The 72,089-nt window shown below is 34.4% G+C and overlaps 5 protein-coding genes across 5 annotated transcripts in view; 3 read left to right on the top strand and 2 right to left on the bottom strand.

Moving 5' to 3' along the window:
• LOC123258989 overlaps positions 1–3,012 on the bottom strand; it is a 13,034-nt gene extending 10,022 nt beyond the window's left edge. Inside the window, exons 1-3 of the mRNA XM_044719246.1 lie at positions 2,836–3,012; positions 1,088–1,371; positions 1–118 (exon numbers count right to left, since the gene is read on the bottom strand). The exon at positions 1–118 is cut by the window's left edge and continues 392 nt beyond it. Of these exons, the coding sequence (XP_044575181.1) occupies positions 1–118; positions 1,088–1,371; positions 2,836–2,866 (433 nt within the window). The 5' untranslated portion in view covers positions 2,867–3,012. The remainder of the gene's footprint in view (positions 119–1,087; positions 1,372–2,835) is intronic.
• A 17,899-nt stretch (positions 3,013–20,911) lies between these two features.
• On the top strand, positions 20,912–22,327 carry LOC123258988. The gene has a single exon (XM_044719245.1). It carries the CDS (start codon positions 20,912–20,914, stop codon positions 22,325–22,327), a length of 1,416 nt encoding a protein of 471 aa, XP_044575180.1.
• Positions 22,328–41,107: 18,780 nt separating this feature from the next.
• LOC123258987 lies at positions 41,108–42,827 on the top strand. Its single transcript, XM_044719244.1, has 2 exons — positions 41,108–42,392; positions 42,451–42,827. Exons 1-2 carry the CDS (start codon positions 41,108–41,110, stop codon positions 42,825–42,827), a joined length of 1,662 nt encoding a protein of 553 aa, XP_044575179.1.
• Positions 42,828–50,495: 7,668 nt separating this feature from the next.
• LOC123258877 lies at positions 50,496–53,049 on the top strand. Its single transcript, XM_044719141.1, has 4 exons — positions 50,496–50,801; positions 51,036–51,620; positions 51,818–52,101; positions 52,175–53,049. Exons 1-4 carry the CDS (start codon positions 50,774–50,776, stop codon positions 52,532–52,534), a joined length of 1,257 nt encoding a protein of 418 aa, XP_044575076.1. The 5' UTR covers positions 50,496–50,773; the 3' UTR covers positions 52,535–53,049.
• LOC123258986 lies at positions 52,600–55,053 on the bottom strand. Its single transcript, XM_044719242.1, has 3 exons — positions 54,590–55,053; positions 53,806–54,471; positions 52,600–52,654 (listed from the first exon to the last, which is right to left on the bottom strand). Exons 1-3 carry the CDS (start codon positions 55,051–55,053, stop codon positions 52,600–52,602), a joined length of 1,185 nt encoding a protein of 394 aa, XP_044575177.1.
• Between the last annotated feature and the right edge of the window lie 17,036 nt (positions 55,054–72,089).

Genomic DNA, 72,089 nt, shown 5'->3' with positions numbered 1-72,089 from the left:
ATCTTGCATGATGATTTGGTCCTAGAGCTCTAAGTTTGATCCCGTTTTTCGGAGTACCACCTAAGAATATTAACACTAATTCCAAAAGCTCTTTATAATCATCTCTGTCATGCTTTTTCTGGAATATAAAAATGTTCATTAAGTTTTAGAAAATTATTTCAAAAATTACGATCAAATTATACATTACAACGAATAGTCATTTGTTATCTGAAAAAACCACTATGATCTAGTATTAAATCTCATGCCAGTTTTCAGTATTAGTTAAATTCGACTACTAGTCAAAAGTCTAAAGGAGCAAATGAATTTTTTTAATTTTTTAGTGATATTTGAAAGGCGGTACTTTCATCAATAACTGCTTGAACGAGAGACAAAAAATAGTATTTTGAAATGTTGAGTTTTTAAACGGAGATTCTAAAATTTTTTAGGAGGAAAAACGATCGGGAAATTCATTAATAATGGTCTGAGCTGCATTCTGACCGAAAAAATATCATTTTTTTTTAGTTTTATTTCGATCCGCACGACGTTTGGTGGTCAAATCGTTGATAATTAAATTAAAATCAATACACTGATAAGAAAATTTACTTGAATCGAGAATAAAATCTTGAACTATTAAAACTATTTTGAAGAAAATGATTTTTTTTGATTCAAGAGAAAAAATTATTGACCAAAGAAAATTTCTTGGCTTAAGAATTTTTTCTCTAGACTCAAGAAAATCAGTTTTTTCAAAATAGTTTTCATGGTTCAAGATTTTTTCTATTGAGTCAAAAGTTCACTTTTTTATCAGTATAGTTTTGTATTCTATTACAAGTATCTTAACAATAAATTATTGAGAAAAAAAATTAAAAGTTAAAAATATCCGTATGAGGAACTGGAAACTTGAAAATACCTTATTGATTCTTATGGGTAAAACTATTTTTTATTTAAATATACTCGTTCAAATTCAATTGAAATATTCAAAAAATTCATATATTTCTTAAATTTTCTTATTTGTATAGTGCTCTCAAACTATGACTTAAGAGTATACTTTTTAAAGTGAATGTGCGAACATTAATTAATAGAAATGATCATTATAATTTAAATTAACTACCTGCAGTTCAGTTACGATGAAACTAATTATTTCGTCTTTTTTACCGTGAACTTCTTTATTTATAATGGAATCTTGAATACCAGTCTCATACTTTGTTTGGTCTATGTTCTTCCAAGAGTTTTGGAACCGTACAAAAATCGGTACATTAGGAGAATTTGATCCTGGCCAAACAACTTCAACAACGCTTCTCAAAATCAACTCATATATGTGATGTCGACATGCCAAATATAGTAATGGCTTTTTTAGCATTTGTTCTAAGCGACTGCATGTTCCTTTATCAGATCCTACAATAAAAATGATTAGAAAATTAAATAAAATTCGATACCAATTGATACTTTCGAGAATATCAAAAAAATTTAAGAATTTCGTACACTAAAGTATTGCAAATAAGTCATACACCGTGTACGTGAAAGACATGGACCGGAAAATTTTTTCTTAGTATAATAAATAGGGTGTGCCAAAATTCAATCCCCATGAGAAACCTTTTAAAATTGGAATTTTGAGTTCTGCTTTTAACAGGAGCTGTGTTTGGGCATTTCCTAAGATATTCTGGATTGAGACAATTTACATGATTTTCATAGAACTTTTAACAGGAGCTTTGTTTGCTCATTTCCGCTGAAATTTCCGCATTTGAGCCGGAAATGCCCAAACAAAGCTCCTATTAAGAATTCTATGAAATTCAAATAAATTGTCTCAACTCAAAATATCTCAGAAAATTCCCAAACTCAACTCCTGTTAAAAGCAGAACTCAAAATTCCAATTTTGAAAGGTTTCTCACAGAAATTGAACTTTGGCACACCCTAATAATAAAGTAATAAACTAATTAATTCAATTTCTAGTTTTAATCAAAGTGTATAGAGTAGAAAATCATCGAAAAAAAATTTTCCAAATATTTGCTGATCTTTGAGACAGTCTATAGACTTCAATCATTTTTTTTAAAACGTCATCATAAGACTCTTCTAGAGAATTTCTTTCTCGTCTTTTTGACTTTATTTCAAACTCTGTTCGATTATTTGGTGCTAAGTTATCGTCGGTGAGAGTAAAAAAGTCTTTTTTGAGTTTAACAATCGATTTCTCAGAAAATAATGATCTCCGTAAGAGTAAAAAGAGGGTCTTGAAAACTACAAAATATTCTGTACAAGCGGTCAACGGATGTTAATAAAAGAATTTTTTCGAAATCAAAATTTCGTCTAAAAAAAATTTGGATGCGTATGTATATTCAGATTACTTAGTATCAATTAAGATGTAATGAATAATTGGAGGATATTTTCTGTAGTTTTTGAATTTTAAAATGCCCTAAAAAAACTCTGAACGTTTTAAAGCGCTGGGATTTTTTCTCATAAGTACCCGTCAAAAATCAATTAGATCTTTTTAAATTATAAAGATATCTTTCTCAATTTGTATGCTCTTTTGAAGATTAAGTTATCCTTACGAAGCAACATTTTCTCTTTCAACAAATGTCAATTGTTGTAGAGAACACAAAAGGTACAAATTTTTCGAAAAAGAAAACTTGAGAAAAGAAATTTTCTTTAATTTTAACAGAATATGAGCAAATTCTTGGAAGTTTTTTTTGTCATTTTCTTATGATTTATATTACCTCAACACTGTTCACGCTCAAAAATTTTAAAGTTCAGATTTAAAAACAATACTGTATGATTATTTTCCTTCAAATTAGAGGCTTTTTAAAATCACCAAAAAATTTTAAATTTTTGTTTATTTACCTTAATTTTTGTAATAAGTATATTTACCTGTGTTTGTAGGACAAGTATCAAAACACATTGCTTTAATACGATCCAAGATGTTCCATTCATTTATAATTTCCTTGATAGCGATAGCTTGATTTAACCCAGTCCCACGATCAAGCTTAGGTACTCCTAATAATTGCTGAGTATTAACACCTGATAAGATTATTGGAAGTCTTTCAACTTTGTCTCGGCCAGTTATATCAGGCAGTAACTTCCCATCCCAATGGATAACAACACATTGAGCAATTCTCAAGTCAGTTTTTAAATCTTTGGCAATTTCCTTTCTTAATTCTATCCGATTTCGATGAACCGTACGGTGACTTATAGAGACATCATTTAAATTATGTCCCAAAGCCGATGCAATAGCGAAAATAAGATGTGTCGCTTGTCTACTGGTAACGTTAGCTCTATCCATTGCTGAAACAACTTCCGGTGTCATTAATTTGATTTTTTTTAGTTTTGGTTCTAGAGGTAGTTCATTAGAAAAGTCAGAAGTAGTAGAACTATTTGATTGAGTTGATGCAGTAGAAGCAGTAGAATGTTGTGAAAGAGGCAACATAGAGTCTATAAATGGAAATTTTTAAGAGTACAAATTAAGGAAAATTGAGAAAAGAGTTCAATTTCATCAGCTCATGAAAGAGATCACTAAGAAAAAAAAATTGATTTTGAAAGGAATAGGCATTGTTGTGACAAAAATAGACTTATTGAAAATTTTCATAACTTTATTTCTTAGCTGAAGAAATCCCAATTATTATCATAGCAACTTTCTCGTTGAAATTAATTTTATTTGATTCGGAAAAAAAAAACAATCTTAGAAAGACAACTTGCGAATTCACATCCAAAATTGTTTTTTCCCAAATCTAGAAAACTTTTTTGAACAAGAAAGTTACTGTTAATAAAATTTTAATTTCTTCAGCTAAGAAATGAAATTGATGAAAAGTTTTATCAAATTAACTTTTTATTGCAACATTGCTAATTAAAATAAATTTTTTCTCTCAGTGTAGATTATAAAAAATAGAACAAAAAAACACCTATCTAATATACCTGCTAGATCAATCTCGTTAATGTCTGAGTTTGTTTCTGTACTTTCCACTTGAACAACATTCAAGTTATTATCTAGGCAAATAGTTGCTGTACTTAGCACTTCTTGAACATCGGTAGCGTTTTTTAACAACTGGCTAGTTTTACAGATGTGCCGACTATCAATCAGAATTCTTTTTTGAGGAGAATTCAGAATCTGTAAAGCATTCTGCGGTGCAATATCAAATAACCGATCAAGAGAATCTCTGAAATTTTTTTCAACTAATAGTTGAGCTGGAGATCTTTTCGAGCTTTATTCACTTGAGTTATTTGCCAATCTTTGTACAATTTTTCAATTTTACGATTGTATTATGTGAGTTGTTTGCAGGCAATGAAAACTTATTCCACACCTTACTAACCTCAAAAGAACAAGTTTAGCACTTTCGCGGATAATTCGTTTTCTGTTCTATGTTTGTAGAAAAACAAACATAAAACGTCACGATTCATCGGTAATTTTAAATTATTTAAATTTTTCGATTCGAAGCCAACTAAGTTGATGTATTTTCTTTTGATTAGTTTTACTAGACATTGTTTTTTTCCAAAAAGTATAATTGTTGTTATTACATAAATAACTCTTAAAGAACCAACGTCAATTGAAGACTAATTAAAACGAAAGACAATAGAATTCACTAATTGGCGTTCTCCCGGGGAAAATTTATCAATTAAGCGGTAAAACAATAAATGCTTAGAGGGCGTTAAATGCGAATTCCTTAGGATAATTTGAATTTAAATTTGAATATTGGCAGCAATAACAACTTCATTTTTATAGAAAACACATAGTTCAATGCAAATATTAATATTTATAGAAACATAAACATAAAATATTGAGAATTTATTTTTGTGTAATAATTTTTCTGGGTTAAATTGCGATTAATTGATATTGAAAAGGAAACATATTTCTTTAGAGTCTAAATATATAATCAAAACTATAAAAAACTTTTTTTCTGTTTTATTTGCAAAGTAATTATAAATTTATTATCATCATTATTTAATCTAATCGTGTATATTTCATCATAAACCATAATTATAATAATCTAGTCATAGTAAACAACTTGAAGGAGGGTTCTATTTCACAAATTCTTATTGTAGTTCTTCTGATTCTTACTGGATTTTAGTAAACAATTTTTTGATCTAGGAACTGCAGACAGTATATAAAGTTTACCAAGCATAAATTTGTAAAAAATTGAATGTACTTTATATTTATTATTAATTTTTATATATATTATTGATATACTACATGATATAGATGAAAAATCATAAAAATAGAATTTGTTGAGCCTGTAACTTTTAACCATCAATAATACGAAAAATCTCACCTATACAATTTTGTTGCAGATTTGATATACTAAAAAATTTATACTAAATTTTTGTTCTATATCATCGATAGTTCAATTGAAAAGTGAAAAATAATAAAAACAAAACTTTGTAGGTCTGTAGCTTTTTGTTATTGATTACACAAAAATTGTTAAGAACTTTGTTATAGAGCATCAAACGAACTACAAAATTGCTATTTAATTTTTTTTCTATCTCCAATAGTTTGGCTGTTAAATGCAAAAACGTAAAATTTTCAAAAATTCAAATTTCAAAGATCCGTAAAAACTTAAATAATGACGATTGATTTATGACTCGATGAAATTTTTTCTCAGAAATTTAATGCTTAAAAAGGTCCAATCATTCATTTTATCAAAAAAAATTTTCTTCACAGCTTGCAGGGTAAAATACTGTTTAAAACCGTACTTTCCATGTTATTTATATGGGAAAACTTAAAGTTCGATGGAGGAGCTCTTAAAATTGAAATTAAGAGCTGGCCTTTTGACAGAATTTTTGTTTAGACATATCCTATCATATTTTGGGCTAAGAGTGAAAAAAATATCGTCTTTTTGGCACACCCTAATATATATATATATATATATATATATATATATATATATATATATATATATATATATATATATATATATATATATATATATATATATATATAGCATTTATTTTATATATATATATATTTGATATATATATATATTTTATAAGACGGTTGTTGATCAGTTCTGTAAGTAGTTTGCCCAGATGGTTGACAAGAACAATACGCCGATAGTTCTGATGATCTAGCTTGTCTCCTATCTTGTGAATTAATGTTAGTAGACTGGAATACCAGTCAGCGGGTGGGATCTCTTGCCCTAAGATTTTATTTAGCAGGCATAATGTAAACATCTTCCAATTGTACGGTAAATTTTTCAGGAACTCATTTTGTATTTTATCGGGTCCGGGTGTTTTATTATTCTTTGCGCGCGCAAAAACTTTATTTAACTCCTCCATCGTAAATTCTTGATCCATCATAGGATGTTCAACTCCAAAGAATACCGTATCGTCTGGGACATTCGGGGCGAGTTTTGAATTATAAAATTGCTCCCATGACTCCATGTTAATTTAGTTTTCTTATGCTTGCCAGGGCCTGGAGTCTCTTATTGCTTTCCAGAATTCCCTGGAGTCTTTGGTATTTGCTAGATTATCTAGCTTCTTTTTGTTTGCTTGACTTTACTTCGACTTCATTAGCTTTCTGAAATCTCTTTTAGCTTTTCTATATTCATCTAGCTCTATTATATTGAAGGCAGCTGATTTAGAGGCTTTAAAAAGCTGCTTGACCTTTTTGAGGTTTGTAAGAATTTCCTTCTTTTTGGTTTCTAGGACGTTGAGTGCGTTGAACAGTCATGTTCGCTATTTGCGCAGCATCCTCAATGGCTGACATCAATTTCTCACTGAGTTGTTCAGCGCTTTTTTCCTAAAATTTGTAGCTAATTTATCTGAAAATCTTAGCGCTTCTTTGTATTTTTTTTGTACTCAGATTTCCAGCGGTAGATGAGCTCGTGTGAGCATTTGACAGGCTATCCTTGGATGCTATCATAGGTGTGTCGTAGGCTGATGATTACAGGGAAATGGTCAGAGGGATTTTCTTCTTGTATGACGTTTAAGTCCGTTAAGTTTAATCACTTAAGATTATATGTCTCGGGAGGTGGGATCCGTGCCTATATGTAATCGTATGTCAGGGTTATACGAAGCTACTTACTGCGTAAATAATTGAAAATTTGGGTCATTACTTGAGTCAGGTCAGGCACGAACGAATAATAATTGACATTGTAACGGGGTGGTTAGCCCTGTCCAATTGGTCACCCCTTTCCTCTTTGAAAAGGGCGCCACTGGGATTTTATACTCGGTGTCCCAGAAACCGGGGAGCATGAGAAGGAAAGATCGGGTCGTGAGAAGTTGAGAAAGGCTGAAAAATTAATACTGAGAAACAATTATTAACAATTAACAATTAAATTATTTATTTAATATAAACAATTTAATTTTAATAAAATTCCTTAATAATATTACCCTTAAAATTAACTTATCATTTACTTAATTGTGAGGACCTCTCACCTACGCAGGCACTTGCCAAAACTTACAACTAAATATCCTTAAATTCTTTCAACTATAGATCATTACGCATCTAGATTCCTAAATTCTAAATTTAATCATAGACCATTACGCATCTAGATTCCTAATTTCTAAATTTAATCATAGACCATTACGCATCTAGATTCTTAATTTCTTAAACCCTCGTCCAACTGACGGAATAACAAACAACATATTTTACCCAATAAAAACTTCTTAATTATTCAATTATCTGAACTAATTTCACATAAACAACCTCGTCTACCTGACGGAATACCATATAATCTTACTAAATTCCATATAAAATCATCCACCGGCCGTTAACTTCATTTCTCAAATTTTCTTAAATAAAATTTTAACCAATTTTCCTTAAATAAATTTAATCTCCAGATTAACTAAATTTACCAAATTCACCAAATTTTCTTATCGAATTTATCTAATAAATTATCCTTAAATTCAATCAATTATTTAATAATTGATTTAGCACTTTTCTAACTTAAACAATTCAATTACATTTATCCACCGGCCTAAATTTAATTTTCCAAAACTTTACAATATTATCATAATCTACTAAATTTTACGCCAACACTTGTTCACTGCAAATAAATTTTACTACATTACATAATCACTAAATTTCTGTACTAGTTCACTTACTAAATTTTCTACTAATATTTTCAATTAATAAATTCTACTGAACTCATTACAGGATTTACTAATTTTAATCTTCCTAAACAAAATTCTAAACATCAACTATTCGAATCCTAAGCGTCTCAATACAACTCTTAACTACATACATTCTAGAATGACCTTCACTGACTTAATTACGCATTTTCATTTCTTATTCAAATTTACTTTTTTTTATATCTCGAAAATTCTTAACTAAAATTAATTTATCATAGCCAACAGGCCTATAATAAATTACTTATAAATTCTCTACAGTAAATTCACAAATAAACTATTAATCTCATTCTTTTAAAATAAATATCCAATAACAAAAACTAGCTAAATGACCTTGGCGCATGAATTTCTAAAGTACAAAACTTGCTAATATAAAAACGACCGCTCGAGAAATTAATTTTAATTATTTCAGTCTCTTAATTAAATTAATAATCAATTTTGGCCTAAAAAATCGAAAATACCTGGAGACTCAATTATTGTTTTATCCAACGACGACTGATACTCCGGTCCAACTTGGCTGGCTCCGCCGCTTGGCGTCTTGTCGTCTCAAACCACTATGTTAGCTTCCGGTCAGGGCTTGTCCAATTCCAAATACCGTAATAAACTCCTCAGTAGTTGCTTTCTATCGTCGGCGTTCAAAACTGCACTCTCTTGACTTATCTAATCTCAACAAGGTCACTGATTCACAAAAGGCAAAAGGCCACTGGCTTCCAGAAGGGAAAAAGCCTCGATGTTTTTCGTGCTCGCTCTTTTATAACCCTCAGCTCAGGCTCTCGAACTTTCCTATTGTTACGCCCCGCTTCATTTTCCGGGAACAGTAGTGGGGACTCTTGATTAGCACGCCCGGTGACAAGTCGAAACTACTTGTCAAAAATCGAAAGGTAAGGGAAAGCCCTGACCTACCGTGTGTTAATTAAGTGGTCGATAATGACCCCGGGAAGTTCGATTTTCCCTGTTACAACATCGTATGGATGATAACAAGAGATATGAAGAAGTATATCTGTCAATAATAGGCTATGATGTGAATGACAAATATCTCCGTACCTGAATAGATCTCCCTTGGTAGAATTGATCGTGATTATAAATATCTAATTAATGTATGGTAAACAAAGAATTAATTTATAGTTTTAAAATAAAAGAATTTTATCCACAATTAATTAAATCAACTTTATTGAATAAAATAGTTATACTTGGTTACACCGAATAATAATTGACTGGTTGATGGTCTGGTTGGTTAGAATATAATTTGGTTTAAAGAAAACTGTATTACATTGATAACGGAAATATAACTCATTGAACCCTTTTACTAAATGTAATAGTAAAATAATAAAAAAAATGAAGCTACTGAATGTACGAACGTTGAGGGATGCGATTGAACTAAAGCCGATTATTAGTCTTCCGAATTAATAATTTTTACTACGTTCTCGGATATTTGACCTTATTTCGAATAACCTTTCTGGATAATTAATATGCAATAATCGAATGAAGTTTCTGGATTTAAATAATCTTACCAAACAAATAAATGAAACCGCAATTTAAATATTTCTAATGTCTGAACAAGCGTAAATAATTTTATTGAGCAAAATAACTGAATAATAAAAACCTGAAATTTAAATATAACGTTTAGACAAATTGTATTGATATTAAAGTTTTTACTGATCTCCGAACAAGTCCTCCCGGATTAATAATTTTGACCGCGCCCCTGTCCAAGCTAGTCTTCCCGGATTTCTAATTTTTAGCATGGTATGGCCGAACGTACTCTCCCGGTGTACAAATTGTTACTGCTGCTCTTATTGTCCGAGATGGAGGTTTTATACACATCATCGGTCTCGATAACTAAATAGTATTTGCATAATTTAGTGTGTAAGTGTAATTCTCGAAATCCACGCATGTTTAATTTTTAGATCGACCGCTCGCATGCTTAATTTTTACATCGGACGCTCGCATGCTTAATTTTTACAGTCTCAATGTTATACGAATAGGTTTTGTGGTACGAGATGCTGAACGCTCGCATGCTTAGTTTTTACACTCTAAATGCTATACGAATTGGTTTTGTGGTACGAGATGCTGAACGCTCGCATGCTTAGTTTTTACACTCTCAATGCTATACGGATAGGTTTTGTGATACGAGATGCTGAATGCTCGCATGCTTAATTTTTACATTGGACGCTCGCATGCTTAGTTTTTACACTCTCAATGCTATACGAATAGGTTTTGTGCTACGAGATGCTTATCGGAATTCGCGCATGTTTAATTTTTACATCGAACGTTCGCATACTTAATTTTTGCAGACTCTTTCAACAGCTGGCTCGATGGGTGTATCAGATGGGAGGTGGTACATTATTTCAGTAGCTAGAGTGGGATCTTGCACGTGCAGCATCTTTACTAATACTAATGCTACCGATATCTCATGACTACTACTACTAATGATCTATATATTGAATAGTTGTTGATGTCTATACTGCTGGGGCTGGTTACTTTACCGGCGTATGATTAGTTATCGTAGAAAAATTATATCAAATTTATGTCAGATTGTTTTGAAAAAACACGACACAGCCTGAGGTACCGAGAGTAGGGATAAGCAAGTGTGAGAGTTGTATTGCTATAATTTCACAACACATCTCTTTTGTGAGGAAATAATAATAACAGGAAAAATCTACACGAGTTACACGAGGCCGTAACAACGTCCGATGTGTGTACTCGTATAATGAGCAGGCGAATCAATGGTTGTTCTTCCGTTTAATGAGACAAAATCGTTGTTATCCATGAAATCTACAGAGAAAGCCCAAGTACGATAACAAACCGCCAAAAATAATGATAGGAGACTCTAAAGTTAAATTCAAATCAAGCGTTAGATACTTAGGGGTACACTTCGACGAGGGCCTCAAAGTGAAAAATCATATTAAAACAAGGCGCGCGAAACTAAGTAGGGTATTTGGGTGCATGCGGCGTATTGCGCGGGTGGAATGGGGATTGCGATACCCAGCTATATCCACCATATACAAGGGTTTCTTTATGCCGATCGTCACATATACGGCGGCAGCTTGGAGTGACCGTTGCGATAGGGAGGACTAGAGACATCTTCGAGCACTACCGCGTCAGGCGCTAATAACAACAACTACTGCCTACAGGTCAGTTTCGCTTCACGGGATTTGCGTAGTCGCGGGTGCAGTGCCCATTCAGCTCATAATATACGAACGGTGCGTGCGATACAACCTCCGTATCGGAAAACAGGCTACCCTTGGAAACGTCACCGTGCAGCCAGATGCGGAGGATCACCTTGTAACCCTTAGAACTGAAACCATACGTCGGTGGCAAGAACAATGGGACACATCAGAGAACGACTGCGAAACTAAAGTCTTCTTCCCAGACTTAGCAGAGCGTCTAACAAACAAATGGAGCAGCCCTAACTTCTGGCTGACCCAAATCCTAACCAGCCACGGTTGCTTTAGAGAATATCAATTCAAGTACGAACATACGGATAGTAAATTCTGCGATGAGTGTAGGGAGAATGGGTTAGGAGAAAGGGTCGACAACGTGGAGCACTTAATGCTCGAATGCCATGAGTACGAGCCTCAACGCGAGGTGCTCAAGGGCATATGGGGTGGGAACGCGGAGTGGGCAAGCGTTGCGCGTGCGACTGCCACATCCCAAAGTAACTTCAAGCTTTTAAAAGGTTTCAGTAAAGTAGTAATGTGTTGTGAACTCCAAACCCAACTAGCTAACGAAAACGCGACTAGGGACGAGACTCAACAGACATCCACCTAGGTAGAGTCGGAGTGCCTAGGCACAAGCGATATGCTCCACACAATTGTGAGGACAGTATAGAGCTTTAGATGACTGCCGTAGAATAAGATAGGGGAAAATGACTACAAACTACACAAGTGCCCGCGCATCCCACACACGCAAACACTTACACGTAGAATCATATCTTACACACAACACATTACACAAACAACATGGTCTTCTATCGACTCCGCCTCTCCGTGGTCCCCGCTGGATACTGCTCATATTCTGTGGGTATATCTCAATGTGCCCACAAGGAATGAATTGCCAGAGGAGTCGATGAGAGTTGCACACACAATTATACGCAACTCTTGTAGCTGTTCAATGAATTTGTATAAACACAAGAGAGCAGCGGTTTTTCCTTGTCCGCGATCTTGGCTGTATTTTCGTTATGGTAAGGGCAGGACAAATATACGTGCGTGTATAGCTCTCTTGAGTTCAGGAAACGGCCTCTTCGGAGGTAGGCGAAAGCCTCGCCATATATTCTTCTATCCATGAAATCTGCCAGTGTACGACCCCTAGGAGTGATGAGCTCATCCAGTGTACTTCTATCATGAGATAACATACTAACATTGGTTATCTCTTCAGGAAGTGGATTAAGGGCGCCCAGTCTTGCATTAAAATCCCCTATCAGAAGAATAGGTAGGTGCCCAAGTTTCACATATGCATAAAATATCAGTTTCTGGTGACGTGATATGATTGAATAGATTACTGCTGCCGCTGGAGTTCCATACGAAGATAATTACTTTTTTGACGACTGAGCTGAGGAGGATTGAGAGTGGTTACTATTATTGGTTTTCTTGCGTATAGAACGCATTTGAGTTACGATGTTCGACTGAGTATCCTAAAGGAACCAGTCGTCATTGACTCTGAGCTTATTGCCCTTCAGAATTGTTTTCATTCCAAGCTTATTTTTTTCCTCGGCGAATTTTATCAGGTTGCTTCTCTGAATCAGTTCCCGGTTTGTATGATTATGCGTGATAGAGAGTTTACTGGTTTTCAGTGCCAAGGCCTTAGTGGACATAATCCTTTTTTTGGCTTCTAGAGATCCCAGCCTCGGATTACTTTGCCAAGTTTATCGACTGGGTTAATGTTCATTAATTCAGTCATCGTGTTGAATTTATCTTGTAGAAAGCTCTGAGCATCCTTCTTCAAGTTAGCCAGACTCCATGTGTGATTTTTGATAATTATGTTCAGGCGTTTGGCTTCTTTCTTTTGTGTGTCTATGAGTTGGTCAAGTTTTTTCATTTTCGTTTCCAAGAAAGTTATGTTAGGATTAACATCTTGAACCGAGTTCACTAGATCGCTCACTCTGTGTGTTTTTAGGACTTCCTTGCTATCTCAGGACTTGTTGCTATCTCAGCCTCAAGTACCAGTTGTTTGGATTGCAGCTCTTGCCGATTGCTATCCCAGGCTGTTTCAATATTTTCGAGTTCCTCTTTTAGTCCAGAGATTGCAGATAAATTACTCTCCTGAGCCGTTGCTATTCTTTTCTCCAATTTTATAGTATTATTTGCAGCCTCAGATCTTAGTAGTTTGATTTTCTTAGTGAGTGAAAGAAGGATCAAATTGACGTTCTCGTTTTGGTTCGGAGTCGCGTTGCCAAGTTTTTTCAGAGGCTGTACCACATTCTCGGAGTCTGATTCAGGAGAGTTGTAGTCCTTTTCCAAGTTTCTTTCCGTTTCAGTAGATCTCTTATGTCCCCGTCTGAACTTGCTCTTTCTTTGGTAAAAGTCAGAGGTTTTGACTTCCTCCCAGGTTAACCTTTTTCAGATTGTGTTTGAGTTTGAGGTTTTCCTGTCCCTTGCGAGTGCTCGTCTTTTGTGACAGTGATTCTAGGTGGATTGTCAGCGAGCAATTCCGTAATTTCAACATCAGCAAACATTCTAACCTCAAAAACTGTTAGCATCCCACTTAAGCACATATAAAAGTTGGTTACCACTTAAAGTTAGCAAATGTAAAAACACAGAATTGTTCAGATAAATCTTATTTATAGGCTTTGTAAGAAATAATTTTAATTAATTTTTAAATAAGTTTAATTTATATAATTAGTCAGTGTTAATAAGCACTTGTTTACAGATCGGCCATGTTTTTCTAACCCTCTCAAGATCACAATTAACATACTAATGAATATTCAAGCGTCTATTTTTAAGAACGCAAAATATTTATTGAATTTTACATTGGAATTATTTTTACGTTTGATAATTTTTATATTACCAAGTTCTTATTGCGAGTTTTATTATTGCTGCGACGCGCTCTGATTGAGTTAATCAATGAAGTTTTTGTGATAATTAATTTAAGTTGAGATATTTAGAATTTAATTCTTAAAATTATTTATTGAGATTGAATTAATTCGATGTAAATTAATTTAGAAAAATAGAACTTACGTTCATGAATTTATTAGTTAATTTATCTCGTATAATTATCAAGAATTTATTTATAATCAATTAATTATCGGAATCGAACATTAAATTCAGGATTTACATTTTTGGAATTGGTTTATTAGTTTGAAAATATTGTGTAATTAATTACTAGCTGATGACTGAATATTAAGTTGAAGTTTTGAAGTTAAATTAATTTGTTGAAGTAAATTGTTATAAAAATAAAAGTAAAATCAAGTAGTAGTGTCAGGGTTGTGTGTGTAAATTGGTACGGGTTATGCGTGTGTGCTTCAGGAGCATCTAGGTTATGTTTCGTTGCTGACTGTTGCTCCTGCTAGCAGTAGCACCGTAGCTGAACAAACGATCTCTGCATATGATAGTTTCTGTGCAGAGTAATTAGTACAGTTCTGGTCAGCCGTTAGTTAGGCTATTGTTCAGTGATTTGTTCTGGCCAGTAGCTAGTTAGGCTGTGGTTAATGATAGAAATCATTGTATAGACGCCCGGGAGGGGATGCAAAGGGATTAAGTTAGAAACCGTTGTATAGACGCCCGGAAGGGGGTACAACGGCAATAAGGCTGTTGTTAAGTTGTTTATAGTGTGAGTGTGTGAGTGATTTATTTTTTTATGATTAATAAATGCCGGTACATTGATTAATTAATTACTTACACTGAAAAAAAAAATTCTTGACTGAAGTGTAAATTTTCTTGACTCAAGGAAATATTAAGGAAGGTTGAAAATTTCCTGAATGAAGTCAAAGTTTCTCGAGCCAAGAAAATTTTTTCTTGCTCCAAAATAATTTTCGTTTTCCTTAAAATTTTCTTGGCGCAAGAAATTTGTTTTTTGTGTGTATTATTCAACATCACCTTCCTCCACTCTCTCTATCCGTAGAAGATAAACTCTCTGCTCTAATCTGGTTCCAGGAACCGTGAAAATAAACCTAGTGGTGCCCTAAATGAGTTTACTTAAGTAGTCAATCATAAAGTAAAAAATAAATTTTTATTTGATTTTTTTTATTTGTTAATTTATTTTAAAACAGTAACACCTTGGCAGATTTTGTGACCCCCAGACCAAAGTGTACTATTCGCGCCACAGATGGTCTGGACGCCACCAGGAGAATTTAATGATGTTGAATGTACTCGTCCTCCTGGAACCGAGTTTCTCGTTGCCAGCTCACACTCCCAGGGAGTGGGTAATCCAAAACTTAATCCGGTCACAAAATATTTCCAAACTAATTAATTAATACTAAGTTTGAGGAAAGAGGCTCGATTGTTAGAAATAATTGGCAAAATATAACAATAATCAATTTTATTATAAATAACTCGATGATTTACTGTTTAGATAATTTATGAATAGGAGGAGGCTCGTAAGGAACCCCTCGGATCAACTCCTCCTTGTAAACTACGGGACAAATTTATATTAATTAATAAGAATGATTTTATTACAATTTAACTAATTAATTTAACAACTATATCAAAACCCAATAAATGACTTAAACTATGATAAGACGGCTTACGTCGCGGTTCCGTGAAGTTACGCCTTCCTCGGTGGGTAGGCCTTCCATGAACAATCCCCAGAATAGAATTCGGACTGGTCTTCGCTAAAGCAGGTTTACACACAACTTTATATTCAAATTTCGCCCTGTTACAATTTATTAATTAATTTTGGGGCCAGTCATAAAAACTGTTACACTCTTACAAATGAATCAAAATCACATCTCTTATTGTAATAATTATAATTTTAGCTCCAGATGATTTAGTGATTTCAACTTACAATTGGGCGTTGCATCGACATTATGTTCGTCATCAATATCAAATTTCTGAAGCACTCATTCAAACAGAAATGATAAAATCGGATTTCAAAAATGAATATGCAAGTTACTTGAAGGTAAGAATATGTAAGAGTATTCATAGAGAGTAGGAAAATTAAAAATACCATGCCACTTGTACTCGTGTTATCACAAAAAATAAATAACACTGGCACACAAAAAAGAAGTGGTTTGTACATTTGACCATACCTACCTAGGATTGTTTATTTTTGAGCACTATGTCCAAAGTTTAAGTCAGTTTGGCCCGAAAACCAAAAATTTTTAAGTAAATTTGTTATTTCTATTGGTCATTTTTATTATTATTTAAGAAAATTTTCATTATTCTTTAAACATTATTTTAACTCAATAATTATTTAAGTAGATTTATGTCAATGTTATCTAACTATTTTATTACTAAAATTATTTATTATTGTTAATTCTTTAAATTAGTTATTTTATTTTTGAATTTTTAGGTTACTTATTTTCTTAAGTTTATTTTACTTGAAAATAATCCCAAAACTTACCAAAGTCTTTTCGGTGATGCTATTCAAACTGAGGACAATAAAACTCCTATTTACTTATGTATTCAGGATTTTAATCCCTTAAAGCATTCGGAGCCGGCTAATGACAAGAAAATTTTTAGAGAGATCGGACAAAACACTCAATGTGTTTTCTCATTAAGAATTCCTTTTATTTTATTATTTTCTTAAAAAAAATAAAATTCAAATGAAATAATAAAATTAATACATATTACAAACATTATTATAAGAACACGACATAACACGAATTGTAGCGAGTATGTTGAAACAGATTAATTGCTGCTCAATTGGCCCCTTAATTTAAATTAAATAAAGTAATAGAAATAACAAAATTGAACAAAAGTGAAAGCTAAATTAATGAACAAAAAGGGCACCACCAGGATTATTATCTCGGTTCCTGAAATCGGTTCCAGAGCCGAGAGCTTATCTTACAGGGAGAGAGAGTGAAGGAAGCTGCTGCGAAATAAAGAAATTCTTAATTAACAATATATGACCAAATTTGTTAACAACAAAATTATTTAACAAATTGCGCACACTCACACTAACACTATAACAACTTAAGACTACAGCCTCACTAACGACTGACCAAACTAAACTTAACTAAGTAGCCAGCGAAGCACCTCGCACAGAGACTATCGTATGCGAGGGGACGCTGTTAACACACTCACACACTCATACCCCTTAACTAAGTAGCCAGCGAAGCACCTCGCACCGAGATTGTCGTATGCGAGGGGACGCTGTGAACACACACACTCTAATAACCCACACGTCTACACAAACACACACACACTGAATTTACTTTACTTTATTTACATAAATTAATTATTATCAAATTTAATTCACGGAAAATTATTACTTTAAATTCAACTTAAGGATTCCAGTCATTAGCTAGCAATTAAATTATAAAACAATTTTTATCACTACTAATTTAATTCCCAAAAATCCGAACTACAATCCGACGCATAAATTTAATTTCAATCAATTCATAATTTTACACTGAAAAAAAAAATTTGCTATCGTAACAAAAGTCAGAATTACGCAGCTATTTGTTATGATAACAAAACTATCTTGGTTAACGTAACGAAGTAACATTTGTTGTGGTAAGTAACGTGAAGTTGCTGTTTTAACAAATAAGATGTGTTAAGGAAATTTTTTTGAATACGCATAGAATTTTTTCCATCCAATACATTACTAAGACTGATAGTCAATATTAATCATAGTTGTAAACTCGATAGCTAAATTTAGACAGACAGTTATTTTCCAGATAACAATTGTAGACAATTATATATACAATTTCGGGAACTTGGAAAATAATAAAAATAATTTAAAATGTGCCGTATGGCATATTTAAAAAAATTTATCATTTATCATTATTATTGTCCAAGTTCCCGAGATTGTTTATTTATTTACTTATTTATGAAACAGGGCTGAGAATCTACAGAGTAATGGTGAACAAAGTTTTCTAAGTTATTGTTTTATTAATTTACTAATTTTTGTATTACATAACATTTATTTTAAGTTCAATAATAATCTAATATATAAAATTCTCGTGTCACAGTTTTCGATGCCATACTCCTCCGAAACGGCTTGACCGATTTTGAAGAAATTTTTTGTGCTTATCCGGTATCTATAAGAATCGGCCAACATCTATTTTTCATCTCCCTAAATGTTAGGGGTAGTCCACCCCTAAATTTTTTTTTTTATTTTTTAGACAAAATTTTTAATTTCTATTTTTTTATGATACAACATACAAAAATACATACAATCCTTAATTTTCACCCTTCTACGATCAACCCTTATTTTTTAATAGCCATTTTAGTAATTTAATCATTTTTCCACTCCGGTCAAAAACTGATCAATCGTCATTTAATTAGTTATCCCCGCCAGATGTCTACAGGTATCACTTCTGACCCAGTAAACAGCACGGAGTAGGGATGAGAACAAAGCCGGTCTCCTTTCTTTCTCACTCCCTACACAGTTGTCGGCCATCATTATTGTTTATGCATCAAGTGTAGTAGTAACGTTGACAATTATTATTTTGCTATCTCAGTGTAACTCTCATATTAACTTTTAATCATTCCTATTTTATTAATAATGATTAAATTATCAATTTTGAGTGTATTTTGCACGATTAGTTAATCAAGTGATTTTATAACCTCAAAAGTACTCAACACGTGACACGAGCTTCCAATAACAACGGATTTTGTGTTGTAAGTATACTTTTTTTTATTTATATCGAAAATGTTGTTGATCTTATAAAAATGTAATTTTAATTTAATTTTATTAAAAAAATGTAATTGAACAAATAAGATTTTCATAGTTTCCAAAAAATCAATCATTATGAATATTTATTTTAAGATGTCAATGGAAATATTGGTTGTATGAAAAAATTATAAGAGACAATGTTTTCATAAAATTTAATTTTTTACTTTTGTTTGAAAAATTTTTCCATAAAACTTATATTTTTGTTATAATTTCATAAATTAAAACTAATCATTTCAAAACTGCCGCAAAAATCCTGACCCTAATTATACTTTTAACATTTTTCATCATTAAATAATTTCATTAATTCTATTTATGTATGTTTTGTACAGTGAGCAATGCCAAGAAAACGCAAAGGGGCTGATTTGAGCCGCAGTACAAGTAAAGCTCGAAACTTGTGAAATAGCAGATCCGAAAGAACAGAAGAACAAATCCAGCAACAAAATACTGATGCACGTGTCAGAATGGCGCAATTGCATCAAGAAGAGCCAGAAGATACACGAGCTGAACGCAATGAAGTCGGAAAATTAGAACAACGACAATCACGCCGTTTCACAGTCAAAAGACGAAGAACAAATGACCAACAACGACAACAGGTACATCGAGCATTTATATCTGATTCATTCCTGCGTCTAGCATTCCAGTATGAGCCCGATATTGAATATTATGCTCATTCAAAAGTGGTAATTGGTGCTATGGACAAGGAATGTCCGCATTATCATGCTCTGAAATTCAAAAATGAGCCAGCTGGGATGTGTTGCGCGTCAGGAAAAGTGCAACTACCTGAAATTGAAACACCACCTGAACCATTGAACGGCTTACTTATCGGCACGGATCCAGATTCTAACATGTTCCTGAAGTCAATTCGAAGATTCAATTCATGCTTTCAAATGACATCGTTCGGAGCAACAGAAATAGTTCGAAATACTAATGCAAATGGTCAACAATTCAATTCTACATTCAAAATCAGAGGCCAAGTTTATCATAAAATGGGCTCACTGCTGCCAATGCCAAACGAACCACATAAATTCTTACAAATTTACTTTATGGGCGGCGAGGATTCCGGAAGCGCACTTGCCAATCGTGTGAATGCACGTTGTGATTATAATAACCTTGATTCACTTTATGCCAGGCGCATCGTCAGCGAGCTAGATGCTCTTTTGAACGAGCACAACGAGTTGTTGAAAATATTCAAATCACATATGCACCAATTACAAAGCGATAATCACGCTATCGTCATTAATCCTGATAAAACACCAGCTGGAGAGCATATTCGTAGATTCAATGCACCCGTTGTTTATGATGTTGCTGGAATCATGGTTGTTGATTGTACAGCTGCACGAGAAATTGTGATTCGTAGAAGAAATTATAATCTTCAGTTCATTGCTGACACACATCGTTCATATGACGCTCTCCAATATCCGCTAATATTCTGGAAGGGACAAGACGGATATTGCATAAACATAAAACAACGAGATCCCGTATCAGGTACTTCATTGATTATTAATTTGATAATTAATCATTTAACAAAACAATTAAATTATTGAACGTAATAAATTTAAATTAATTTTTATGAACAAATATTACAGGAGCTGAAACAAACAAGAACGTTAGCTCGAAGGATTATTATGCGTACCGATTAATGATTAGACGTGGCCTGGACAACGTCATTTTACGATGTCGTGAGCTTTGTCAACAATTCATGGTCGACATGTACGCGAAGATTGAGAGCGAACGACTACGATACTTACGATATAATCAACAAAAGCTGCGCGTGGAAGAGTACATTCATTTGCGAGACGCTATCAACAACAACGCTGACGTCGCCGAAATTGGTAACCATGTCATTTTACCATCATCGTACGTAGGCAGTACACGTCATATGCAAGAATATATACAGGATGCTCTGACTTTCATGCGCGAATATGGACGACCATGTTTATTTATCACGTTCACATGTAATCCAAAATAGCCAAAGATTACATCTTTGCTATTGCCTGGCCAAAATGCAATACATCGCCATGACATTACAGCACGTGTGTTCAGACAAAAGTTGAAGTCTTCAATAAGTTTCATTAATAAATCACATGTATTTGGTCCCACACGTTGCTGGATGTATTCGGTTGAGTGGCAAAAGCGAGGATTACCTCATGCACACATTTTGGTTTGGTTCATCGACAAAATCCGTCCTGAAGAAATCGATAGTATCATGTCTGCGGAAATTCCAGATCCATCCACTGACCAACTGCTGTTTGATATTGTTACAACAAACATGATTCATGGTCCATGTGGTACTCTTAATAGTTCATCGCCTTGCATGGCTGATGGAAAATGTACTAAAAATTTCTCTAAAGATTTTACCAATGATACGGTCACAAATGTCGACGGATTCCCAATATATCGTCGAAGAAATCCTGAAAATGGCGGACAATCATTTATTAAAAATATCATCAACACAGACATTGATATTGACAATCGTTGGGTGGTGCCATATTCGCCTCTGCTGAGCAAGACATATAATGCTCATATTAATGTTGAGTTCTGCAGTTCTGTGAAGAGCATCAAATACATTTGCAAGTATGTCCATAAAGGCAGTGATATGGCTGTGTTTAGAGTGGAAAATACTCATGTGAATGCTCCTCCAGTGAATAAAAACGATGAAATAACGCTCTACCAAATTGGTCGGTACAACAGCTCCAATGAAGCTGCTTGGCGTATCTTTGGTTTTCCAATTCATGAACGGGATCCAACAGTTGTTCATTTAGCCATCCATCTTGAAAACGGTCAGCGTGTATTTTTCACGAACGAGACAGCGATTGATCGTGCAATAAATCCACCTAAAACTACACTCACTGCATTTTTTGAATTGTGTAATCGTGCGGATGATTTTGGTTCCTTTGCACGAACATTACTCTATTCACAAGTACCACGCTATTTCACATGGACTCAAACAAAAACATGGATGCCCCGCAAGCAAGGCTCACCAGTTGCTGTATGTCTCAATTTATTTAAATCAAACGCCTTGGGGCGATTATTTACAGTCAATCCAAGACACACGGAGTGCTTTTATCTCCGACTGTTGTTGGTTAATGTTACTGGCCCATTATCATTTCAAGATATACGTAAAGTGAATGGGCAACAATATCCAACGTATAAAGATGCATGCCTTGCACTCGGCTTGCTGGAAGACGACAACCAGTGGGAATGCATGCTTGCTGAAGCTGCATTGAACTGTACAGCAATACAAATTCGTCTACTATTCGCTATAGTGTTGACCACATGTTTCCCAGCCCGAGCACAGATATTATGGGAAAATCACAAAGATTCAATGACTGATGATATATTGCATCAACATCGTATACGGTGCCACGATCTAACCATAACATTCAGCGACGAAATGTACAATGAAGCATTGATTGCTATTGAGGATCTTTGCATTGTCATTGCCAACTTACCACTTAGTAATTTCGGTATGAATTCGCCAAATCGGACTGCATCTGATTCAATGAATACTGAAATGAATCGTTAACCTGCAGTACAGTACTGTAGAAATGGCAGCGATTGTTGCCCGCAATGTCCCACACATGAATGAGGAACAAAGAACCATTTATGATCGCATTATGCTCGCAGTTTCAGCTGGACAAGGTGGGTTCTTTTTTTTGGATGCACCGGGTGGAACTGGCAAAACATTCGTTATTTCGCTAATTCTTGCTGAAATACGATCAAATAATGGCATCGCATTGGCCGTTGCATCATCGGGCATTGCAGCAACTTTATTGGATGGAGGTAGAACAGCTCATTCAGTATTTAAGCTGCCACTAAATATTCAATTATTTTGCTTCGTAATTTGAACCTGCCACGGCTATGCAACGGTACGCGATTAGTCATCAAAAAATTAATGAAAAACGTTATCGAAGGCACCATTTTAGATGGCAAGTTTCGAGGTGAAAATATATTGATACCACGAATACCTATTATACCCACAGATGTGCCAATTCAATTTAAGCGTATTCAATTTCCGATTAGATTGGCATTTGCAATGACTATTAATAAATCCCAAGTCCAAACAATGTCTGTTTGTGGCTTAGATTTGAGCACACCATGTTTTTCACACGAACAATTATACGTTGCATGCTCTCGAGTGGGTAAACCATCAAGTTTGTTTGTATTAGCTAAAGACGGGCTAACAAAAAATATTGTTCACGCTATAGCATTAAGAGATTGATATTGTTTAATAGTGTTACTGTCGTAATTGTTTAATTAATGATATATAATTTTAAGGAATAAATTATAATAACTTAAAAATAATGTTTGCCTTTTGTTATTTTTATATTCCATCATCGTTCACAGCGCTCCATGCTTATTTTACGCATATACCACATTCTTACATACATACAATATACACATTCTAACATACATACATACTTACAATAAGTAAGCTATTTTTTGTCTACACTAGAAATAACTAGGAAATAATTTATATGGCAAAACAACGTTTGCCGGGTCAGCTAGTAATTATATATGATTATATATGACTTCATATACAATTCCATATATAATCATGTATAGCTATATATAACACCGGCACATAAAAAAAATTATGTAGAATGTGCATTTGACCGGACCTACCTAAGGTTACGTATTTTGGTCCGCTGAATCCGAATTTGAGGTCAGTTTGACCCCTACACTTTCGAAATTTCGAGAAAACTTCAAAAAACCGTAAAAATGATGAAAATTGGCAGTTTTAATGATAAAAAAATGTTTTGGAACTAAACTAAGCGTGATTTTCATGTATTTCGATCCTCTGAATATGAATCGAAACTTTATTGAGAACATGAGCCATTTTAAATGTGAAAAAATCACACAAAACTCCCGAAAATTCCGAAAAAATATAGTTTTCATGATAAAAAAACTTTTTCTGGTCCAATTCAGATAAAATTTTATATCTTTTAATGTCTTCAATTCGCATCTTAATTTTTTCAGTCTATCCACCCTCTAAAGCTGGAAAAATTCGAAAAAATTACCATTCATAACAGAAAAAAAATTGATTGAACATGATTTAATGCCTAAAATAAATATTCTATAACATAGATATATCAAATAACTCGAAATCTGTGAAAAACACAAGACATAAAAAGATAGAAAGAAATGATTTTTACGAATCCTAAACTTTCCTTCGTTTGTATCGCACTCTTTTATCCTCAAATGATCGTCGTAGTGGATTCCTCTTTCGTTTACGATTTTCTTCGGGTACTTCTCTTTTTAACATGCAACAAAAATCTGCCATCATGTTAACACTCCAATTTCCTTGGTATCTACTCTCCATTTCACTGATGTCTTGTTGAAAACGTTCTCCCTGTTATTCACTATAGTTTCCACAATTGTCAGGGAAGTGGCCAAGATGAGAATCTAAAAAGTGTAATTTGAGATTCATTAAACAACCCAAATTTTTGTAGTTTTCCAGCAATGCGTTAACTGAAGTGCTGTAATCCTCACGTCTGTTATTTCCCAAAAAGTTTTGTGAAACATTTTTGAAGCTTACCCAAGCTGCTTTTTCTGTGTCGTTCATTGTTCCTTCAAAATTTGCATCCTGAAATAAAGATCGTATTTGGGGTCCATCAAAAATTCCCTCTTCCAATTTCGCATCACTTATTGCAGAGAACTTTCCTCTCAGATACGCAAAACAATCACCATCTTTATTCAGAGCTTTCACGTACTGTTTTATGAGTCCCAACTTGATATATAGTGGTGGCAGCAAATATTTGGAAGGCTGAATTAAGGGTGGTCGTATAACGTTATGGGAACTTGGATTCAATGCAGATCTTGATGGCCATTCTTTTTTGACATAGTGATTTTTCCGGTCTCTGCTATCAAACGAACATAAGTAGCAAGGATATTTGGTGAATCCCGATTGCTGACCTGACAGAAGTGTTGCAATTTTGAGATCTCCACAAATTTTCCAGTTATGCTCTGAATATTTTTCCCAATACAATCTGTAAATTTTCATAAGTTTCTTTCAGTTTTGTCGAATGAGCTATTGGAATCGGCGCAAATTCATTCCCAATATGAAGCAAAACAGCTTTAAGACTTCGTTTCGATGAATCGATAAAAAGTCTCCACTTATCGTCCTTATACGTGTTCGGTTTCAATTCATCAACTAAAACTTTAACATCTGAACAGTAAATCACCGAATTTTGATCGTCGTTCATAAAAATATTCCGGAATTTTTTTTCCCTATTTCGATAGAATGTCACTGATACACCTTTAGCCAACAAATGTTTTTCTTTCAACCTTAACGCAAGTAATTCAGCTCCATCTTTCGATAAAGCCAAGTCTCGAACCAGATCATTAAGTTCTTCTTGGCTAAACGTTTCAGGGTCTTTTGTTTTTCCGCCAGGTAAGTACTCTTCATCTTCTGAGTATTCTTCTTCCGAACTTTCTTCAACTAACGCATCATCTTCTTCTACATCCATTTCTTCAACCGTATTAATTTCCTTGACAACTTCTATTTTTTGTGGCTTAATAGCTGATGAAACATTGGCGTATACAATTTTGTTTTTTGTATTCCAGGTAAACCCGGTAGTATCTGTCATACAGAAATAACAATTCTGTAAACCAGTTGGTGAAGACCATATCATTGGTATTGTGAATTTCAAGTTGTCCTGTTTTTTGTTTTTTTCCCACCGGGTTAACATCATGTTACATCGACTACAAATCGTATGTGGAACCCATGCTGAATCCAAATTAGTAATTTGGAGACCAAAACATTCTTCATAAATTTGTTTGATCTTATCAGATAACGATCTTTGATTCCTTTCCAAATTGAATTCTCCACAAATGTAACAAAATGAATCAGGACTTTTATAATACAGATGAGAATTACTTCTTGTAATACTATACTCTCCAGTAGCCAAGTTTCCCGCTTCTGAAGAGCTGCAGTCGCTTGATGACGACGCCTGCGAGCCTGCTTTCTCACCCTGACCAGACGCCGATACTGGGGCTCCGACTCCTTGCATCGTAAAGTACTTCTCACTTGTACCTGCCATGACGGCACACACGCCGTTAACCCAGGGACTCTGCCAGATGGTTCTGTTGCCCACCGTCACCACGTAAAGGTGCCCTGGTTACAGGCACAAGCAATTAAGTCTTCAAAATTCAAAAACGAGAGTAAAAAAACAGAAAAAAATTACTTTTTTCGGAATTTTGGAGGGTTTGTGTAATTTTTTTACATTTAAAACTGCTCGTGGTCTCAATAAAGTTTCGATTCATATTCAGCGGATCGAAATACATGAAAATCACACTTAGTTTAATTCCAAAAAATTTTTATATCATTAAAACTACCGATTTTCATCATTTTTACGGTTTTTCGAAGTTTTCTCGAAATTTCGAGGGTGTAGGAGTCAAACTGACCTCGAATTCGGATTAAGCGGACCAAAATACGTACCCTTAGGTAGGTTCGGTCAAATGCACATTCTACTTAATTTTTTTTATGTGCCGGTGTAATTATATATGGAACTATATAATCTTGCTTGGTTGTATATTGCTCCATATATAGTCATATATGATTATATATCACCTTATATATAATTCCATAGATAATCATGTATGATTATATATACTTATATATAATTGTATATGGAACTCAAGGTATATGGAACTCAGGGTGTCCCAGAAGTAACGGACGGCCTTGAAGCACCTGATAGAAAATTAAATTCTGAGACGAAAAGTCCTCAGCCATTTTTTAATCAGACCCATAGATAATTAATTATTAATTAATAACAGTAGCCAATCAGGAGCGAGCTTTAGCGGTAAGGCATCGGAACGGTAAGTAGTAGGGAACGGTGCGAGCGAGACGCGAGAGATAGACTGATGAGTAGACTTGAACTGCAGCTCGCGAGATTGGAATAGCATACAAAATGAAATAAAAATGTGTGTGTGTGTGTGTGTGTGTGTGTGTGTGTGTGTGTGTGTGTGTGTGTGTGTGTGTATGTGTGTGGCCGTGTCTAATTGTGTGCTTATGTGCGTCTGTGTGCGCGCCCGCGTGTGTAGGTGTAATTTATCGTATGAGGATGTAATTTTCTTGTGTGTGCTAATAATTACGGATAAGTGTGATCGTTCGGGAGTGTGTGCGGGAGTTTTTGCGTGTGTGCGGGTGTGTTTGTGTGTGTATGTGCGTCTGTGTGTGCGCTCGTGTGTGTAGGTGTAATTTTTTGTACGTGGATGTAATTTTTTACGAGTACCAATAGTCAGAGATGTGTGTTCGTACGTGTGTGTGTGTGTGTGTGTGTGTGCGTGTGTGTTTATGTGCGTCTGTGTGTGCACCCGTTTGTGCAGGTGTAATTTTTTGTGTGTAGGTGTAATTTTTTTTTGTGTGCCGATAATTATGGATGCGTGTAATCATACGTAAGTGTGTTTGGGTGTGTTTGTGTGTGTTTATGTGCGTCTTTGTGTGCACCCATGTGTGTAGGTGTAATTTTTTTTTATGTCGATGTAATTTTTTTGATCGTACTGATAATTACGGATGCGTGTTATCGTACGTGTGTGTGCAGGTGTATTTGTGTGTGTTTATGTGCGTCTGTGTGTGCACCCATGTGTGTAAGTGTAATTTATCGTATGTGGATGTAATTTTCTTGTTTGTGCTAATAATTACGGATAAGTGTGATCGTTTGGAAGTGTGTGCGGGAGTTTTTGCGTGTGTGCGGGTGTATTTGTGTGTGTATGTGCGTTAGAATGTGCAACCGTGTGTGTAAATGTAATTTTTTGTACGTGGATGTAATTTTTTGGGAGTACCAATATTCAGAGATGTGTGATCGTACATGTGTGTGTGTGCGGGTGTGTTTGTGTGTGTTTATGTGCGTCTGTGTGCGCACCCGTTTGTGTAGGTGTAATTCTTTGTATGTGAATGTAATTTTTTTGCGAGTACCGATAATCGGAGATGTGTGTCGTACGTGTGTGTGTGTGTGTGTGTGTGTGTGTGTGTGTGTGTGTGTTTGTGTGTGGTTATGTGCGTCTGTGTGTGCACCCATGTGTGTGGATGTAATTTTTTGTATGCAGGTATAATTTTTTTTTGTGTACTGATAATCAGAGATGTGTGTTCGTACATGTGTGTGAGTGTGTGCGGGTGTGTTTATGTGCGTCTATGGCAGCACCCATGTGTGTAGGTGTAATTTTTTGTACGTAGATGTAATTTTTTTGTGAGTACCAATAATCAGAGATGTGTGATCGTACGTGTGTGTGTGTGTGTGTGTGTGTGTGTGTGTGTGTGTATGTGTATGTGTGTGCGTATGTGCGTCTGTATGTGCACCCATGTGTGTAGGTATAATTTTTTTATGTAGGTGTAACTTTTTTGTGTGCCGATAATTACAGATGCGTGTAATCGTATGTGTATGTGTGCAGGTGTGTGTGTGTGTGCGGGTCTGTTTGTGTGTGTTTGTGTGTGTCTATGTTCGTCAATGTGTCCACCCGATTGTGTGTGTGTCAATTTTTGTATGTGAATGTAATTTTTCTGCAAGCACTGATCTTCTCAGATGTATGATCGTACGTGTGTGTGTGTGCGGGGGTGTTTGTGTGTGTTTGCTTGTGTGTATTTTGTTCGGGTGCGTTTGTATGTTTTTATGTGTGTTTGTGTGTGAAACCCAAATTTGTAGGTGTAATTTCTCGTAAGTAGATGTCATTTTTTCGCGTGTGCTGAGAATTACGGATACGTGTCGTCGTTCGGAAGTGTGTCCGGATTTATTCGTGTGTGCGTGGGGGGTGTTTGTGTGTAGGTATGTGTGTCTGTGTGTGTACCCGTGTGTGTAGGTGTAATTTTTCGTATGTGGATGTCATTTTTTGGCGTGTGCTGATAATTACGGATACGTGTGACCGTGTGACCGTGTGACCGTGTGACCGTGTGTGTGTGTGTGTGTGTGTGTGTGTGTGTGTGTGTGTGTGTGTGTGTGTGTGTGTGTGTGTGTGTGTGTGTGTGAGTGTGAGTGTGTGTATGTGTGTGTGTGTTTGTCTGTTGGAGTTATTTTGTGTACTTTGGCTCGGAATTGTGCAATAATTAATCGGTCAATTGATAAAGAAAATTAAAAAAACGGTAGTCCCTGAAGGCCATTCCTGCAACTTCCCGCTCATTCCACACCTACATTGAAGAAAAAATTAACTTGAAAAATGAGAAATTTCTCTTTTAAAAAATTTTTATACTAAAATCTAAAAGATGAAATTCTTCAAAATTATTTACTTGTCTTAAGTTAATTTCTTTCTCTGTTTATTAGGTGCTTAAAATTGCACTAATGATGTTTTTAAGCTCTCCAAGCTCAAAAATACAATTTATGTGTTATTTTGAGATCTCTGAGCTTAAGGAGATAGTTTTTCTATTCTTTTGAGCTCTTCAAGCTCAAATGTCTGACATAAGTTTAGTAGAATAATGATTTTTAAATTTTTAAACCGCAATAACTTTTGATTAAATTAATCGATTTTCAAGCTGATGGCGGCATTCGATGTACTTTTTTAAGCCTTATGAAGAATATTCAAGTTTGAAATGCTAAAACTAAAAAATTTGGAGTAATTCCGAAAAAACACTTTTTTCGGTTTTCTTTCGTTCACGATATCTCTCGAACGAACCAACCGATTTTGACCGGATTAGCGGCGGTTGACGTGGTTTTTCAAGATTACGGGCGAATTAGTTTTATGAAATTGATTAATAAAGCCGTTTGAAAGTTATTCGAAAAGAACCACTTTCAAACAAAATCTTTTTCTTAGTTTTTTGAGATTTTTAAAAATTTCTCAAAATCTATCGATCCGAATCGGTTCATTTCTTTTTCAGCAATTTTCGTGAGTATTTTGAAAATTAATAATTAAATAATTAGTTAGTTCGCTTATGAAATAAATAATAATAATAATTGCAATTCAAATTGTTTTTTTAGGAATTTTTATAAGTAGTTTGCTAATAAATATCAATTAAAGTGTCAATAAATGAAGTTAATAATAATGATTGCAAGTAAAGTTGCTTTTCTAGCAATTTTCATAAGTTATTTGCAGACAAATGATAATTAATGTGTTAATTAATAAAAGTAAAAATTGTTATTGCAAGTATGATTACTATTCGAGCAATTTTTAGAAGCATCTTAAAAATTATTAATTAAACAATTAATTAGTTCGCTGATGAAAACATTAATATCGATAATTGTAATTAAAATTACTTTTTTACCAATTTTTGTAAGTAGATTGCAAATAAATATCAATTAGTGTCAAAAAATAAAATTAATAATAATTATCGTAAGTAAAGTTACTTTTCTAGCAATTTTATAAGTAGTTTGCGGACAAATAATAATTAATGTGTTAATTAATAAAGATAAAAATCATTATTGCAGGTATTATAGCTATTCTAGTAATTCTTATGAGAATTTTGAAAATTAATAATGAAACTATTAATTAGTTCATTGATGAAAACAATTATAATAATAATTGTAATTAAAATTACTTTGCAAGCAATTTTTATAAGTATTTTGCAAACAAATAATTAATCAATGTGTTCATCAATAAAATTAATAATGATTATTGCTAAACTGTCATTTCGAATAAATTTTTTAAGTAATTTGAAAATACAAAAAATTAAATAATTAATAAATTCATTAATAAAAACAATAACAATAATATTTTCTATTAAAATTGCTTTCTTCGCAATTTTTATAAGTAGTTTGCGGACAAATAATAATTAATTTGTTAAAATTAATAAAAATAAAAATGCAAGTAAAATTGCATTTCTAACAATTGTTATTAGTATTTCGAAAATCAATAATTACATAATTCATTAATTCTCTTGAAACAATAATACGAAAAATTTGATTGAAAATTATTAGTCAAATATTTGATTAAATCGCTAATGAAGACAATAACAATAATAATTGCAATCAAAATTTCTTTTTTAGCAATTTATAATTATTTTGAAAATTAATAATTAATAAGTTCATTAATAAAAACAATAATAATAATATTTGCAATCAAAATTGCTTCCTTAGGAATTTTTATAAGTAGTTTGCAAATAAATATTAATTAAAGTGTCAATAAATAATATTAATAATAATTATTGCAAGCAAAGTTGATATTCTAGCAATTTTTATAAGTATTTCAAAAATTAATAATTAAACAATTGATTAGTTCACTGATAAAAACAATAACAATGATAATTGTAATTAAATTTGCTTCTTTAGCAATTTTTATAAGTCATTTGCAAACAACTATTAAATTCATGTATTAATCAATAAAATTAACAACAATAATTGCGAGTAAAGATGTCTTCTATTAATTTTTGTATTTTGTAAATTAAAAATTAAATAATTAATTTGTCTTTTAATAAAAATCACAATAATCGCAAAATTGCTATCAAAATTGTTTTTCTAGTAATATTATTAGTATTTTGCAAATTACTAATAATTAATGTGTTATTTAATTAAAATAATAATAATTCTTACAAGTAAAATTGCTTTTCTAACTTTTTTTATTAGTATTTTAAAAATCAACAATCAAGTAATTTTTTATTTCGCTAATAACAATAGTAATAATAATAATAATACTAATAATTTTAAGTAAAATTTCTCGTGTAATCATTTAAGTATGTGTGTTAAAAATCATTAATCAAACTATCAATTAGATTGCTAAGGAAAACAATAACAATAATAATCGTAATCAAAATTTTTTTAACAATTTTATAGCTATTTTTAAAATTAATAATTTAATATTTAATTAGTCTGCTAATAAAAACAATTAAAGCTGATTAGCAGTTTTAAAATTCTATTTTTTAAATAGAAAACAATAATGATAATAATCACTAGTTCGCTAATAAAATTAATAATAATAACAATTGCAATTCAAATTGCTTTTTTAGCAATTTTTACAAGTAGTTTACGAATAAACAAAAAAATAAACGTGTTAATAAATAGAATTAATAATAATTGTTGCAAGTGAAGTTGCTTCTTTAGCAATTTTTATAAGTACTTTGCAAATAAATAATAATTAAAATGTCAATTAATAAAGTTAATAATAGTTATTGCAAATAATATTGCATCTCTAGCAATTTTCACGAGTATCTTGCAAATTAATAATTAAATAATTAACTAGTTAACCAATTAAAACAAAAATATCAATAATCATTCCATCAGATGCTCAAAATTTCCGCCGTTTTGCTGAATGCAGAGATGGCAACGTTCGATCAAGCTCCTTCTTGTCTCAGCCAACATTTCTGCAGACACCGTTGTTGGCGCTGCCATAATCCGCGCCATTGTTTCGAACTGGTCAGCAGGCTCGTCATGGTACACTTCCGCTTTGAAATGCCCCCACAAGAAGAAATCCAGCGGTGTCAAGTCCGGTGATCTTGGGGGCCATCTCAGTGGACCATTCCTGCCGAACCAGCGATTATGGAACTGTCCATTAAGGTAGTCCCTGACGGCAATAGTGGAATGGGTTGGCGCTCCATCGTGCTGAAACCACTGCGGTTGCTGCAGCCCTTGTCTTCGTAGCAGATCCGGCAACGTTTGGCGGAGAAACAAAAGATATTGGCCACCCTATTAAATAAAAATTTGATCAATTTTGTCGTTTCATTAATTAAGGGGAAATATCACTGTGACGATCGAAAAAAAAGAGGTAATATTCGAGAATTTTTTTGACAGAGATAATAAAGGAATTTGGGGGTCGGATTTCTTTTATTTTATTAAGGGTACATTAAAGATTATTACCTTAGATTTTTATTAAGAAATACTTAATTATTACAGTTATTAACAATCTCGTAGAGCACTAGAAAAAATTTCCTCTTCCATGATCAGTTCGATAACTCAAAAAAGGATCATCTGAAAATAAAATCTCAAATTTCTTTTTAATCAGTAAGAATGTAGTTATCGTCGCACGTATGGAATTTTGAAAATTTTAATTTAAAAAAAAAATGGCGACTGATTAAAAATTTTTTCACGATTCTTACTGTTTTTTTTTTTTTTTGTTTAACATGGCTAAAAAAATCTTTAAAATAAAAATTTATTAAATTACGAACGTGCGAGGATAACTTCATCCTTACTGATTAAAGAGCAATTTCGGTTTTTATTTTTAGATGATCTGTTTTCGAGTTATCGAACCGACCATAGAGAGGGAAATTTTTTTTAGTGCTCTACGAGATTGTTATTAACTTTGTAATAATTCAATATTTTTCAATAAAAATTTAAGGTAATAATCTTTAATGTACCCTTAATAAAATAAAAGAAATCCGACCCCCGAATTGCTTTATTTTCCCTGTCAAAAAATTCCCGAAAATCACCTCTTTTTTTTCGATCGTCACAATGGTGTACCCCCTTAAATTAAATATTTCTTAAAAGTTTTTAACTTACGTCCATATTCTCCGGTAGATGATACAGCAACACTTGATCACCAATGATGCCACCCCACATGTTAATTTTCCACTTATTTTGGAAATTCCGATTGACAGTTTCCCGTGGATTTTCCTCCGCGTAATAGTGCGTATTGTGTTGATTGAAACATCCTTCCCGTGTGAACAAGGATTCATCAGTCCACAATACGCTGCGGAGAAAATCCGGGTTCTCTCCGTCTAATCGGATGATTAAATTGCAAAAGTTTAACCTTAATGCAAAATCACCAGGTTCCAGTCTCTGGACTTTCCTCTTGTGGTAGGGATGGAGGTTTTCACCACGGGTAATCCTGTTAATCGTCGTTCGGGAGATGTGAAGACGTCGTTCAAGCTTGCGGGTGCTGGTCCCAGGGTTCGCTCGAACTTCGTCGAGAACAAGCTCCTCGTTCTGAACGTTCCGTACATCACGGGGACGGCCAATTTGTTCCACGTTCGCGGGTAAAACGTTACCGGTATCACGCAACCGATTTATAGCCCGCAAAATGACGTTGTGGCTGGGATGATGTTCCCGGTTAGGGAACATCTCTCGATACCGCCTTGACGTCGCTTCGGCGTTTCGACCACACTCGCCATACAAAATTATCATCTCCACGTACTCGGCAGCGGTGTAATTTGGCATTATTAACAAACTGTCACTAACTGATCACAGAAGAAACTAACAGCAATAAACAAATTGCAGAGATACACGAAAAAACAATTGCAATCTAAGCCAAGTAAAAAAAGAAGGGAAGGGCTAAACAAACGTTTGCTGAATTCGGAGAAATACAGGATATTTAAATAAAACGAGAGAGCTTATAAAAAACTTACGAGTAACAAAGACGTCGAAGGCAACGGACTTCATTTATTCAACAATACGAAACATAATAACAATATTACTTTATGACATTAAAGTAATGTTTGAATTTTTATTTTAATAAAAAATAATCCATTAAAATAATAAATAAAAGACAAATATTAATTATTAATCATTTTCTTTCCTTGGTCCTTAATTATCGACTCAAAATAAAAAATTGTGAAAAAAGCAATTTTAATTGCAATTATTATTATTATTATTTTTATTGACGAACTAAATAATTATTTTATTTTTTGTATTTCCAAATTACTCGAGATATTTATTCGAAAAGCCACTTTAATTGCAATAATCATTATTAATTTTATTTATTAAGACATTGATTAATTACTTATTTGCTATCTACTCATAAAAAGTGCTAAAAAATAATTTTAATAACAATTATCATTATTATTGTTTTCATCAGCAAGCTAATAAATTGTTTAATTGATAATTTTTAAAATACTTTAAAAATTGCTAAAATAGCAATCATACTACTTGCAATAATTAATTTAATTTTTATTATTTAACACATTAATTATTATTTGTCCGCAAACTACGTATAAAAATTGCTAAAAAAGCAATTTTGATTGAAAATATTATTGTTATTATTTTTATTAATAAACTTATTAATTATTTAATTTTTTGTCTTTTCAAAATACTCAAAAAATTTATTCGAAAAGCTAAATTACTTGCAACAATCATTTTTATTTTTATTAATAAATAGATTAATTATTATTTGTCCGCAAACAATTTTTAAAAACTGCTAAAAAAGCCACTTTACCCGCAATAATTATTATTAATTTTATTTATTGACACTTTTATTAATATTTATTCGCAAACTACTTATAAAAATTGCTAAAAAAGCAATTTGAATTGCAATTATTATTATTATTGATTTTATTAGCGAACTAATCAATTATTTAATTATTAATTTTCAAAGCACTCACGAAAATTGCTGAAAAAGAGATTTTACTGGAAATTATAATTATTATTATTTTTGTTAGCGAACTAATGAATTATTTAACTATCAACTGTCAAAATACTTGTGAAAATTGCTAAAAAAGTTATTTAATTACAATTATCTTTATTAATATTTTCATCAGCGAACTAATTAATTGTTTAATTATTTATTTTTAAAATACTCACAAAATTGCTAGAATTACAAGCATACTTGCAATAATTTTTTTTATTTTTATTAATTAACACATTAATTTTTATTTGTCCGCAAACTACTTATAGAAACTGCTAGAAAAGCAACTGTACTTGCAATAATTATTATTAATATTATTTATTGACACTTTAATTATTATTTATTTGCAAACTACTTATAAAAACTGCTAAAGAAGCAATTTCAATTGAAAATATTATTATTATTGTTTTTATTAATGAACTTATTAGTTAATAATTTTCAAAATAATTATAATATTGCTAAAAAAGAAATTTTGATTGCAATCATCATTGTTATTACTTTCATTAGCGATCTAATCAAAGATTCGATTAATAATTTTTAAATTACTTACGGAAATGGCAACAAAATGAAGTTTTCTAAAAATTATTATTATTGTTATTGTTATAAGCAAATTAATGAATTATTTGATTATTGATTTTTCAAAAACTAATAACAATTGGTAGAAAAGTAATTTTACTTACAATAATTATTTTCATTTTTATTTATTATCACATTCATAATTATTTATTTGTAAACTACGTATGAAAAATTTAAAAAAAGCAAATTCAAATACAATCATTATTATTATTGTTGTTATTAACGAATTAAATAATTATTTAATTTTTCGTATTATGAAATTACTTAAGAAATTTATTCGAAATGCCACTTTACTTGCAATAATCATTATTAATTTTATTGATTAACACATTGATTAATTATTTATTTGCAAACTACTCATAAAAATTTCTAAAAATTAAATTTCACTTAAAATTATGATTATTATTATTTTTGTTAGCAAACTAATGAACTATTCAATTAACAACTGTCAAAATACTTATAAAAATTGCTCGAATAGCAACCATACTTGCAATAACAATTTTTACTTTTATCAATTAACACATTAATTATCATCTGTCTGCAAATAACTTAAAAAAATTGCTAGAAAAGCAACTTTATTTGCAATCATTATTATTAATTTCATTTATTGACACTTTAATTGATATTTATTAGCAAACTACTTATAAAAATTCCTAAAAAAACAATTTGAATTGCAATTATTATTATTATTTATTTCATAAGCGAACTAACTAATTATTTAATTATTAATTTTCAAAATACTCACGAAAATTGCTGAAAAAGAAATGAACCGATTCGGATCGATAGATTTTGAGAAATTTTTAAAAATCTCAAAAAACTAAGAAAAAGATTTTGTTTGAAAGTGGTTCTTTTCGAATAACTTTCAAACGGCTTTATTAATCAATTTCATAAAACTAATTCGCCCGTAATCTTGAAAAACCACGTCAACCGCCGCTAATCCGGTCAAAATCGGTTGGTTCGTTCGAGAGATATCGTGAACGAAAGAAAACCGAAAAAAGTGTTTTTTCGGAATTACTCCAAATTTTTTAGTTTTAGCATTTCAAACTTGAATATTCTTCATAAGGCTTAAGAAAGTACATCGAATGCCGCCATCAGCTTGAAAATCGATTGATTTAATCAAAAGTTATTGCGGTTTAAAAATTTAAAAATCATTATTCTACTAAACTTATGTCAGACATTTGAGCTTGAAGAGCTCAAAAGAATAGAAAAGCTATCTCCTTAAGCTCAGAGATCTCAAAATAACACATAAATTGTATTTTTGAGCTTGGAGAGCTTAAAAACATCATTAGTGCAATTTTAAGCACCTAATAAACAGAGAAAGAAATTAACTTAAGACAAGTAAATAATTTTGAAGAATTTCATCTTTTAGATTTTAGTATAAAAATTTTTTAAAAGAGAAATTTCTCATTTTTCAAGTTAGTTTTTTCTTCAATGTAGGTGTAGAATGAGCGGGAAGTGGCAGGGATGGCCTTCAGGGTCTACCGTTTTTTTAATTTTATTTATTAATTGACCGATTAATTATTGCACAATTCCGAGCCAAAGGACACAAAATAACTCCAACAGAAAAACACACACACACACACCCGCACACACACACATGTACGATCACACATCTCTGAATATTGGTACTCCCAAAAAATTACATCCACGTACAAAAAATTACATTTACACACACGGTTGCACACACAGACACACATACCTACACACAAACACCCCCCACGCACACACGAATAAATCCGGACACACTTCCGAACGACGACACGTATCCGTAATTCTCAGCACACGCGAAAAAATGACATCTACTTACGAGAAATTACACCTACAAATTTGGGTTTCACACACAAACACACATAAAAACATACAAACGCACCCGAACAAAATACACACAAGCAAACACACACAAACACCCCCGCACACACATACACGTACGATCATACATCTGAGAAGATCAGTGCTTGCAGAAAAATTACATTCACATACAAAAAACAGAAAAACACACACACACACACACCCGCACACACACACATGTACGATCACACATCTCTGGATATTGGTACTCCCAAGAAATTACATCCACGTACAAAAAATTACATTTACACACACGGTTGCACATTCTAACGCACATACACACACAAACACACCCACACACACACACATGTACGATCACACATCTCTGAATATTGGTACTCCCAAAAAATTACATCCACTTACAAAAAATTACATTTACACACACGGTTGCACATTCTGACGCACATACACACACAAACACACCCGCACACACACACACACCTGCACACATACACATACGATTACACGCATCTGTAATTATCGGCACACACAAAAAAGTTACACCTACATAAAAAAATTATACCTACACACATGGGTGCACATACAGACGCACATACGCACACACATACACATACACACACACACACACACGTACGATCACACATCTCTGATTATTGGTACTCACAAAAAAATTACATCTACGTACAAAAAATTACACCTACACACATGGGTGCTGCCATAGACGCACATAAACACACCCGCATACACTCACACACATGTACGAACACACATCTCTGATTATCAGTACACAAAAAAAAATTATACCTGCATACAAAAAATTACATCCACACACATGGGTGCACACACAGACGCACATAACCACACACAAACACACACACACACACACACACACACACACACACACACACACACACACACGTACGACACACATCTCCGATTATCGGTACTCGCAAAAAAATTACATTCACATACAAAGAATTACACCTACACAAACGGGTGCGCACACAGACGCACATAAACACACACAAACACACCCGCACACACACACATGTACGATCACACATCTCTGAATATTGGTACTCCCAAAAAATTACATCCACGTACAAAAAATTACATTTACACACACGGTTGCACATTCTAACGCACATACACACACAAACACACCCGCACACACGCAAAAACTCCCGCACACACTTCCGAACGATCACACTTATCCGTAATTATTAGCACAAACAAGAAAATTACATCCACATACGATAAATTACACTTACACACATGGGTGCACACACAGACGCACATAAACACACACAAATACACCTGCACACACACGTATGATAACACGCATCCGTAATTATCAGTACGATCAAAAAAATTACATCCACGTACCAAAAATTACACCTACACACACGAGTGCACACACAGACGCACATACACACACAAACACACCCGCACACACGCAAAAACTCCCGCACACACTCCCGAACGATCACACTTATCCGTAATTATTAGCACACACAAGAAAATTACATCCTCATACGATAAATTACACCTACACACGCGGGCGCGCACACAGACGCACATAAGCACACAATTAGACACGGCCACACACATACACACACACACACACACACACACATTTTTATTTCATTTTGTATGCTATTCCAATCTCGCGAGCTGCAGTTCAAGTCTACTCATCAGTCTATCTCTCGCGTCTCGCTCGCACCGTTCCCTACTACTTACCGTTCCGATGCCTTACCGCTAAAGCTCGCTCCTGATTGGCTACTGTTTTTAATTAATAATTAATTATCTATGGGTCTGATTAAAAAATGGCTGAGGACTTTTCGTCTCAGAATTTAATTTTCTATCAGGTGCTTCAAGGCCGTCCGTTACTTCTGGGACACCCTGTATAATCCTGCATGGCTGTATATTGCTCCATATATAGTCATATATAATTATATATAATCTTGTATACAATTCCATCTATAATCATGTATTATTATATATAATTATATATGATTTTATATAATTGTATATAATTATATATGTGATTCCATATATAATCATATATAGTCATATATGATTATATAGAAACATTTTTTGTCGGGTATCCTGATCGAGACCAGATTGCAACGGAAAACTGGAGAAAAGTGGAACAATTTTTATATAAAAAATTGATCGATAGTGGTATTTTTGATGATTCTGTTACTGACATAAGTGAAAGTAAATTTGCATAGAATCGATATATCTCAAATAAGCTGCAAAATTAAAAAATCGTAAAGTATATTACTTTATATGATTTTCTTTATTTATTCAGACGAAAAAACGGCGTTTATTTCAACTCATTTGGCCTTATTGTTTGGTGTTTGTAATGCAATCCAAAATAAGAAAATTATTAAACATTTTCGTCCAACTCACGAAGAAATGCAAAGAGGATTTGTATTACAAGTATCAGTAAGTTTATTGTCAATGATATTTATATAGAATCGATCTATCTCAAATAAGCTGCAAAATTAAAAGATCGTAAAGTATATTATTTTATATAATTCTCTTTATTTATCAGACGAAAAAACGGCGTTTATTTCAACTCGTTTGGCCTTATTGTTTGGTGTTTGTAATGCAATCCAAAATAAGAAAATTATTAAACATTTTCGTCCAACTCACGAAGAAATGCAAAGAGGATTTGTATTACAAGTATCAGTAAGTTTATTGTTAATGATATTTATTCAACAAACATTTTAGTAAATCTCTACTCGAATGTTTGTGCAGAAGTTAATTTAGTAAAATTAAAAAGTTGAACATGAATTGAACGAAAATTCCTCTGACTATTTAACTTGTATCAAAATAGAGCCGTTGTTCGGTGAACAAGGCCCAGTAGCGATTAACTCGCTTCTGGGGGACTCTTAAATTCAAGAGACGCACCTGTCCACCGCTAGTTCCCGCAAAAATCGAACCGCCAATAGAAAATCAGCCTCTCGATCACGCCATGAATCGACCGCTTTATTGGCTGATCGCTCCCGCTAGACATGCGCAGTAGCCTTCTTCCCCAACTCAACGAGGAAGAAGACGGACTATTGTTATTATCTTTCGCTTCTACGCTTTCGCTGCATCAAGTCGCCATTAGTTTTTCTTTACTTTCGCTTTTCATTAATAAACTGCATTTCGCTTATTTTATAATTTAATTTGCTTAAATTAATTGTTAATAATCCGCTTTAGTTTGTTATAGGTAATTTGTATTATTTGTGCATTATTTTCACCGCTTTTTCAGTGCCGGCAAAGTGTTCAACCACGTGTCAACCGGCTTCGCTTTTGCAAACCACGCTGTAATTTACAAATCCGCTTTTATCTTAACAATCCGCTATTAAATATAATAAATATTGAGTGTATTTAATGTAAATAAATTCCTAGTGTTATTTTTTATAATAATTTACGCGTTTTAATTGAGATATCCAGACCTAAACCTGATCCCCGCTTTTCCGCTCTTTCAGTAATTATTCATTGGTCCCTCGAGCCGGATCAGGCTGGCTCTATCTCAATTAAATTAATTAATCATACCGCTAAAAATTGTGCTGTGTTAAGTGAAGTGTAATACCGCTAGGAAAGGTCGAGTGTCAGGAGCATCGCAGAGCACATCGGGTGCTGCTCCTGGTAGTCATTCGTACACTGGTACGCTGAACTTTCCGCTTTAATTGACTGAAAACTCGATCTCGGTCCTACATTAAACACCGCAATGCAGTTTGAAACTGCTATTGCTATGCAAAAGCAGTACCTGGATGCTTTGTATGCCATGGTGGATCGCTTAACTAATGAGGAGCTTAACTCGCTTACGATCACCGCTATTGAGTCAGTGGCAACACAAAGCTCCAAGATTTGGCTGGACATCACTAATTTGAACTCGCTGATCTTTGAGACGTACCCGGAAGTACTTGAACACGAGTACCACGTCGGGAATCATTATACTAACGCTTACGCCACCTATGCAATCTTGGAGACCCACATAGCCACCCGCAAAGACGTCATTCAGCAGGAGATTGATGCCAGAGAAGCCGCACAAACACAACAAAACCTGGCTATGCACTGCACCGCCTTCATGGGAGGCTCATCGGGTACTGGACTCCCAAAAATTAAGCTCCAGAGCTTCTCTGGAGACTTTAAGCGCTGGGGATCATTTAGTCAGCTCTTTTCTGATATTGTTATTGACAATGCACTTCTGAAAAACAGCCAGAAGATGCATTATTTGAAGACATTCACCAAAGATGAAGCACACCAGCTTATTGGAAACATGTCATCCACTGATGAGTCATTTGAGCCCGCATGGAACCTTTTGAAAAGCCGCTATTCCAATCCTCGCCGCGTTGTATCATCACATCTTGAAGACCTGCTGGTTGGTGAGTCTGTTCCCGCTAGATCAGCCGCTAAATTGGATTCCTTGTTACTATCCAACCAAAAGGCTCTGGATTCCATCAAGGCCCAAGGAGTTCCAGTAGATCACTGGGACCTGATTATCATACACCTGACGCTATGCCGCTTGCCGCCCGCCGTTAGAGAAGATTGGGAGACCAGCCTGGGTCTTACTGATAACATGCCGACTTACGTTCAGCTCCACGAGTTTCTCAAGTCCAAAGTCAGGGCTTGGGAGAACTTGGAACCCGCTTCGGAACCCAAGAAGCAATCTGAAGGTCATAAATCCGGAGGCTCACGCAGTAATAAACCTCAGAAGACAACATCCTCTTACACCGCTATTCATTACAAAGGAAAGCCCAGGAAAAATTGCCCGCTGTGCCCTGAGAAACATTACATGTTGTTCTGTCCAATCTTTAAGGCCACTACTTTGGAGGAACGAATCGACATAGTTGAAAAATACCGCCTGTGTTACAATTGCTTAGGCCCGCATCGCGTCGCTGATTGTAAGACCGCTCAAGGATGCAGGAAGTGCAGTCAACGTTATCATACTTCCATCCATCGAGATACACCGCCTAAATCTGCATCACAGACACTTGCAGACAACGCACAAGGTAACTAACCGTTCCATTAGACCGCTTATAATTCAACATTAACTGTTGGTTATTTCAGATCCGCTTTCCGCTCAAGTATTGCTAGCTACCGCTTTAGTCCAGGTCCGCCCACATCATGGTAATCCAATCACCGCCAGAGTGTTGATTGATCAAGGTTCAGAGCTCTCATTTATGAGACAGTCGCTCTTCAAGAAGCTTGGACAACCGCTACAGCGTGACATGGTCATGCTCAAGGGCATTGGCAATGTCTCCGCAGGAAGCTCACTAGGTGTGAGCACAATTGAGCTTCGTTCGCTGTGTACGACCGCATCAATGCATGTCAGCATGCATATTCTACCAACACTGACGGTAGATCTTCCATCATTCGTGATCGCTTCACTAGTCGCCGAGGTATCTGCCACACGCTATATTCAGACTGTGGAACCAATTTTCTAGGAGCAGATAAAGAGCTGAAACGACTATTCGCTGCAGGATCCCGCACATTACGAGAATTATCAACCTTGATCGCTCAAGATGGCACGAACTGGAAATTCAATCCACCTGGAGCTCCACATTTTGGAGGAAAATGGGAAGCTGCTGTGAAATCTATCAAATTTCACCTTCGAAGAACAATCGGAGACTCGCTGTTGACGCTTGAGCAATATTCAACGCTACTGGCTCAAATTGAAGCCATATTGAATTCCAGACCGCTCACACCGCTGAATGAAGATCCTGCTGACCTGGCTGTACTGACTCCAGGTCACTTCTTAATCGGACAATCACTGACCGCTATCCCAGAGCCATCGCTGACAGATTTACAAACTGCTCGGCTCTCGCACTGGGAACAAGTCCAGCAAATGGTTCAACATTTCTGGAAACGCTACTACCAGGACTGCATCCATCGCTACCAGGCCATTTCAAAGTGGCATCATCGACACAACCAGATCAACGTGGGTTCAGTTGTACTGATCACCACTGAGGATCTCCCGCCAACCAAGTGGCCATTAGCCAAAGTAATTGCTGTCCATCCAGGTGAAGATGGACAAATCCGCGTAGTAACTGTTAAGACAGTTAACACAGAGCTGGTACGTCCAATTACAAAGCTCTGTGTCCTGCCGCTAACGCATGAAGAAGATGATCTTGTTGACGCAGCCGCCAACCCGGGGGAGAATGTTCGGTGAACAAGGCCCAGTAGCGATTAACTCGCTCCTGGGGGACTCTTAAATTCAAGAGACGCACCTGTCCACCGCTAGTTCCCGCAAAAATCGAACCGCCAATAGAAAATCAGCCTCTCGATCACGCCATGAATCGACCGCTTTATTGGCTGATCGCTCCCGCTAGACATGCGCAATAGCCTTCTTCCCCAACTCAACGAGGAAGAAGACGGACTATTGTTATTATCTTTCGCTTCTACGCTTTCGCTGCATCAAGTCGCCATTAGTTTTTCTTTACTTTCGCTTTTCATTAATAAACCGCATTTCGCTTATTTTATAATTTAATTTGCTTAAATTAATTGTTAATAATCCGCTTTAGTTTGTTATAATTTACAAATCCGCTTTTATCTTAACAATCCGCTATTAAATATATTAAATATTGAGTGTATTTAATGTAAATAAATTCCTAGTGTTATTTTTTATAATAATTTACGCGTTTTAATTGAGATATCCAGACCTAAACCTGATCCCCGCTTTTCCGCTCTTTCAGTAATTATTCAGCCGTTAATATGAAATACTATAAATTTTTCATGATAGTAAAGTTTTTGAGTTCCGAAATATTTTTGGTTCAATTTTATTATATTGGAAAACTTTTCTATTCAATTCAAGAAAATTAATTTAAGTTTTACAAAATCATTTTTTTGATTCCAATCTGTTCTCTACAGTAAATTTGATGTTTCTTTATATTAATTTGAGAGTAAAAATTCAGATAATTGATTTTCAGATAATATTTGTTTTATATGCTTTTGTTTTAGGAAAAATTAATGATCAGAAAAATTTCTTCTGTTGAATATTTGACTTGACATTCACGTGATTTGAGGTTCTATTTTATTTATAATAAAATTAAAATTTTTCATAGGTTGTTGGAAACATTGAAGCAATAGTCAAAAGAAGAGTCGATAAGCTTGCTCAATATGAGTGTACTTTACAACCATTCATTGTTGTTGTGGGTTCAATTGAAAACATTTCTGAAATCTTCCTCTATTTGCATGCAGATTATCGTTATGAAGTTAACTCTGTATTAGAAGCTTTTTTTTTGCTTTTTAAGTGCATTTTCGCTCTCAACGCAATTTACCCCCCTGAATCGGCACAAATATGGCAGTCTTTCCAAAGAGTTATTTGGGGTTTGCCATATGATGACACATACAACAGTCATTATATAAACGTCGAAACATCGATTGGAGAGTACAAACATTTTACTCCCTTAAATTAAGTTTAATTATTACGTTTAGATATTAAGTTAATATCAGTTGTATTTCATTAATAGTTTAATTTTACAGTTCCGTAATTGTTTATAATTAGTCAGTTAGCAACATCATTACTTAATTTAAAATGCCTACTTGCAGTATTTGTTCAATTCAAGTTGATTGTATTAATACACTCTTTTTTCATATCGCTAAACAACATCCAGATGTACAAAATGTATACAATTATGGCGAATTGAATTGTTACTCAACTTTTAGCACAAAAGATTCTTTCAAAAAACATTTACAGAGAAAACATGATTGCCAGTTGAACTCATTAGTTGTAAATGATATAAATATTAATTTGACTAATGAAACTAAAGAATTTTCTAATAGTGAAAATCTAAATTATGACAGAAATACTCAAAGTAACTTTCAGCAAAATACAAATAATCCGGGTTTTTCAGCGAATGATTTCAAAACTGCCCTTAATAAAGCAGCAGTAGAACTTATAGCAAATATGTACGCTAATCTTCGCTTGTCTAAAAATATTGTTCAATATATTATCGATGATATTAAGGTTTTCTTGGGTGATTCTTTTATATGTATATTAGAATCAAAAGTAGAAAATACTCTTATTAATTCAAACTGTTCCGACAAAGATATTAATGTAATTAAAACAATGTTCGATGACATAAAAAATACTTTTGCGGATTTAGGTACAGAATATCGACGGTTAAAGCATTTTGAAAAATCAGGTTTTTATATAAAACCGAAATCGTACATTATTGATCGTACTTATGTTATTTCAAAATCAAAAAAAGGTTCTAAGGGTAAAATGATTGACATATGTGCACAATTTATACCGTTACGTGCAACATTCAAAAATTTTTTTCAGCAACCTAATGCTTTAACTGACACAGTAAATTATATGGAACAACTTAAAAATAATGAATTAGTGATTGAAAACTATATTCAGTGTAAATCATGGGCTAAAAAACGATCTGAATACAAAGATGATGATATTGTGATACCATATTTTTTATCTGGTGATGACGTGGAAGTTAATAATCCTCTAGGTTCTCGATCAGGAAAGGTTATGCCCATTTTTTGCCAATTTACGCATCAATTCCATGTTTACCATCAGAGTGCCGGTCAAAATTAGAAAATTATTTCCTCGTTTTATTATATGACAGTTGGATTCGTTTAAATAAAAATAAAAAAATTCTAACATTTCGCATTTACCGCCCGCTAATTGAGGAAATAAAATTTTTCGAAGAAAAAGGAATTAAAATCTTAACAAATCAAGGTAAAAAGCATGTTTATTTTGTATTGGGTCTAATCCAAGGAGATAATCTTGGCTTACATGGTCTTTTAGGCTTTACCGAATCGTTTTCTGCCACTTATCATTGTCGATTTTGTAAAATGGACAAGAATACATGTCAAAACACTATTTTTTTTGTCCCCTGAATTGACTCGAACCGTACAAAACTACAAGACAGACCTTAAAACAAATAATATTACGCTAATAGGTATACGATAAAAATGTGTATTTAATTCAGCTTCATTCCATGCTGTAGAAAATTTTTCTGTCGACTGCATGACTTTAGAGAAGGGATAGCTCATGATGATTTAATAGAAATTTTAAGCGCAATTACTTCACAAAATAGTGAATATTATGAGTTTTCTGTATCGGAATTGAATGAAAGATTAGCAGTGTTTGATTATGGGCATATTGATTCCCTAAATAAACCTCCATTTATTAGAGATGACGATTTGAGCAAAAATAATAAATGAAAAATGACAGCTTCAGAGTTAAGCACGTTTGTTAGATTAATGGGAGTAATAATTGAAGATTTAGTGTCGAAAGATAACCCTTATTGGCAATTATATGTTATTTTGCGAGAAATATTTGATTTCATTTAAGCTAAAAAAATTACAAATAATCAAATAAATGCGTTTGATACCACTGTAATCAGACACTGGCAGCTGTATAAGCAATTGACCGGTAATCCTATGAAACCAAAGGGTCATATTTCTCTTCACTACAAAAAAATGTGTGAGGAAAGTGGTCTTTGCTCACATTTATCTTCAATCAGAGCTGAATCTAAGCATACAAATTTAACAGTACCGGCATCAGTTAATAAATCTCGTGTAAATATTTGTAAATCTATCGCGATAAAGCACCAACTAAATTTAAATTATCATTTTTTGGCAACTAGATCTATTAAAGATGAAAAAATTACTGGTATTAACATAAAAATTGATTATAAAACATGGTCGAAATATAATTGTTCAAATGAAGCATTAAATAATTCCAAAAAAAGTTTTTTTTCAATGGGTAGAATATAAAAGTATTAAATATACCCAAAATATCGTCCCAATTACTGGAACGAAAGATCTCTGCCAACATTTTCTTTAATTGAATTGATCATCAGTCTTGATGATCGTAATGAATTAGTTTTTGTATGCAGAAGTATTGACGTATTAGGGTTTAATGAACATGTATGGGCATACGAAGTAAAAACCGATGAGAAAATTGTATTTGTCAATGTTAAAGACTTACTTGATCCATTCCCTCTCTACATTTATACCTCAGTTAATAATGAAAATTTCTTTGTTTTAAAATATCATGTTTGTTAACTTTTAAAAAATATGTATTGTACTATAATTAATTGTCAGATATGTTTGTATGTTTATATATTTACTAGCTGACCCGGCAAACGTTGTTTTGCCATATAAATTATTTCCTAGTTATTTCTAGTGTAGACAAAAAATAGCTTACTTATTGTTAGTATGTATGTATGTTAGAATGTGTATATTGTATGTATGTAAGAATGTGGTATATGCGTAAAATAAGCATGGAGCGCTGTGAACGATGATGGAATATAAAAATAACAAAAGGCAAACATTATTTTTAAGTTATTATAATTTATTCCTTAAAATTATATATCATTAATTAAACAATTACGACAGTAACACTATTAAACAATATCAATCTCTTAATGCTATAGCGTGAATAAAATTTTTTGTTAGCCCGTCTTTAGCTAATACAAACAAACTTGATGGTTTACCCACTCGAGAGCATGCAACGTATAATTGTTCGTGTGAAAAACATGGTGTGCTCAAATCTAAGCCACAAACAGACATTGTTTGGACTTGGGATTTATTAATAGTCATTGCAAATGCCAATCTAATCGGAAATTGAATACGCTTAAATTGAATTGGCACATCTGTGGGTATAATAGGTATTCGTGGTATCAATATATTTTCACCTCGAAACTTGCCATTTAAAATGGTGCCTTCGATAACGTTTTTCATTAATTTTTTGATGACTAATCGCGTACCGTTGCATAGCCGTGGCAGGTTCAAATTACGAAGCAAAATAATTGAAGATCCAACCTTCAATTGTAAGTTATGTGGTGGCATGCCTGGCAAATCTAGTGAGTTCAAAAACTCTGTTGAAAAATTTACAGCTCAGTGTCATCGCAAACTGTATCAATAGATTTATATGATACCAAGTTCCCTGGCAACAACATTTGTATCTTCAGATTTAAATTGTCAACGTCTACATTTTTTGCCGCTAAAATCGCTCTTTCTGCAAGCCACTCATGATTTATGTACTGTGTGTGTACATCGGGAAATATTTGTTCAATGAGAGTATCTTGCGAATCAGCGATTGTGCAGAAATCGGTCGGTAATTTTACGTATCCAGTTTCATCTATAGCAACTTTTTCATCACCGATATCTAAGAGTTGTTTTGAAAATGTTTCAGCGGATGGATCTTGAAGCATTTGAACGCGCATATTTATTTTTAGCTGTAATTTTTCAACATTACGCCACAATGGAGATGATTTTAAGCAAGCGTTGATCTCATCAGCGTATGTTGAACGTGGAATGACTGGAAGTGTTTGTCTGAAATCACCTGAAAGGACCAACAGAGTTCCGCCAAATAGTTTGTCACTGTTTTTAATATCTTTCAATGTCCTGTTCAACGCCTCAAGTGAATGTTTGTGTGCCATAGTACATTCATCCCAAATAATAATTTTACACCGTTTCAGCACAGTGGCCATGGACGATTGTTTCTTAATGTTGCATACTGCGTCAGGGTTATTCTGAATATTTAGTGGCAGCTTAAATACTGAATGAGCTGTTCTACCTCCATCCAATAAAGTTGCTGCAATGCCCGATGATGCAACGGCCAATGCGATGCCATTATTTGATCGTATTTCAGCAAGAATTAGCGAAATAACGAATGTTTTGCCAGTTCCACCCGGTGCATCCAAAAAGAAGAACCCACCTTGTCCAGCTGAAACTGCGAGCATAATGCGATCATAAATGGTTCTTGGTTCCTCATTCATGTGTGGGACATTGCGGGCAACAATCGCTGCCATTTCTACAGTACTGTACTGCAGGTTAACGATTTATTTCAGTATTCATTGAATCAGATGCAGTCCGATTTGGCGAATTCATACCGAAATTACTAAGTGGTAAGTTGGCAATGACAATGCAAAGATCCTCAATAGCAATCAATGCTTCATTGTACATTTCGTCGCTGAATGTTATGGTTAGATCGTGGCACCGTATACGATGTTGAATCATAGGGTGGGTCAAAAAAATCAACTATTTTTTTTTTTACAATTAATACGGAAAAATGGGTTACTAGGCACCTTAAAAAAATTCTCACCAAATATGAATTCTTAATTTTAATAGGAAGATCCTCCGCGTCGCAGTTTTTCATTTTTTTCTCAGTCCAATAGAAAAAAATTCATTCCTCATCATTAATTGGTCGTACAGAAAAAATTTTTTTAAGAATTTTGTAGGAAATTTAATGCTCTACAAAAAAGGTATCTTATGTTTTTTCCGTAAACCTCACCATTTCACTAATATTGAAGATTTAAGATTGATTATTTTAAGTCAAATGTCACTTTTGTTTATGAATTTTATAACTCGACAAGAAATGGCTATTATTGAATGGGCAATAGAAATTTTTGTAGCAAATTAACTGCTCTATAAAAATGGTATCTTATGTTTTGGCGATTAAATTAAGCGTTCAAAAGATATTCATCATCAAACTTTCATGTATACCGATTTTAAGAGTTTTTGATTAAATAATCGAAAAATTTCAATTTAATCTATCAGTTTTGAGAAAATTTCATTTTTTGTCTTTAATGTAAGTATTATTTGAATTTTGTTTTCAAAATTTTTATTCAATAATTCCAAACTTTTTATTTTTCATCATTAGAAATCACGATCATGTTGTTTTTTTATAACGTCTTCAAAACGTCTTAAAAAATTTTTCCACTACAGCTGTACATTGTCCTTGGGAAAATTTCTTCTGTAGAGAATTTTTGTTTTGTATTCTATTTACTCTGTTTCCCTTGTGAACTAGCGCCACCTACATTTTTCTTTATAGTTATATTGTTTTTATTTGTTTACATTTTCTACAGCATTTCTAGTGTTTCCACAAGTTATGATCTTGTATATGTGATAAAACGATTAAATATTTACAAATTTTGCGGTCACTACATAAATTTATATATTTATCGAAAATATGGATAAGGAAATTCATTTGATCGGAAAACCCATGCAAAAATTTCAGAACGTAAGTTGCCAACAGTGAAAAGAGGTTATGAGTGTTTTTTTATCAGCTCAAAGTGTTAAAATGTTCTATCAAACAAAGTGCTAAAAATGCAACTGATCAAGTTATTGAACTATGGAAAACAACCAGATTCCGACTAGTGGATCAACTAATGTAATACAAAAAATTCTTCGCTATCATAACCGATGGTTGAAATTGCAAAAATCTTTTGTGCGAAAAAAATCATCAGCCCAAAACAAAAATGTAATAATATTTCAGAATGAAATCAAAGCATTATTTGATATTGTAGATCATAAATCAATAAAACTGCTTGATAATGATATTCGTGAACTATATTCAAATCAAAAAAGTGATACCCGGAAAGAAATTCTTTCAAATAACCCAAATAAATTAAACAGTACTATGAATACGATGGAAGTAGATGAAAGTCGTGAGTATTTACAACATTTAATTATTATAAATTTTAATCAGAATTGAAAATAAATTAAATTGATTATAAATTATGAATAATAAAGTATATTATTGTTTTTCTAATTAATTATATCATAAATGTCAATATGTTCGTAGATGATAAATAAAAACTCTTTGTGTTCCTTATTTGATGTCAAAATGAATGAGTTCCATAATTTTGCTTCCATTAATTAAATAACAACGCTTATTTTAGATTTGAATCAACCCTCAACCAGCCATGAGATTGTTCGAAGTGAGGAATCAGAGTCATCTTCAACCCTTACATTAAGTCAAGCTACAAATTTCGGTTCAGATTTAGAGTATGTGCCTCAAATACCGACAACACGAGCAAAAATAAATATTCTAACTCCAGAGCTTATCTCAGCACTCGACAGAGCTAATGTTAGTAGTAGAAATGCGATGTTCATTATTGCTCCAGTTCTATCAAGTGTTGGTGTTAATGTAGAAGATACAACTCTTAGTTATCGAACAATTCAACGAACTCGCATGCTCTTACGAAAAGACATTGCCATAGGACTAAAAGATAACTTCAAAGCTCATGATAAATACGTCGTGCATTGGGATGGGAAAATACTGAATGACATTTCTGAATCGAAATTTGTGGATCGATTACCGATTATTTTGACTGCTTTTGGTACTGAGCAGTTACTTGGAGTTCCAAAAATGAATAGTGGATCGGCAGAAAATCAAACAGCAACCATCTTGTCAACGTTAAATCAATGGGGTATTATTAGTTACATCAAGGCGATGTGTTTTGACACGACTGCGGTTAATACGGGTAACTAATCAATGATAAAATATTTAAAAGAAAATTTTATTTTCATCGTTCTAGTTGAATTGTTTTCATACATTAATTAAATTTTCGACACGTGCCCATTAGTTATAATTCTTTATTTATTTATAGATTTTAAATATGCGTTACAATTTTTATTAAATACAGAACTTAAAGTGTAATTATCTATTTTTACTATACAGGAATCCATCATGGTACATGTAAAGAAATTGAAAAGGCCTTAGGAAAAGAATTAATTTGGTTACCATGTCGCCATCATATTTATGAGATCATTTTAAGGAGTGCATTCGAAGTCTATTGGCCAGTATCATCCGGACCAAATGTTCCAATATTTGGCAGATTCAAAAAATTTTGGGACACATTCGATAAAACGAAGTGTAAATCTGGTGTTGAAGATAGTATTGTTGCTAATATTATTACGAATGAAAAAAATAATCTATCTTCATTTATTAAGCGATACTTACAGGTATTATTTAAATACAATTTTAAGTGTAGAGGATAATTTTTGATTTTTACGAATAATTGATTACTTTTGGTAGTTATCGCAACCCCGAGATGACTATAAAGAAATATTGGAATTGTCATTAATTTTTCTGGGAGAAATGCCACGAGAGCAAGTTTTCTTCAAGCGTCCTGGTGCAGTTCATCATGCAAGATGGATGGCAAAGGCAATTTATTGCCTAAAAGTGTTTATTTTTAGAGATGAATTTGACGTTTCTAAGAAAGAATTGGATGGTCTTCGACAATTTTGTATTTTTATAGTTATGGTGTATGTAAAAGCTTGGTTTTCATCAACTTCTGCGACTTCTGCTGCTAATCACGACTTAGAGTTTATGAAAAATTTAATTGAGTACAGTAAAATTAATTCTTTAATTTCCTCGGCTACATGTGAAAAATGACTTCACATTTATGGTACTTAAGTGATGAACTTGCTATTTTATCACTTTTTGATGATACCGTTCCATTAAACATAAAGAAGAATATTGTCGAAGCTGTTAAGACTCGCGAAGGTACAGATTCTAAAGCAAGAAGATTTATTATTGATAGAAAAAATTTACATTTAATTCTGCAAAAAAATATAAGTGACTTTGTTTCTAAGAAGTCATTAAAACTTTTTGAGATCTTTGATCTGCCGTATGGTTTTCTTGACAAAAATATTGATTTATGGTCTACTGATGAGAGTTATAATGAAAATAAAGAATTTTTCGCACAATTGAAAGTTGTTAATGATGTGGCAGAGCGAGGTGTCGCATTAGTAAGTGAATATAACCAATGCTTAACGAAAGACGAAGAGCAATTTCAATTTTTATTGCAAGTTGTGAAAGAGCATCGAAAAAACTACCCTACTTGCAACAAAAAATTGTTTGAAAATAAATAGCTCAGTTGAAAATTGAAATAAAAAACTTTCTTATAACTAATTGGACATTTTTTTCTCTAAAACTGAAATCATAATATATTTATAATGAAAACTTTGCTTTTTTTATTGATAAATGATTAACTAAGCGATAAATAATGTACAATTTATTTTTTTAAATGTAGATAAAAATACTTACACATAAAAAAAAGCTTGAAAAACATTTTGAAGTTTCTCAGTTGATAAAAAAAAATTTTTTTCGTTTAAATTTTCTCAAAACTGATAGATTAAATTGAAATTTTTCGATTATTTAATCAAAAACTCTTAAAATCGGTATACATGAAAGTTTGATGATGAATATCTTTTGAACGCTTAATTTAATCGCCAAAACATAAGATACCATTTTTATAGAGCAGTTAATTTGCTACAAAAATTTCTATTGCCCATTCAATAATAGCCATTTCTTGTCGAGTTATAAAATTCATAATCAAAAGTGACATTTGACTTAAAATAATCAATCTTAAATCTTCAATATTAGTGAAATGGTGAGGTTTACGAAAAAAACATAAGATACCTTTTTTGTAGAGCATTGAATTTCCTACAAAATTCTTAAAAAAATTTTTTCTGTACGACCAATTAATGATGAGGAATGAATTTTTTTCTATTGGACTGAGAAAAAAATGAAAAACTGCGACGCGGAGGATCTTCCTATTAAAATTAAGAGTTCATATTTGGTGAGAATTTTTTTAAGGTGCCTAGTAACCCATTTTTCCGTATTAATTGTAAAAAAAAAAATAGTTGATTTTTTTGACCCACCCTAATTGTTGATGCAATATATCATCAGTCATTGAATCTTTGTGATTTTCCCATAATATCTGTGCTCGGGCTGGGAAACATGTAGTCAACACTATAGCGAATAGTAGACGAATTTGTATTGCTGTACAGTTCAATGCAGCTTCAGCAAGCATGCATTCCCACTGGTTGTCGTCTTCCAGCAAGCCGAGTGCAAGGCATGCATCTTTATACGTTGGATATTGTTGCCCATTCACTTTACGTATATCTTGAAATGATAATGGGCCAGTAACATTAACCAACAACAGTCGGAGATAAAAGCACTCCGTGTGTCTTGGATTGACTGTAAATAATCGCCCCAAGGCGTTTGATTTAAATAAATTGAGACATACAGCAACTGGTGAGCCTTGCTTGCGGGGCATCCATGTTTTTGTTTGAGTCCATGTGAAATAGCGTGGTACTTGTGAATAGAGTAATGTTCGTGCAAAGGAACCAAAATCATCCGCACGATTACACAATTCAAAAAATGCAGTGAGTGTAGTTTTAGGTGGATTTATTGCACGATCAATCGCTGTCTCGTTCGTGAAAAATACACGCTGACCGTTTTCAAGATGGATGGCTAAATGAACAACTGTTGGATCCCGTTCATGAATTGGAAAACCAAAGATACGCCAAGCAGCTTCATTGGAGCTGTTGTACCGACCAATTTGGTAGAGCGTTATTTCATCGTTTTTATTCACTGGAGGAGCATTCACATGAGTATTTTCCACTCTAAACACAGCCTCTATCACTGCCTTTATGGACATACTTGCAAATGTATTTGATGCTCTTCACAGAACTGCAGAACTCAACATTAATATGAGCATTATATGTCTTGCTCAGCAGAGGCGAATATGGCACCACCCAACGATTGTCAATATCAATGTCTGTGTTGATGATATTTTTAATAAATGATTGTCCGCCATTTTCAGGATTTCTTCGACGATATATTGGGTATCCGTCGACATTTGTGACCGTATCATTGGTAAAATCTTTAGGGAAATTTTTAGTACATTTTCCATCAGCCATGCAAGGCGATGAACTATTAAGAGTACCACATGGACCATGAATCATGTTTGTTGTAACAATATCAAACAGCAGTTGGTCAGTGGATGGATCTGGAATTTCCGCAGACATGATACTATCGATTTCTTCAGGACGGATTTTGTCGATGAACCAAACCAAAATGTGTGCATGAGGTAATCCTCGCTTTTGCCACTCAACTGAATACATCCAGCAACGTGTGGGACCAAATACATGTGATTTAGTAATGAAACTTATTAAAGACTTCAACTTTTGTCTGAACACACGTGCTGTAATGTCATGGCGATGTATTGCATTTTGGCCAGGCAATAGCAAAGATGTAATCTCTGGCCATTTTGGATTACATGTGAACGTGATAAATAAACATGGTCGTCCATATTCGCGCACGAAAGTCAGAGCATCCTGTATATATTCTTGCATATGACGTGGACTGCCTACGTACGATGATGGTAAAATGACATGGTTACCAATTTCGGCGACGTCGGCGTTGTTGTTGATAGCGTCTCGCAAATGAATGTACTCTTCCACGCGCAGCTTTTGTTGATTATATCGTAAGTATCGTAGTCGTTCACTCTCAATCTTCGCGTACATGTCGACCATGAATTGTTGACAAAGCTCACGACATCGTAAAATGACGTTGTCCAGGCCACGTCTAATCATTAATCGGTACGCATAATAATCCTTTGAGCTAACGTTCTTGTTTGTTTCAGCTCCTGTAATATTTGTTCATAAAAATTAATTTAAATTTATTACGTTCCATAATTTAATTGTTTTGTTAAATGATTAATTATCAAATTAATAATCAATGAAGTACCTGATACGGGATCTCGTTGTTTTATGTTTATGCAATATCCGTCTTGTCCCTTCCAGAATATTAGCGGATATTGGAGAGCGTCATATGAACGATGTGTGTCAGCAATGAACTGAAGATTATAATTTCTTCTACGAATCACAATTTCTCGTGCAGCTGTACAATCAACAACCATGATTCCAGCAACATCATAAACAACGGGTGCATTGAATCTACGAATATGCTCTCCAGCTGGTGTTTTATCAGGATTAATGACGATAGCGTGATTATCGCTTTGTAATTGGTGCATATGTGATTTGAATATTTTCAACAACTCGTTGTGCTCGTTCAAAAGAGCATCTAGCTCGCTGACGATGCGCCTGGCATAAAGTGAATCAAGGTTATTATAATCACAACGTGCATTCACACGATTGGCAAGTGCGCTTCCGGAATCCTCGCCGCCCATAAAGTAAATTTGTAAGAATTTATGTGGTTCGTTTGGCATTGGCAGCAGTGAGCCCATTTTATGATAAACTTGGCCTCTGATTTTGAATGTAGAATTGAATTGTTGACCATTTGCATTAGTATTTCGAACTATTTCTGTTGCTCCGAACGATGTCATTTGAAAGCATGAATTGAATCTTCGAATTGACTTCAGGAACACGTTAGAATCTGGATCCGTGTCGATAAGTAAGCCGTTCAATGGTTCAGGTGGTGTTTCAATTTCAGGTAGTTGCACTTTTCCTGACGCGTAACACATCCCAGCTGGCTCATTTTTGAATTTCAGAGCATGATAATGCGGACATTCCTTGTCCATAGCACCAATTACCACTTTTGAATGAGCATAATATTCAATATCGGGCTCATACTGGAATGCTAGACGCAGGAATGAATCAGATATAAATGCTCGATGTACCTGTTGTCGTTGTTGGTCATTTGTTCTTCGTCTTTTGACTGTGAAACGGCGTGATTGTCGTTGTTCTAATTTTCCGACTTCATTGCGTTCAGCTCGTGTATCTTCTGGCTCTTCTTGATGCAATTGCGCCATTCTGACACGTGCATCAGTATTTTGTTGCTGGATTTGTTCTTCTGTTCTTTCGGATCTGCTATTTCACAAGTTTCGAGCTTTACTTGTACTGCGGCTCAAATCAGCCCCTTTGCGTTTTCTTGGCATTGCTCACTGTACAAAACATACATAAATAGAATTAATGAAATTATTTAATGATGAAAAATGTTAAAAGTATAATTAGGGTCAGGATTTTTGCCGCAGTTTTGAAATGATTAGTTTTAATTTATGAAATTATAACAAAAATATAAGTTTTATGGAAAAATTTTTCAAACAAAAGTAAAAAATTAAATTTTATGAAAACATTGTCTCTTATAATTTTTTCATACAACCAATATTTCCATTGACATCTCAAAATAAACATTCATAATGATTGATTTTTTGGAAACTATGAAAATCTTATTTGTTCAATTACATTTTTTTAATAAAATTAAATTAAAATTACATTTTTATAAGATCAACAACATTTTCGATATAAATAAAAAAAAGTATACTTACAACACAAAATCCGTTGTTATTGGAAGCTCGTGTCACGTGTTGAGTACTTTTGAGGTTATAAAATCACTTGATTAACTAATCGTGCAAAATACACTCAAAATTGATAATTTAATCATTTATATATATATAGGAGACTTTCTATAGATATAGATAGTCACTCATCACGATATCTCTGGAACTATAAGACCTAGAGACTTGAAATTTGGCAGGAATATTCCTTTTGCCAAGTAGAGGTCATCTAAGAACGGATTTCACGAAATTTCACCCACAAGGGGGGTTGCGGGGGTGTTCACGAAAAAAAATTCATATTTTTCAATTATGGCTTTTAATAGTTCAAAACTTGGTCAGAATGTTTCAAATTACATTTAGAAATTTTTTAAAAACGAATTCTGTGACATTCCACCCCCCTGGCGTGCCCGTGCGTGGGCGTCAAATTAAGAAAAAATTCGTAAATTTCAATCTATAGCTATTAATACTTTGAAATATAACCAGAATGCTTTTTTGGCGTTTTTGAGCGGTTAAGAATAAATTTCATTAAATTCTACCCCCACATGTCCGTGCGTGGGCGTAAAATTAAAAGAAATTGTACTTTTTAATCTATAGCAGCTAAAGGATTGAAACTTGGCCAGATTGATTTTTTTGGAGTTTTTGAGCTGTAAAGAATGAATTTTATGAAATGCCACCCTCACAAATCCTTGCGTGGGCGTTAATTAAAAAATTATAAAATTCAATTCCTAAAGGATAATAAGAAGGCATTAAATATAAAAAAAATCAAAAATTTTTATATAAGGTAAAAGCCCTAATAGATGATCATTTACCATTATATGGTCACTCTATGTATTTGTATACCTATATTTGTGAATATAGATATACAAATACACGGAGTGATCATATACTGGTACGTGATCATCTATCGGAGCTTTTACCTTAATAGCTTAGAACATATTTTGTTGTTACATTTATAAAAAATACAGATCCCAATATTCTTTGTTTTTTGATCAAGATTATTATTATTAAAAAAAAATTCAAATCTTTATAGAATTACACAATTAAATTGAATTGATATCTATATATATATAGGAGATCCCATTTTTTAACTCATTCATCACGAAATCTCAGAAACTATTAGGTCGATTGACTTGAAATTTGGTAAGAATATTCCTTTTGCCGAGGAGAGGTCAGCTAAGAACGGATTTTACGAAATTCCACCCACAAGGGGTCTTGCGGGGGAGTTAACAATAGAAAATTCCCATTTTTTTTATTAATTTATGTGTGTAGTCATTTGTTTTTTGTTTCCGTCAATAAAACAAAAGACGATCGTTTTTTCGTCATTATTTTTTTTTTTCTAGCTTATAAAGAAGTCGGAAAAATGTATAACATCAACTCTACGCTTTCAATGCTTCTCCATCCACACCATCCCACGCATCCACCCACGCATACACCCACGCACTCCCACACATCCGTCCACGCACTCTCACGCATCCACCCATGCACTCCTACGCATCCACCCACGCATCCATCCACGCACTCTCACGCATCCATCCATGCATCCACCCACGCACTCTCACGCATCCATCCATGCACTCACCCACATCTTCTATATATATATGAGATTTCCACGTATATAGTCACTCATCACGATATCTCTGGAACCATAAGACCTAGAGACTTGAAATTTGGTAGGAATATTCTTTTTACCGAGTAGAAGTCAGCTAAGAACGGATTTAACGAAATTCCACCCACAAAGGGGGTTGCGGGGGCGTTAACAATAAAAAATTCCCATTTTTAAACTATAGCTCCTATCGACTCCAAATTTGGCAGATGGTTAGTTTTGCAGTGCTCCACTAGTCTGATGACTTCTTCAGTGGGCACCTCATTGTCCTCATAGGGGAGGTAGGCAGATCCTATTATGATTTCCGCCCTTGTCTCTCCTAGGGGAATTTTTATCGAAGCAACCGCCAGGTCCCTAGTGCAGAACTGGTGCAGCTTGAGCACTGTGTGTTTCTTGTTGATAAAGACACAGGCCCTAGGCCCCAGTTCTGATTCACCATGAATCAGGCTGCCACCTTTCAACTCTATCCCCAATACTTGCCCTTTGTTAATCCATGGTTCTTGTATCAGGGATACGTCTGTGTGCCTCACTTCCAGGTTTCTGCTGAGTAGAGCAGAAGCTGCTTTGCAGTGCTGCAAGTTAATTTGCGAAAACGTTGTCTGCCCTGCAGTTGTAGTTACTGCATTGCTGACAGTCTTCGCGAATCTGCGGAAAGAGGGAAGTGGAAGAGTGGAAGAGGGGTTAAGGGGACGCAAGGAGGAAGGAGACATTCTAGTGTCCATCTTCTTCCTTCTTGCCTTCAGTGTCCGTTTCGGTTGAGATGTCGGGCCCCTTTTCATGTCTGGCCAGGGCCTGTGCAAGGGAAGATTGTTTCTCTAACATAAGCTCCTTGGCCTCCTCCCTTGCTACTGTCTCCGCCTTAGTAGGCCTTTCTCTGGACCCGGATCGTCCCTCAGGAATCGCTCCATCGGGGGCCCTTCTAATTAGGAGACGCGCAGCCCTTAATAAGGGCTTTGCCCTGTGTCTGTAAGGAAGTAGAGGTCCCCGGTCCTACTGTCTGTGCCCTCTCTTCGAAGACCTCTCGGTTCTCCTCCAAAGGAATGACGGCGCTGAACGCTTCTTCTCCTCTCATGGAAGCCGATACTTCCTCGGCACTAGTTGTCTTGTCCGCCTCGTCCTTGTTCTTTCCCTTGGACGGTTTCCCTCTGTGATTCCCCATTCCTGATGCGGGCCCAGCGGTCCCGGCAGCAGTTTCTTTCCCTCCTCCGGACTTAGGCTGGGCTTCGTAAGAACGGGCCCTGCCCATTCCTAAGTGGGGTGAGTAGTTGCACTCTGAGAGCGCTGTCAGTGATCTCTGGTCCACGCCTAGAACCAGATAGACGGTCTTGCCGACCACTCGCCTATCCCAGACTCTCCACATCTGGGTATTGAGTCCCTGGTTCTGTCGAACAAGTCGACGGAGAATGACTTCGTTCTCTTCGTTGGTCCCTAGGACCGCCGTCAGCTTCCTGAGCCTGGGAAGTGCCTCTTTCTCCAGCACTTGGAGAATGAGGTCCTCCTTTGCCCTGAGAGCTGGAACCGTCCTTAGGACCCATTACTTTGACCTTTCATCAGCACAAGTAACCCACAGTACTCCCTGTTCCCACCGGCATCCGTCGAAGCAGGGGACTGCTTGCCCCGTAGGGGTGGCGTCCAGCACCTCGATGAGTGCCTGCGTTACCGGGTCGCTGGTCTCCTGGCTCAGCAACACCTCAGGGTAGCCAGAAAGTGTTATTGCCACCTTCATACCCACCCGTACTGCGTTGCTGAATCCACTCGGCTTTAGGGCTATTTTGCCCCTCTTGGCCTTGTTTTTGGCTTCCGGTGGGGTGTTACCCTCGGGTCTTGGCCTTTAACTGCCATTTCTTTTGGGATCCTCCGCCACCTTGGCTGTAGGGATAGTGGGAGGAGTAGCTCCGCAGTCCTGCCCCATAGTCCGAGCCCTTTCAGCCAATCTGGCTTTGAGGGCCCGTCTCTTTGCCGCACCACTGCGGTTCTTCTTCTTCCCATCCTGTCTAAAGGAGTCACTGTGCCCGGCATTCGCTGTGCCCTGCGCCTTCTCCTCAATATCCATTTTCATGGAAAAACCAGGGTCCTCTGTAGAGTTCTCCGGTCTGTTGGGTGTTGCTATTGTGTTTTCCATTTCGGTCCCACGAGCAGTGAGGAAATAAAAGTCACCGCCGGCAGAGCCTGAAATACCGTTGGAAGGCGCATCAATACAAAGGGGTTACATCTGATACCCCAAGGGCATCATTCGCGGCACTATGACCCTAGTACCGTTCAGCCATCGGCACGATTGCTCCCACCTTAGCTTGGGGAGTTGGTCCGCGGCAAAGCCCCAGTTATCCTGAACCATGTTTTACACCAGCTGGATTTTCTGGTGCCTCTGCAGGCCGGGATCTGAGCCGAGGCCCCTGTCTTCTATGGTATGAAGCCCAGGATTCCCTATCCAGATCCACGCCTATCCGCATCTGTTTATAAAGTTACGGTAACCCAGGATCATTAAATATACTTATATAATTAGATATGGGACTATGTATAATCTTGCATAACTGTATATAGCTCCATATATAGTCATATATAATTATATATGACATTATATACAATTTTATATATAATCATGTATGAGTCATATTTTCTTGAGTCCAGAGAATAAATTTTTAAGTCAAGAAATTATTCTTGATTTAAGTAAATTTTTCTTGACTCAAGAAAATCATTTTCTTCAAAATGGTATTCTTGATTCAAGATTTTGGCTCTTGAGTCAAGTTAATTTATTTATCAGTGTATGCAGGGAAATTTTTTTTAGTGGAGGGAAGCATTTTCTTTGCTGCTGCGACCAATTTCATCTTGGAGTCAGCGCGCATGAAACTGTGTGTTAGTGAGCGCGGAATTTGACTTGAACTGTCTAAAAATTTTAGCTCTTTCGTGTAATTGATCGACCATTACACGATCTGGCTGCAGTTCATGAAATGTCTATAAATATCTAGACAGTTCACGAACTGTCTAATTTCACGATCTGTCTACGACATATACACTATTTGACATAATTTACTCTAAATTAAGACAAAAAAATTGGGAAAACGGTTGACCCTGAAGGCCATTCCTGCAACTTCCCGCCAATTCCATACCTAAACGCTTGAAATTGCACTTATGACGTTTCTGAGCTTTTTGAGCTCATAAATACAATTTGTGTATTATTTATAGCTCTCCGAGCTCAAAAAAATAGCTTTTATATGCTTTCGAGCTCTTCGAGCTGAAAAGTCTGATAGAAGTTGATAAGACACTATTTTTCAAATTTTCAAACCGCAATAACTTTTGTATGAATGAACTGATTTTTACGCGGTTAGCAGCATTCGACACAGTTTTTTAAGCCTTATCAGGAATTTTTAAGTTTCATTTAATCGAACTAGGAATTTCGGAGTAATTCCTGTTATGTCCACCCGTAAATTTTTTTAAATTTAAATCACCCGCGCAGATGGAAGACTTCTCCATGCGCGAAAGCCACAATAAAATATAAGCTACGTGACTGCTGGTTGACTAGCGGGGATTTTTGCAAACTCAGCACCGCGAGCATTTAAAAACGAGAGACGAAGACCGCTCCCGGTCTTTGTTGATTAATTCGACTTCCGCGTTTAATTGACGGGCCCGTGCCTTGTAGAGTCCTTTGCTTTAATTTGCACTGCACTTAAAGGAAGTTTGGACGCGGTTTAACCGGCAGGCCACGTATTAATTTTAAGTATCTTAGAGAGTCGTATTCTCAAAGTTCTAATTTGCCCTGCACTTAGGCGAGAATTCGGCCAGTAAGTAAATCATAGAGAACCGTATTCTCAAAGTTCTAATTTGCCCTGCACTTAGGCGAGAATTCGGTCATTAAGTTTATTCAAAATTTCCTAAAAGCTAGTTTTGCGCACTTTACCCTACGGGGGACTGGAGGACGTTAGCTCAACCAAATCAATAAAATTCATTAAAATAAATTACGTTAAAATTAAAATTGTGAAAGTGTAAGTTTCGTGGTTATAAAAATAAATATCAAAAGAAGTGAAATCAGTTTCGAGTTAATTCATTTCTTAAAAATAAGAAGCCCTTAAAGTAAGCAGCCCCAAATCCATCCAACTCCATCCGCTGCAAGGACCATCCAGAGGGCCAATTCAAGGAAAAGGCGCTAACTGCAGCCCCGGAATCACGGATCCGGTAACAACAAAAATCCTGCAAAGAGTAAGTACATCCATTCTTAATAAAATCCGTGTTCAGCCTCAAACGAAGGCGTGGTAAATTCGTCCGTCGAAAACGTCCCACATAAATAATTAAAACAACGGAATTAAAACTCCGTTGCGTATTCTTTAAACCGTTAGTCCAAACCTCCACCGTTTACGCTATCACTTAAACGCCCTTGGACATAACATAAAGAACACTGGTGGCAGCGGTGGGATATCGAGTACGAAATTATTTAACTTTCGTTTGAGAAAATTTAAATTCTCTAAAATTATTTTTCTTTTCTTTTTCGAACTATCTAAATCTTTATTAACATCAAGTAAATTCCACTGTTAAGTAAATTCTAGTTTTGACAGTTTAAAATCTCTTTCTTAAAAACTAAATTTATCAGTTTCTTTTATTCTTAAATTTTATAAATTTTCAAGTCTTATTTAAAATTCGTAAAATCTTGTTGTATATATCATTAACTCCAGAAAGTCTAATTTTTGCTTAACAATTTTTTTGTTCACATCAAAATTTTGTCTTATAATTTGCTAAAGAATTTCGTTTCCATTTTTTTTATTTTTATTTAAAGAAGTTATAAAAATTAAAATAAAATCATTTCTTTTCATTATCTTTTTCACCTTCTATAATAATTTTCTTTTCTTAATCTAATAATAGAATAAAGATTCGCTGACGAGGTGCGGCTCGCATCACGCGGACTCACACGTGCATCTCTTGTCAGCAAAAGTATTATACGTCCGTTTAAAGAATTATTTTGATAATTAAGCAGTTTACGAGTATTATTTTTAAATTCTATTATTCAAATTTTATTTATAAAAGTTTATTTTTGCCTTTCATCATTTTAATCTATTTCTAGAAATTAGTTAACAAGAACTTATTTTGGCTAAAAATTATTTTGAACCCTTTACACTTATACCTACACATTACGAGAAGGGTGCTTTGAATTTAGCACCTTCTCTACACGAAGGTTTCCAGTTCTGGAAAGGTGCTTAACAGCACTTTCTTTAGCTGAGAAAACTTTCACAAAACTCAACTCTTGGGAAGGGTGCTTTGAATTTAGCACCTTCCCTTGATCACATTTACTTGGCTAAAAATAAAATTTTTTACCAAAATAAGTCAGAAAAAAAACTTAAATATTCGAAAATTTTTTTAAAAATTTTTGTTTATATATATAAAATTTTTTTTCTCTCCCAGAATTTCTGTTGACTCGAGATGCTACTACTTTAATAACAAATTTTTTTTTTGAATGAAAATTTTTTTTTTGATATTGACTATCATTTGATTTGATTACTTTTGTTAAAATTAAGAACCCTTTTGCCCTCATTTATAATATTAGGTTTTCGATATATAATTACGAATACCGTATGAAATTTTGTCTCACCCCTCCAAACAACCGAATTATATTTTCGTGAGCAAGAAAAAAAAAAAAAAAAAATTTTTTTCTTTGGAAATCAATTTCTTTACGAAATATATTTTTGTTTTGCGTTCGGTTACTGCGTCAACAAATCGACGTTTTATTTGTATCTTCGATCGTATAAAAAAATTTTAATTTTTTTATAAAAATTTTTCGTATAAAAAATTTTTTTTTTTGAATTATCGAGGCCACGAAATTAAAACATTACGCGTCGATAAAAATTTTTTTTGAAACTTTAAAGAGCCGATGGGAAAGAGTAGACGGTCGGGCTATCGATACCATTTAAAACAAGTTCATTCAGATTTTATCAACGGAAGGGTATATCACCGCCCCTTGATAAAAACTAAATATTGGGAGGAAGATACTGAGCACGCGAAGAACGTAACCGATAAAAAGGCTGGTGGGCCAAAGATTATAGAAAACGTCGCGGCCGTCGCTGAACTTTACAAAACAATATTAAAAATTCGCCAAGCCCAAACCCCTATCAAGGCACCGTTCGAGTACAAACTCCATCCGATCGACCCTAAATCACCAGCCCGAATTTAAAGACTTAAATTCTTGTTGATCATCTTCCTTTCAAATCTTCAAAAATTGAAGTCCGAAGAGCTCATATAAAAAGAAAATTGTTAGAAATTTTTTTTTGTCGTTAGAAATTTTCATAAAACTCTTACATTAATCCATTATCTTACATTCCGCTAAGTAAGAAAATCTTAAATTTAACTTCAGGATTTAACGTTTATACATTGGTGTAATTTGACTCCAATCTTATTTGAAACTCATATAAAATTAATAATAAAATCAAAAAGTTTTTTTGCTGAAAACTAGGAATTGGTCAAACTGTTAGAATTCCCTTTCATTTTCTTTAATCATCTTTGCTGACAAAAAAAAAAAATTTTTTTTTTCATTACTGTCTAATTAAAATATTCGATTCTTCTTTTATTACTATCTTGAAATTGCTTATAGTAAACACACGTCCTTCAACTCTTCCGTGTCTATCCGTTCGTACTCAACATGTTGTAACTCTATACTCACGATAACTAATCTTTTTCTCCGGTTATTGTACTCTACAGCTGTGACCTACTTACCTAGTGACCGATAAAAATACATCGCGATTTAAATCATATAAAATCCGATTTTTTTTTTTTATCTTTCCTTTTTATTTTGAGTTCTTTGAGCGAAAACTTTTTTCTCAACTTTCGTTTAAATTCAAACTTCACCCAGAATAGTCAAATTTTATCTCAAGTTATATCACGTTAATCTGAATTCACGTAAGTACTGAACTCACGTCTATTTTTTCGCTCGTCGTTTAGAACACTTTTTCTGCTTTTTTGCCTTCGGGCTTTTTGTTACAGATATCAGTTGCAAGCGCCTTTTTGCAATCTTCTGAGATTGCTAAAAATTATCAAAATATTTTCAATTTGGAGCTGGAGATCAATTTTTATTTTCCCAAGATATTGTGTTGAGGTTATATTCTATCTGGACGTGATTTTAGTTGATTTTAGTTGATCATTATTCTGTTTAAGTGACTTCAGCCTACAGTGTTACGAAAATCTACTGTCATCGCCACTTGCCAACGTACCACTAATACCTCATAGGTGTCACTACACATCATAAACTGTTATCTACAAAATTTGACAGCTCGTTGTTTACATTTTCATTCTTATGGCCCTGTTATGATTTGTGTTAGGTGTAAGAGAGCTGTAACTAAATCTGTTTTCTGCAAAATCTGCAAGTCCGCATATCATCCCAGTTGTCACAAAGAAGCACTAAAAACCAAATTACCAAATAGTTGCTGCATTACAGCGTGTATTACGCCTTCATCACCGATTGAATCAATTTCTACTGCTCATATACAGCCCTCACGTTTCAACTTTCAAAGACCGCCCAGTGTTTCTAGTGTTAGTCTGCGAAAATCGACTTTGTCTAGCACATCGACTCAGTCTAGCTTCAAATCGTTAACTTCCTCACCAGGAACACCGCCTATAGTATCTGTAGGAGAGGATTCTGTTTTTTCTCCAACAATCATCTCAAATTCACCAAAAATGACTGAATCCTCACAGAATAAACCAGATTGGTCTAATTTAAATATGGACGAAAAAATGAATTTGTTGCTTGACATTTCGTTTAAAAACAGTCAACAAATACAAAATTTCTCAGATAGCTTAAGTAAACATAGTGAAGATATAAAGAAGTTGTCTGAGAAATTTGAAATGAGCAACGATAAAATTACCAAGCTATCCAGAAGATATAACTACTGTAAATGGAATATTAGCTGAGGTCTCGGAACAACATGCTTCTTCCGTAAGACAAATCAAGAAACTGACAGATAATGTGTCTTCAAATACCAAGAAATGCGAAGAAAATTTCAATTCTATTGTGTCTCTAAATTCTAAAATGGATTCGCTTATAATTGTACCTAATGCTCATCAACAACTTGATTCTTCTTCTTCGTCTCAATTATTGGTTTCTGGTGTTCCTGAGACAGTGGTGTCTGAATTATCATCTTCGACAATTATAAAACAAATTCTGGATAAACTTGAGCTTTCTAACCTTGAAAACGACATCCTGAACATTCGGATATTAAAAGGAAAGAATGATCATTCAAGAAAATCATCCTTCACTTCATTTATTGTCAATCTTAAATCACCGCAAATCCGTGATCATATTATTGATACCAAACGTCGCTCACAGAAGCTGTTAGTTAAAGATACTTTCAAGATTAATGGTATTTCTGCATTTGGAGGACAAGTCTTCATAAATGAATTCTTGCAAACGGAAACCTATAAACTTTTAAAGCTTACCAAAGCAAGAGCCAGAGAAATAAGCTACAAATATGCATGGGTATATAAAAGCATTGTTTATATAAAGAAGAACGATGATTCAGGAAAAATTGCCATTCATACTGTTGATGATTTAAATAAATTAGAATAGCCATCATTAAACCAGCCTACTATTTCTCCTACTACTCTCAAATTACTAAGTCTTAATATTAATAGTTATTTAGCTCATGCAGCTGAATTTGAGCATCTAGTTGCTGAAACACAGCCTCATATAATTTATGTGGTTGAATCCTGGTTAAATCCAGAAATATCAATCTCACTTGTTGATTATTCTATTATTCGTCGAGATAGAGGATTATTAAATGAATCCAGTAGTTACATCAGAGGTGGTGGAGTAATTTGCTTCATTCACAAATCACTAACATCTAAGGTTCTATGCATCTCCGAAGTACGTCACTTAAATTGTCCAGAGTTCATTGTTACTGATATCACTCTACCTACAGGGCATCTGTTATTATCGTGTATCTACAGAAGACCACAAGGTGATTTATTAGACTGCTTTATTTCTGAATTCAGTAAATTTTATCCACATTACAACAATGTTCTAATAATGGGCGACTTAAATTGCAACCTTATGAAATCTGATCGAGCCTCAACTCATCTGAATTCCTTCATCAATGATTCTGCTCTTTTCTGCGTTCCCTTTGGACCAACTTTTCATACCCATGAAGTGGATTCGTGGCTTGATGTCATAATTCTCGATAGTGAAGAAAAACTCGTAAGCTATTCAAAGTCACAGTCACCTTTCATAGGCGGTCATGATTATTTGTTATGTGAGTATAACCTAGAACCACCAAGAAGTTATGAGAAGCGAATGAAATTTCGGGATTTTAGAAATTGTGATCACGATGCACTGGCTGAAAGATTAACTGAAAGATTGAAACTCATCGATAGTGAGCCGACTATGTCTGATCCAGATGAGCTTGTTTCATATTTCTTGCATCAAGTGATCACTACATTGAATCTTTATGCACCACTGGCTGAAAGAAAGACATATCGTCCCAGATGTCCCTGGCTAAATCGTGAGCTGCGAATTGAATTACGGGAACGTGATGCATTATACAAACGAGCGAAAAGAACAAATAATCAACATTTACTAGCTCTTTATAGAAGTAAGAGAAAACTCTTAAAAGCTAAGCTAAATGTTGCGCGAGATGGCTTTCTTGCTAACTATTTGGAAAACCATTCTTCTGGATCTAACATATGGAGCAAATCAAAGCGTGTAGGTGTTATAAAGACAAAACAATCATCTCCTCTTGATTATTTTTCTCCTGATATGCTAAATGACTTTTATGCTGAGACTTTAACTAAGTATCCGTCGTGCAGTCTTGACTATATCCAAAGCCTACCACTTCATGCTGTAAAGGAAGTAAATTGTGAATTCAAGTGGAATCAAATAGACATTGTTGATGTAACCAAAAATTTACAGTTAACTCTGCAAAAATCTAGCGGTAAAAGCCCTGATGGCCTCGATTTAAAATGGATAAAAGATCATCTATCGCAAGTGTCTATGTTTCTAAAACAAATCTTCAATCGATCAATAGATACTGGTCTATTCCCTTCAGCATGGAAATCCGTTTTCATCGTACCATTAAATAAAGTGACATCACCTAAATCTATGTCTGACACTCGACCGATAGCAAATCTATCGCATATGGCTAAGGTTTTTGAACGGATTTTAGCAAATCAGGTTGTGACTTATCTTGAAACAAATAACCTTCTTGATGATTATCAATCAGGGTTTCGAAAATACCATAGTACTCAGGCAGCACTGCTTAGATTAACGGATGAAATTCGGCTAGCAATAAATAATGATGATCTCACCTTCCTCATTCTGTTTGACTTTACTAAAGCTTTTGATTGTCTAAATCATAAAGTTCTATTCAGAGTAATGTATGAACTGGGTTTCTCGGTTGAATCAATCACATGGTTTCATTCTTATCTAACAGGTAGATCTCAAGCAGTTGTTGATTCCACAAATACCCCCTCAAGATGGGTTAGTACTACTTCAGGTGTTCCTCAGGGATCAGTATTGGGTCCAATTCTATTTCTAATAGTTATAAACAATGTGGTCAAAAAGCTAAAATATTGCAATCATGGCTTATTTGCAGACGATAAATGGGCTTACTTGCATTTCAAGTTATATCATCTATATGAAGCAGCTTCAAAATTGACTACTGATGCTCAAGCAGTAGCAGACTGGGCTCGTGAAAATGACCTTGAAATAAATTACAAGAAGACCAAAGTCATGATCTTGGGAAGTAAACATAAATAAGACTACTTGAAAACTTTGAGCTACCAGAGATCATTATAGATGGCAATGTAATACCATATACAAATTCAACCAAACATCTAGGAGTCCATCTCTCAAATAATCTTTCTTGGGATACGCATATCTCGCAGGTATCACGCAAAGTTTATGGTTCACTAAATAGTTTAAAACGTAGGAAGAACTTTCTGTCTACACAGACTCGCAAGTTATTAGTCTCTGCTACTATCCTTCCTATTATTGACTATTGCTCAGTAGTGTTTCTCAACTTATCGAATGAACTTGATTGCAAATTGCAGCGACTTGTTAATAATGCTATTCGATTCATTTTTAATCTGAGGCGAGATGAGCACATCACACCATATCGACGGTCATTAAATTGGTTAAATGTAAAGTCACGGAGGTTATACTTTCTAGCCTGCGTGTTCTTCAAATTGTTATCAACAGGCGAACCAAAATTTCTACGTGATTTATTTATTGAAGAAGACCCTGTTATCAGACGATCACAAAGAATAGCCAGCAGAAATAATAATGTCACTTTTAAAATACCCAACTTTGTTACCACAATCTACGAGCATTCGTTTGTTATATCAGCTATACGGTTCTGGCAAGATCTACCTCCTGAAATTACAAATTCTCTTGGTCTAGAATCCTTCAAAACAAAAGTATTTGATTTTCTTATAAATCTCGAACAATGACAAAATAGTGAGCTAGTTAATAAGTTTAATATGTTTAAAAACATTATGTCCATTTGAACATTATATAAATTCTATATTTTATACTATCATGCAAATTTCATATTTCCATTATGTATATATTAGCTGTACTTATGTGAATTATAATTTTATGTATATCATTTTTGCCATTCGGCTTTGTGCCTTGGCATTTACACCAAATAAATAAATAAATAAATAAATATCACACTAGAACCGTGGAACCCTTCGAGGACGAAGAAGGAACGTTTTTCGTCCCTTGTTCGAACGATTTTCCGTTTGGAATTATGGCTAGGAGAACTTTCCGCGTAGACACCTCTATAAACGAGGAAAATCTTAATGCTCAAATACAAACATTGGCTAAAGAGCTACACGATGCCCTCCCCTACTTCAACGGGGAAGGGCCAAACGCTGTGAAAGATTTTGAATTGTTCGATGGGATAGTAAGAAATTGGCTACCGAGCATCCCAGCAGACAACCAAGACTTCTTCGCCCGTCGTATAGCCCAAAAACTATATGGACGAGCCAAGAGATTAGTTGAACATGTCGAATTAGGTTCGGTAGAAGATATCTTACTAGTCTTAGGTCGAAAACTCAAAAGAGGTGACCCATACATCACGTGGAAGAAAAATCTAGCTGCTGCGGCTCCAAAAGATACGGAAAATATCGAAGATTTCTATTACCGGTTAAGCGAGATGGTTCGTCGTATCGAGCTCAATGCTCCCGAAGCTGATAGGGCCGTAGTAAAACGGACATTTGAAAAAACAGCGGCTACTACCCTGTACGAATATCTACCAGACTTCTTACGATGCCTATGTAAAATAAGAAGAGCCGAAACTTTAAACGACATGTATCTAGCCATCGAAAATGACGCGTATAGAAGACCGGAACGAAGGCGACCTATGAGAGATGACGGACTCATTCCGGGAGAATCACTTCCACCCTCGGTAGAATTTCACCGACGATCCGGACAAGACGGTAACCGACATTATCCACAAATGCCGAGACCTTCTCGCGATTACGACGATCGAGGTAATTATCGCGAATTACCCCGCACCTTGGCATACCAAGAATACAGTCAAGGTCCAAGAACATGCGCTCCTGGGTATTACGATGACCCATTCCCTGACACCTACGAAAATAGTCACTACGGTGAAAGTTATCAATCGGAACAGCTAATGATGGGCTCCACGTTTGCGTACGGAACCGAACGAAATCCGCAATACACGCCAAAGTCACATGGGTATTACCAACCGCGACCCTTTCAAAATTATAACCAAAATCATTTGTGACGGGGTGGTTAGCCCTGTCCAATTGGTCACCCCTTTCCTCTTTGAAAAGGGCGCCACTGGGATTTTATACTCGGTGTCCCAGAAACCGGGGAGCATGAGAAGGAAAGATCGGGTCGTGAGAAGTTGAGAAAGGCTGTAAAAGTAATGCTGAGAAACAATTATTAACAATTAACAATTCAATTATTTATTTAATATAAACAATTTAACTCTAACAAAATTTCTTAAAATATTGCCCTTAAAATTAACCTATCAATCACTAAATTTGAGAACCTCTCACCTACGCAGGCACTTGCCAAAACTTACAACTAAATATCATTAAATTCTTTTAAACATAGATCATTACGCATCTATCTTCTTAATTTCTTAACTCAACATAGACCATTACGCATCTATCTTCTTAATTTCCTAATTCACTTTTAGACCATCACGCATCTATCTTCAATTTCTTAACTCAACATAGACCATTACGCATCTATCTTCAATTTCTAATTCAATCATATACCATTACGCATCTATCTTTAATTTCCTAATTCAATC

The sequence above is a fragment of the Cotesia glomerata genome, linkage group LG2 (assembly GCF_020080835.1).
Source record: "Cotesia glomerata isolate CgM1 linkage group LG2, MPM_Cglom_v2.3, whole genome shotgun sequence".
NCBI lineage: Eukaryota > Metazoa > Arthropoda > Insecta > Hymenoptera > Braconidae > Cotesia > Cotesia glomerata.
The sequence above is the reverse complement of the archived record's forward strand: the minus strand, read 5'-3'. Positions and strand labels throughout refer to the sequence as shown.

Coding starts and splice junctions, on each gene's coding strand:
- LOC123258988 (XM_044719245.1), top strand. CDS start 20,912: ATGTATTCGGTTGAGTGGCAAAAGCGAGGATTACCTCATGCACACATT.
- LOC123258877 (XM_044719141.1), top strand. CDS start 50,774: ATGAATACGATGGAAGTAGATGAAAGTC. Junction 50,802..51,035: donor GATGGAAGTAGATGAAAGTC/GTGAGTATTTAC, acceptor CGCTTATTTTAG/ATTTGAATCAACCCTCAACC. Junction 51,621..51,817: donor CACGACTGCGGTTAATACGG/GTAACTAATCAA, acceptor TTTACTATACAG/GAATCCATCATGGTACATGT.
- LOC123258987 (XM_044719244.1), top strand. CDS start 41,108: ATGCAGTTTGAAACTGCTATTGCTATGCAAAAGCAGTACCTGGATGCT. Junction 42,393..42,450: donor ACTTGCAGACAACGCACAAG/GTAACTAACCGT, acceptor TGGTTATTTCAG/ATCCGCTTTCCGCTCAAGTA.
- LOC123258986 (XM_044719242.1), bottom strand. CDS start 55,053: ATGTATTCAGTTGAGTGGCAAAAGCGAGGATTACCTCATGCACACATT. Junction 54,472..54,589: donor AGCATCAAATACATTTGCAA/GTATGTCCATAA, acceptor TCGGTACAACAG/CTCCAATGAAGCTGCTTGGC. Junction 52,655..53,805: donor ATATTGCATCAACAATTAGG/GTGGGTCAAAAA, acceptor TTCTTGCTTTAG/AATCTGTACCTTCGCGAGTC.